The sequence below is a fragment of the Gopherus flavomarginatus genome, chromosome 8, assembly GCF_025201925.1.
Source record: "Gopherus flavomarginatus isolate rGopFla2 chromosome 8, rGopFla2.mat.asm, whole genome shotgun sequence".
NCBI classification, from domain to species: Eukaryota; Metazoa; Chordata; order Testudines; family Testudinidae; genus Gopherus; species Gopherus flavomarginatus.
This window is the reverse complement of record NC_066624.1, coordinates 40860462-40932194: the sequence shown is the minus strand read 5'-3', so window position 1 is coordinate 40932194 and position 71733 is coordinate 40860462. Positions and strand designations below refer to the sequence as shown.

At 46.8% G+C, this 71733-nt stretch overlaps 1 protein-coding gene across 5 annotated transcripts; it reads left to right on the top strand.

The window, feature by feature from the left end:
• Positions 1-23829: 23829 nt before the first annotated feature.
• Positions 23830-56899, top strand: LOC127056475 (hepatocyte cell adhesion molecule-like). Of its 5 annotated transcripts, none has more exons than XM_050964354.1 (12): positions 23830-23877; positions 31274-31429; positions 32309-32395; positions 35201-35551; positions 37408-37677; positions 41077-41205; positions 42462-42563; positions 43903-44025; positions 45142-45237; positions 45763-45855; positions 53432-53487; positions 56420-56899. In XM_050964354.1, the coding sequence occupies exons 3-12, from the start codon at positions 32365-32367 to the stop codon at positions 56423-56425; spliced, it is 1257 nt and encodes a 418-aa protein (XP_050820311.1). In that variant the 5' UTR covers positions 23830-23877; positions 31274-31429; positions 32309-32364; the 3' UTR covers positions 56426-56899. The 5 variants fall into 5 exon arrangements, with proteins under 5 accessions (XP_050820311.1, XP_050820310.1, XP_050820313.1 ...); XM_050964353.1 differs by having other exon boundaries at positions 54725-56899; XM_050964356.1 differs by lacking the exon at positions 56420-56899 and adding an exon at positions 54725-54741 and having other exon boundaries at positions 53439-53487.
• The last annotated feature ends 14834 nt before the right edge of the window (positions 56900-71733 follow it).

Below are 71733 nucleotides of genomic sequence, written 5' to 3'. Positions count from 1 at the left end.
GGGAAAGTCACTGGTCAGTCAGTGAAAAGGAATGCTATGCCATTGTGTACGCCCTGGAAAAGCTACGCCCATATGTTTGGGGACGGCGGTTCCAACTACAAACTGACCATGCTGCACTAAAGTGGCTTCATACTGCCAAGGGGAACAACAAGAAACTTCTTCGTTGGAGTTTAGCTCTCCAAGATTTTGATTTTGAAATTCAACACATCACAGGAGCTTCTAATAAAGTTGCTGATGCACTCTCCCGTGAGAGTTTCCCAGAATTCAGTAGTTAAAAAGTGTTCTTAAAATGTAGAAGTCTGTTAGTTATATACTTAGGAGTATATGTAAAGGTGTATGTGTTGTATTAATCTGTTTATTTTCAAGTTCTAGAAGGAAATCGCCGCCAGTGAGCTTCCCCACTGTCTGCAATTTGGGGGGCGTGTCATAAACAGATAGCTAAGGGTTAATGTCTCTTTCACCTGAAGCACCTGACCAGAGGACCAATCAGGAAACCGGATTTTTTCAACTTTGGGTGGAGGGATTTGAGTGTCTAAGGTCTTTGTTTCTGGCTGCCTGCTTGCTCTGAGCTTTGGAGAAGTAGTTCTACTTTCTAGTCTTCTGTTTCTAAGTGTAAGGACAAAGAGATCAGATAGTAAGTTCTATGGTTTCTTTTCTTTGGTATTTGCATGAATATAAGTGCTGGAGTGCTTTGATTTGTATTCTTTTTGAATAAGGCTGTTTATTCAATATTCTTTTAAGCAATTGACCCTGTGTTGTATCATCTAATACAGAGAGAACATTTGTACTTATTTTTCTTTCTTGTTATATAAAGCTTTCTTTTAAGACCTGTTGGAGTTTTTCTTTACTTCAGGGAAATTGAGTCTGTACTCACCAGGGAATTGGTGGGAGGAAGAAATCAAGGGGAGATTTGTGTGTTGAATTGCTAGCCTGACCTTGCATTCCCTCTGGGGGAATAGGAAAGTACTTTTTGTTTCCAGGATTGGGAACAGAGAGGGAGATTCACTCTGTTTGGGTTCACAGAGCTTGTGTCTGTGTATCTCTCCAGGAGCACCTGGAGGGGGGAAGGGAAAAAGGATTATTTCCCTTTGTTGTGAGACTCAAGGGATTTGGGTCTTGGGGTCCCCAGGGAAGGTTTTTCAGGGGGACCAGAGTGCCCCAAAACACTCTAATTTTTTGGGTGGTGGCAGCAGGTACCAGGTCCAAGCTGGTAACTAAGCTTGGAGGTTTTCATGCTAACCCCCATATTTTGGACGCTAAGGTCCAAATCTGGGACTAAGGTTATTACAGCAGGGGATTACGAACTGTTCAAACAGGCCCTGCTCCGCGAGTTTGGGCTGACTCCTGAGATGTACCGGAAAAAGTTCCGGAGCCAGCGTAAAACCCGTGAGGTCACATACCTACAACTGGTCAACCGGGCGCAGGGGTATGCCCGCAAGTGGACAGCTGGGGCCCAAACTAAAGAGGACCTGCTTGACCTATTCATACTGGAGCACCTGTACGAGCAGTGCCCGTCTGACCTGAGGCTGTGGTTGATGGACCAGAAGCCGGAGAACCCGCAGCATGCAGGCCAGCTGGCCGACCAATTTGTGGACAGTCGGGCAGGGGATGCCAGGGAGGAGTCTCGAAGGAGCAGGCCTGCCTCAACGCAGAGAGAGAGTCATCATGGGACCTCCCAAAGGGGGCCTATGGAGAACCCACCCAAAAGGGGAACATCCAGCGGCAGGTCCCTCCGACCCACTCAAGGGGACCCACGAGATATGGGCTGCTATCGCTGTGGCCAACGAGGTCACATACGGGCCCAGTGCCCCAAGCTCAGGGACAGACCAAGCAGACCCAACCCGCAGAGGGTGGACTGGGTAAAAACCCAATCGGAGGAGGGGCTACATTCCCAGGAAAGGGGGGTTGGCAACATACCACCTGTGGATGCTCCCGGTTCCGGGTTTTTGGTTTACCGGGTGGGCGCGGGGCTGCCCCTCCGGAAAGAGTGCATTGTTTCCCTGGAAGTGGATGGGAGGAAGGTCACTGGGTACTGGGACACGGGCGCAGAGGTGACGCTGGCCTGGCCCGAGGTGGTGGCCTCAGATCGGATGGTGCCCGACACCTACCTGACCCTGATGGGCGTGGGCGGGACCCCATTCAAGGTACCCGTGGCAAGGATACACCTGAAATGGGGGGCCAAGGAGGGCCCCAAGGATGTGGGGGTACACCAGTATTTGCCCACTGACGTGTTAATGGGAGGGGACCTTGAGGACTGGCCTAGTAACACCCAGAGTGCCCTGGTCGTGACTCGTAGTCAGAGTCGGCAAATGGCACTGCTCCCCGACAACGGGGAAGGTACTCGACCTGAGGTGCAGGACCCTAACTCAGGGAGCGGGGAATGCCCAGGGGCACGGTGCAGAGAGGCTGCGGCCTCAGACCCAGCCAGCAAGAGAGAGCCGGTCCCCATTCCTGTCCCAGCTGCTGAGTTCCAGGCCGAGTTGCAGAAAGATCCCTCCTTGCGGAAGCACAGGGACCGGGCTGACCTTAGTGTGGTACAGACCATGAGGAGAGGTTGCAAGGAGAGGTTCCTGTGGGAGAAGGGGTTCCTGTACCGAGAATGGGCTCCCCCAGGGGAAGTAGAGTCATGGGGGATCAGGAGGCAGCTGGTGGTTCCCCAGAAGTTCCGTCACAAGCTGTTGTACCTGGCCCATGACATCCCTCTCGCAGGGCACCAGGGAATCCGGCGCACCAGGCAGAGGCTGCTACAGAACTTTTACTGGCCTGGGGTCTTTACCCATGTCCAACAGTACTGCCAATCCTGTGACCCCTGCCAGAGGGTGGGGAAGGCCCGGGACAAGGGGAAAGCGGCTTTGAGGCCTTTACCCATCATAGAAGAACCTTTCCAGAAGGTGGCCATGGACATAGTGGGACCCCTCAGCAAGACGACCCGGTCAGGGAAGAAATACATCCTGGTGGTGGTGGATTTTGCCACTCGCTACCCCGAGGCGGTGGCCTTGTCCTCTATCGAAGCAGACACAGTGGCAGATGCGCTGCTGACAATTTTCAGCCGGGTGGGGTTCCCCAAGGAGGTCTTAACGGACCAGGGGTCCAACTTCATGTCGGCCCTGCTCCGGTCCTTATGGCAGAAATGTGGGGTCCAGCACAACTGGCCCTCAGCGTATCACCCTCAGTCCAACGGGCTGGTAGAAAGGTTCAACGGGACGCTGAAGATGATGCTAAAAACATTTATGAACCAGCACCCGCAGGACTGGGACAAGTACTTACCTCACCTGCTGTTCGCGTACAGGGAGGTGCCCCAGGAATCTACCGGGTTTTCACCTTTTGAACTGTTGTATGGAAGGCGGGTAAGGGGGCCCCTAGACCTGATGAGGGACGAATGGGAGGGGAAGGCCGCTCCCGAGGGAGAGTCAGTGGTGGAGTATGTCCTGACCTTCCGGGAAAGACTGGCCAAGCTCATGGGCCTGGCCAGGGAGAATCTGGCCCGAGCCCAGAGGAGGCAGAAGGTCTGGTATGACCGCACAGCACGAGCCCGTGCCTTCACCACTGGGGATCAGGTGATGGTTCTTATCCCCGTGAGGAGAAACAAACTCCAGGCCGCCTGGGAAGGGCCCTTCAAGGTTATTAAGCAACTGAATGAGGTAAACTATGTGGTGGAGCTGTCAAACCGGGCACATCACCGTCGGGTGTACCATGTGAACATGATGAAACCATACTATGACAGGGGGAATGTGGTGTTGGCCGTGTGTGGACATTGGGAGGGGCAGGGAGATGACCCCTTAGTGGATCTATTCCCTGGGACAAAAGCTGGTTCCCCCCTGGAAGCGATTCCCCTCTCTGAGCAACTGACCCCGGGCCAGCACGCTGAGATCAGAGGGGTGCTGCATCTGTACCGACAGCTGTTTTCCAACCAGCCTGGACGCACTAATTTGATTGTCCACCGGGTGGAGACCGGGTCACATCCCCCTATAAGATGCTCCCCTTTTCGGGTCACTGGTAAAACTGCCCGGGATCTTGAAAGAGAGGTCAGGGACATGCTGGCTTTGGGGGTGATCCAGCCGTCTTCCAGCCCTTGGGCCTCGCCAGTGGTGCTAGTCCCCAAGAAGGATGGGTCAATCCGGTTCTGTGTGGACTATCGAAAGCTCAATGCCATCACCGTATCTGATGCCTACCCTATGCCCAGGCCTGACGAGCTCCTAGACAAGCTGGGAGGTGCTCGGTACCTCACCACTATGGATCTTACCAAAGGCTACTGGCAAGTGCCGCTGGACGCAGATGCCAGGCTGAAATCGGCCTTTATCACCCCTCTGGGGCTCTATGAGTTTCTGACCCTGCCCTTCGGCCTCAAGGGAGCGCCGGCCACCTTCCAGCGCCTGGTGGATCAGCTACTGAGGGGGATGGAGAGTTTTGCCGTGGCGTATATTGACGACATCTGCGTCTTCAGTCAGACCTGGGAGGACCACATGTCCCAGGTTAAACAAGTCCTAGACCGACTCCAAAAGGCTGGGTTAACAGTAAAGGCTGAGAAGTGCAAGGTGGCGATGGCTGAAGTATCTTACCTGGGCCATCGGGTGGGGAGCGGCTGCCTGAAGCCGGAACCAGCCAAGGTGGAGGCGATCAGAGACTGGCCTGCTCCCCAAACCAAAAAGCAGGTCCAGGCCTTTATTGGGATGGCGGGGTACTATCGAAGGTTCGTGCCCCACTTTAGTGCCATAGCCGGCCCCATCACTGAACTGTGCAAAAAGGGGAAGCCAGACAAGGTGATCTGGACTGAGCAGTGCCAGGAGGCTTTCCGGGCGCTGAAGGAGGCTCTGGTTAGTGGCCCAGTTCTGGCAAACCCAGATTTTGACAAACCCTTTATGGTGTTCACTGATGCCTCAGACACGGGACTGGGGGCAGTGTTAATGCAGGAGGATGAAAAGGGGGAGAGACACCCCATTGTGTACCTGAGTAAGAAGCTGCTACCCCGGGAACAAAGCTACGCGGCCATCGAGAAGGAATGCCTGGCCATGGTGTGGGCCCTTAAGAAACTAGAGCCATATCTCTTTGGGCGACACTTCACCGTGTACACCGACCACTCTCCCCTGACCTGGCTGCACCAGATGAAAGGAGCCAATGCCAAGCTCCTGAGGTGGAGCCTGCTCCTGCAGGACTATGACATGGACATGGTCCATGTGAAGGGAAGTGCCAACCTGACAGCGGATGCGTTGTCCCGGAGAGGGGACCCTGAACTTCCCCAGGTCACTGGGCAGAGTGACCCCGCTCAGTTCAGTCTCGAAGGGGGGAGAGATGTGATGCAGTAGGGACTGTCTGTGTGGGGAGTGGGAGAGCAGGGGAGGACTTTAGGGGATGGACGATGCCAGGGCCTGTAACCTGAGCTAGGTAAGGGAGGGGAAAGGTCAACACCTTTGCCCGGGAAGGGGAACAAAGGAAGGGAATGGCAGGAGGGAAGCAGTTTGAGTTTGGGGCTTGGGGCTGTGTGGGCGGAATTCAGGGTATCCTAGCTAGGATCCAAGCACCCTGAAAGCCCAGAAGGACTCGGTGGAGGGGTCCTGACTATGCCTGCAAGCCCTGCTGTAACCTGTGTTCCTGTTGTCCAATAAACCTTCTGTTTTACTGGCTGGCCGAGAGTCACTGTGGGTCCCAGGAAGAGGGGTGCAGGGCCGGACTCCCCCACACTCCGTGACACCACCCCATCTAACATCCCATCACAGACCACTGGGCATACCTACCTGCTGATAATCAAAGATCATTTGCCAAATTAATTGCCAAAATTAGGCTATCCCATCATACCATCCCCTCCATAAACTTATCAAGCTTAGTCTTAAAGCCAGATATGTCTTTTGCCCCCACTACTCTTCTTGGAAGGCTGTTCCAGAACTTCACTCCTCTAATGGTTAGAAACCTTCCTCTAATTTCCAGTCTAAACTTCCTGATGGCTAGTTTATATCCACTTGTTCTTGTGTCCACACTGGTACTAAACTTAAATAATTTCTCTCCCTTCCTAATATTAATCCCTCTGATATATTTATAAAGAGCAATCATATCCCCCCTCAACCTTCTTTTGGTTAGGGTAAACAAGACAAGCTCTTTCAGTCTCCTTTCATAAGACAGGTTTTCCATTCCTCGGATCATCCTAGTAGCCCGTCTCTGAACCTGTTCCAGTTTGACTTCATCCTTCTTAAACATGGGAGACCAGAACTGCACACAGTATTCCAGATGAGGTCTCACCAGTGCCTTATATAATGGTACTAACACCTCCTTATCTTTGCTGGAAATACCTCGCCTGATGCATCCTAAAACTGCATTAGCTTTTTTAATGGCCATATCACATTGGCGGCTCATAGTTATCCTGTGATCAACCAATACTCCAAGGTCCTTCTCCTCCTCTGTTACTTCCAACTGATGTATCCCCAATTTATAACTAAAATTCTTGTTATTAATCCCTAAATGCATGATCTTGCACTTTTCACTATTAAATTTCATACTATTACTCCAGTTTACAAGGACATCCAGATCTTCCTGTATGATATCCTGGTCCTTCTCTGTGTTAGCAATACCTCCCAGCTTTGTGTCATCCGCAAACTTTATTATCACATTCCCACTTCTTGTGCCAAGATCAGTAATAAAAAGATTAAATAAGATTATCCCCAAAACTGATCCCTGATGAACTCCACTAGTAACCTCCTTCCAGCCTGACAGTTCACCTTTCAGTATGACACGCTGTAGTCTCCCTTTAACCAGTTCCTTATCCACCTTTTCAATTTTCATATTGATCTCCATCTTTTCCAATTTAACTAATAATTCCCCATGTGGAACTGTGTCAAATGCCTTACTGAAATCGATGTAAATTAGATCCACTGCATTTCCTTGTCTAAAAAATCTGTTACCTTCTCAAAGAAGGAGATCAGGTTGGTTTGGCACAATCTACCTTTCGTAAAACCATGTTGTATTTTGTCCCAATTACGACTGACCTCAATGTCCTTAACGACTTTCTCCTTCAAAATTTTTTCCAAGACCTTACATACTACAGATGTCAAACTAACAGGCCTATAGTAACTCAGATCACCTTTTTTCCCTTCCTTAAAAATAGGAACTATGTTAGCAATTCTCCAGTTGTACGGTACAACCCCTGAGTTTACTGATTCATTAAAAATTCTTGCTAACGGTCTTGCAATTTCATATGCCAGTTCTTTTAATATTCTTGGATGAAGATTATCTGGGCCCTCCGATTTTGTCCCACTAAGCTGTTCGAATTTGGCTTCTACCTCGGATGTGGTAATATCTACCTCCATATCCTCATTCCCATTTGTCATCCTACCAATATCCCTAAGCTCCTCATTAGCCTTATGAAAGACTGAGGCAAAGTATTTATTTAGATATTGGGCCATGCCTAGATTATCGTTAACATCCATCCCATCCTCAGTGTTTAGTGGTCCCACTTCTTCTTTCTTTGTTTTCTTCTCATTTATATGGCTATAGAAAAGACGGTTACTCACCTTTGTAACTGTTGTTCTTCGAGATGTGTTGCTCACATCCATTCCAGTTAGGTGTGCGCGCCGCGCGTGCACGTTCGTCGGAAACTTTTTACCCTAGCAACTCCAGTGGGCCGGCAGGTCGCCCCCTGGAGTGGCGCCGCCATGGCGCCCAATATATATCCCTGCCGGCCCACCCGCTCCTCGGTTCCTTCCTGCCGGCTACTCCGACAGTGGGGAAGGAGGGCGTTTGTGGAATGGATGTGAGCAACACATCTCGAAGAACAACAGTTACAAAGGTGAGTAACCGTCTTTTCTTCTTCGAGTGATTGCTCACATCCATTCCAGTTAGGTGAATCCCAAGCCATACCTAGGCGGTGGGGTCGGAGTGAGAAGTCGCGGCATGGAGCACTGCAGTTCCGAAGGCCGCGTCGTCTCTTGACTGCTGGACCAGGGCGTAGTGGGAAGCAAAGGTGTGGACCGATGACCAGGTCGCTGCCCGACAGATTTCCTGGATGGGCACACGGGCGAGGAAAGCCAGCGACGACGCCTGCGCCCTGGTAGAATGCGCAGTCACACGGCCCGTAGGGACATGGGCCAAGTCATAGCAGGTCCTGATGCAGGACGTTACCCAAGAGGATAACCTCTGGGAGGAGATAGGAAGCCCTTTCATGCGGTCCGCTACTGCCACGAAAAGCTGGGGGGATTTGCGGAAGGGCTTGGTCCTCTCCACGTAGAACGCGAGAGCCCTACGGACATCAAGCGAGTGGAGCTGCTGCTCCCTGCCTGAGGAGTGAGGTTTCGGGAAAAAAACCGGGAGGAATATCTCTTGGTTGACGTGGAAGGCTGAGACCACCTTGGGGAGAAAAGCAGGGTGTGGTCTCAGCTGCACCTTGTCTTTGTGGAAGACCGTATATGGGGGGTCTACCACAAGAGCCCGGAGTTCCGACACCCTTCTAGCTGAGGTGATAGCTACTAGAAAGGCCGTCTTCCAAGAGAGGTAAAGCAGGGAGCAAGTAGCTAACGGCTCAAAGGGGGGCCCCATGAGCCGGGACAACACCAGGTTAAGATCCCAGGTTGGAGCAGGGGGACGGACGTTAGGGTATAAACGTTCCAGCCCCTTAAGGAATCTAGACACCGTCGGGTGAGAAAAAACAGAGCGACCATCCGCACCCGGGTGAAAGGTGGAGATAGCTGCCAGGTGGACTCGCAACGACGATATGGCCAGACCTTGCCCTTTGAGGGACCAAATGTAGTCTAAGATGTCGGCTACTGAAACTTCCAAAGGGCGGAGATTTCTCTCCACGCACCAACAGGAGAAGCGTTTCCATTTGGCCAAATATGTCGCTCTTGTGGACGGCTTCCTGCTGCCCAAGAGCACCTCCCTCACCGGCGTGGAACAGCGCAGCTCAGAGCCAGTCAGCCACGCAGGAGCCACGCCGCTAGGTGCAGCGACTGCAGGTCCGGGTGACAGAGGGTCCCGTGCTCCTGGGTAATCAGGTCCGGATGAAGCGGCAGGGGAACTGGGTCGGCTATGGTCAGGTCCAGCAGCATGGGGTACCAGTGCTGTCTGGGCCATGCCGGGGCTACCATGATCACGTGAGCCCTGTCCCTGCGCACCTTCAGAAGGACCCTGTGAACCAGAGGGAATGGGGGAAACGCATAGTACAGGTGGGTCGACCACTGGATGAGGAAGGCATCCGCTATCGACCCGGGCTCCCTGCCCTGAAAGGAGCAGAACGCTTGGCACTTCCTGTTCCCCTTGGACGCGAAGAGGTCCACCCGGGGATAACCCCACCTCCGGAAGATGGAGAGGGCGACGTCTGGGCGAAGGGACCACTCGTGTGACAGGAAGGATCTGCTCAATCGATCCGCCAGCGTGTTCCGTACTCCGGGGAGGAAGGAAGCCATGAGGTGAATGGAGTGGGCTACACAAAAGTCCCAGAGTCGTATCGCCTCGTGGCACAGGGAGGAGGATCTGGTGCCGCCCTGCTTGTTGATATAATACATGGTCGTCGTGTTGTCGGTGAACACCGCGACACAGCGACCCTGAAGCTGATGACAGAACGTTTGACAAGCAAGACGGACCGCTCTCAACTCCCGCATGTTGATGTGTAGCCCCACCTCCTCCTGGGACCACAGGCCCTGTGTCCTCAGGGTCCCTAGGTGGGCCCCCCAGCCGAGATCCGAGGCGTCCGTTGTTAGGGACACCGAGGGCTGAGGTGGGTGGAAGGGGAGACCCGCACATAACACTGACTGGTCTAGCCACCAGCCGAGGGAATCTAATACCCTCTGGGGGATTGTGATTAACATATCTAGCGGCTGTCTTGTCGGCCTGTAATGACTGATGAGCCACAACTGGAGGGGCCTCATGCGGAGCCGAGCGTAATCGGTCACAAAGGTACAAGCCGCCATGTGGCCTAACAGGGTTAGACATGTCCGTACTGACGTTAAGGGGGCTGTCCGCAGCCGTTGCACGATCGCCGACAAGGCCTGGAACCGCTGCAATGGCAGCAAGGCCCTGCCCACAGTGGCGTCCAGGACGGCCCCGATGAATTCCACCCTTTGTGTGGGAATCAGGGTGGACTTGTCCGTGTTTACCAAGAGGCCCAGAGTGGCGAACATGTCGGTGATCACGCGGACATGGCTGCAGACTTGTTGTTCCGACGTGCCCCGAATCAACCAATCGTCCAGATACGGAAACACGTGGATACGACTGCGCCGAAGCTGCGCCACAACAACTGCCATGCATTTCGTAAACACCCTCGGGGCCGTGGACAGGCCAAATGGGAGGACTGCAAATTGATAATGAAGAGGCCCCACAACGAAGCGAAGGAAACGTCTGTGACGTGGCCAGATGGCAATGTGAAAATACGCTTCCTGCATGTCGAGGGCGGCGTACCAGTCTCCCGGATCCAGGGATGGGATAATGGTCCCCAGGGATACCATGCGGAACTTCAACTTCACCAGGTACTTGTTGAGCTCTCACAGGTCGAGGATAGGCCTGAGGCCCCCCTTGGCCTTGGGGATCAGAAAGTAGCGGGAATAAAACCCCTTGCCTTTCTCGTTCTCCGGCACCGCCTCTATAGCTCCTTTGCCGAGGAGCGTCTGCACCTCCTGTCGAAGGAATTGCTCGTGAGAGGGGTCCCTGAAGAGGGACGAGGAAGGGGGGCGGGAAGGAGGAAATGAAACAAACTGCAGGCGGTATCCCGACTGCACCGTGCTTAAGACCCAGCGGTCTGATGTTATTAGGGACCAGGCTGGGAGGAAAAACGAAAGGCGGTTGGAAAACGGGGGGGAAGGATCCATTGGGGAAACTGTTACTGCGCCCTCGGGCGCACCTTCAAAATGAAGGCTTAGGTCCAGGCGGGGCTTTAGAGGAGCCTTGGTTCTGCCCCCCTTGGTTTCCCGAGTGCCTGCGCCTTCCGTTCCTGCCGCGGCGCCTGTTAAGGTCCTGCCGCTGGCGGAACTGGGAATACGGCCTGCGCTGTTGTTGCTGCTGCGGCCGGAAGGGTCTGCGTTGCGTCACGGGTGTGTGCATCCCGAGTGACCGCATGATGACTCGGTTGTCTTTCAGACTCTTGAGTCTGGGGTCTGTCTTTTCCGAGAACAAGCCCTGGCCTTCGAAAGGAAGGTCCTGTATAGTGTGCTGGAGCTCCGGCGGAAGGCCAGAAACCTGCAGCCAGGAGATGCGACGCATTGTTACGCCCGACGCGAGGGTACGGGCAGCCGAGTCTGCAGCGTCCAAAGAGGCTTGCAAGGACGTGCGTGCGACCTTCTTGCCTTCCTCCAAGATGGCCGTAAACTCTTGGCGAGCATCTTGTGGCAGCAGCTCCTTGAATTTGTCTGCTGCCACCCAGGAGTTGAAGGCGTATCTGCTCAGCAGGGCTTGCTGGTTGGAGACCCTGAGCTGCAGCGCCCCAGCCGAGTACACCTTACGGCCGAGGAGGTCCATCCGCCTGGCCTCCCTGGATTTGGGGGCTGGAGCCTCCTGGCCGTGACGCTCCTTATCGTTCACTGATTGAACCACCAGGGAACACGGAGTCGGGTGCACATGGAGGTACTCGTAGCCCTTAGAAGGAGCCATGTACTTCCTCTCGACGCCCTTCGCAGTAGGAGGAATGGAGGCCGGAGACTGCCAGATGGTGTTGGCGTTGGCCTGGATGGTTCGTACGAATGGTAGGGCGACTCTGGTGGGAGCGTCTGCCGAGAGGATGGTAACAATTGGGTCCTCTATCTCCGAGACCTCCTCGGCTTGCAGACTCAGATTTTGGGCTACTCGCCTGAGGAGGTCTTGGTGCGCCCTGAGGTCCAGCGGGGGGGGGCTGTTGGAGGAGGTACCAGCCACCGCTTCATCTGGGGAGGAGGATGAGGAGACCCCCGGCAAGAGAGTGTCTAACGGCGGGTCTCCTTCGGCCCTCGCCTCTGCCTCAGGAGCCAAAGCGGAGTCTTGATGCTTGGACCCTTCCTCCCCATCCGGGGAGGGAGGGGGGCGAGACAACGAGGCTTCAGGTGCCCTGCGCTCCGCAGTCGCCGGCCTAGCAGGGAGCTGTTGGGGGCCCTGGGCCTGATGGTATGCCCAGGGTGTCCAGAATCCCCATTGATGCTGGCCTTGGTCCTGCTGTGGCGGATCGCTGAACAGCGCCGCCTGCCGGTCGGTGCCCAGCGCATACCCGCTGTCCGTTTGCGAAGATACGGACGGCTGCCTAGAGGGCCATGGCGGGGCGGACCCTGGATGGTAAGGGTCTGCGCGGGCCGGCACGGACGATCTTCTCGGTGCCGGGGACCGGTGCCGGGAGTCATATCGGTGCCGGGACCGGGACCGGGTTCTGTCACGGTGCCGGGATCTGGACCGGTACCGGGCGCCGCTTCGGTGCCGGGATCGGGACCTGCCACCAGCTCGGTGCCGGGAGGTCGACCGGGACCGGGACCTGCCACCAGCTCGGTGCTGGGAGGTCGACCGGGACCGGGACCTGCCACCAGCTCGGTGCCGGGAGGTCGACCGGTGCGGCGAGTAATGTCTGGATCGGCTCCTGGAATCGCGGTGCCGGTATCGGCGGCTGGAGTCCGACCGCGATCGTCTTGATGTCGACCGGCGCCGCGAGTGCGACCGGTACCGCTGAGGGGAGCGGTGCCGGGACTGCGAGCGGCGGCGGGATCTGGAGCGACCGTGACGTCGGGACCTGGATCGAGAACGTGAGTCCCGAGACGGTGCCGACATCATAGGCTTGCCTCTGGACACGACCCGCACCGGAGGTACCGGGGGTGGCAGCTGAGTGGGCTCAGTCATGGCTATGAGGTCCCGTGCCGAGGCGAAGGTCTCCAGTGTGGATGGCACCACTATCTCAACCCCAGATGTCATAGGGGAGCTTGGCGGCACCGGACTCGACGGACCCGCCGGGCCCGGAGTCGACGGTGCCGGCGGCGCCGCGGCCGATGTTGAGGCCGGGCGCTCCAGTCGGGTCTGCCTGGCCGGAGTAATAGACTTCGACGGCCTAGGCTCTGTCCCCGGTGCCGGAGAAGGTCGGTGCCGGGGAGTCTTCTCGGTGCCGGTGCGATCCGGTGCCGGCGCCGAGATCACGGCCTGCGAAGCCGCCGGGTCAAGTGCCGCCTCCATAAGGAGAGTCCGGAGCCTTTGATCCCTCTCCTTCTTTGTCCTTGGCTTAAAAGCCTTGCAGATGCGGCACTTGTCGGATCTGTGCGATTCCCCCAGGCACTTCAGGCACGCGTCGTGGGGATCGCTGGTAGGCATGGGCTTCTTGCAGGCCGCACACTGCTTGAAGCCCGGCGAACCAGACATGAGCCTGGTGCCGGGTGCCGGGAAGGGCTAAGCCCCCGGCGAAGAACTATTTACAAACTACTTAACTTAACTACTACTATCTACACTTAACAATCTAATTAACAACTACAATAGTGCTAGAGATAAACGATAGATAACAAGGAGAGCTAGGGACGTGGAGGACAGCTATGCCGCGCTCCACAGTTCCAACGACCGACACGGCGGTAAGAAGGAACTGAGGAGCGGGTGGGCCGGCAGGGATATATATTGGGCGCCATGGCGGCGCCACTCCAGGGGGCGACCTGCCGGCCCACTGGAGTTGCTAGGGTAAAAAGTTTCCGACGAACGTGCACGCGCGGCGCGCACACCTAACTGGAATGGATGTGAGCAATCACTCGAAGAAGAACCTTTTACTATTGGTTTTAATTCCCTTTGCAAGGTGCAACTCTACATGGCTTTTAGCCTTTCTCACTTCATCCCATGTTCTGACCTCAATAAGATAGCTTTCCTTGCTAATCCCGCCCATCTTCCACTCCTTGTAGGCTTTCTGCTTTTTCTTAATCACCTCTCTGAGATGCTTGCTCATCCGGCTTGGTCTACAACTCCTGTCTATGATTTTTTCCCCCTTTCTTGAGATGCAGGCTTCTGATAGTTTCTGCAGCTTTGACTTGAAGTAATTCCAGGCCTCCTCCACCTTTAGATTCACAAGTTCTTCAGTCCAATCCACTTCCCTAACTAATTTCCTTAATTCTTTAAAGTTAGCCCTTTTGAAATAAAAAATCATAGTCCCAGATCTATTTTTGTTTATCCTTCCATCTAGTTTGAACTAAATTAGCTCATGATCACTCGAACCAAGGTTGTCCCCTGCAACCATTTTTTCTATGAGGTCCTCACTACTCACCAAAACCAAATCTAAAATGGCATCCCCTCTTGTTGGTTCTTCAACTACTTCATGAAGAAATCCATCAGCTATCACAGCCAGAAAAATCTGAGCCCTATTATTGTTACTAGCACTTGTCCTCCAGTCTATATCTGGGAAGTTAAAGTCTCCCATGATCACACAATTCCCATTAGTGTTTACTTCATTAAAAACATTAAAGAGGTCTCTATCCATATCCAAATCAGATCCTGGTGGTCTGTAGCACACCCCAAGCACTATCTCAGGGGAGGCTCTAGTAGCTTTCTTTCCCAGTGTGATTTTTGCCCAGACAGACTCTGTCTTATCCATTCCATCACTTCTTATTTCTTTACAGTTAACCTTATCATTGACATACAATGCTACTCCACCACCTTTGCCTTTATTTCTGTTTTTCCTAAACAGTATATAGCCTTCAATACCTGTACTCCAGTCATGACTACTATTCCACCACATTTCTGTTATCCCTATAATATCCGGCTTCACTTCCTGCACCAGTAGCTCTAGTTCCTCCATTTTGTTACCTAGGCTCCTCGCATTAGTGTACAGACATCTTAATTTTGCCATTTGGCTTCACTGACATTCTTTACCCGGTTAGGCACAGACATTCTATCACCAGTATCACCTATTAGACTGGTATCTACACTACCCTTCCTCCTTATGTCCATTCTTCTGCCCACAGCTGTATTCTCTCTTTGTTTTTTTTCCTCTCAATGTTAAATTCCGGCGTGGAGATTACCTGGACATCTCCCAACTATCTCCCCCAAATTCCTTGTTTAAAGCTCTCTTAATCAGTTGTGCCAGCCTCCATCCTAAAAGTCTATTTCCCTCCTTACTCAGGTGAAGTCCATCCTGAGAGAACAGTCCTCTGTCCATGAATGCTTCCCAGAGGCTGTACATCCCAAAGCCCTCCCTATAGCACCACTGCCTGAGCCATCTGTTGATCGCCATAATCTTGTCACACCTTTGTCGCCCTTCTCTAGGAACAGGCAAAATCCCACTGAAGATCACCTGACCCTTGATTTCTTTAAGCATCTTCCCCAGTCTGGCATAGTTTCCCTTGATACGTTCCAGCAAGAATCTAGCCGTATCATTCATACTCACATGAAGGAATATCAACGGATTCTTTCCCACTCCCGTTAGGATCCTTTTCAGCCTCAGGTCCACATCCTGTATCTTAGCACCCGGCAGACAGCACACCCTTCTGTTCTCCGGATCAGCTCTAGTTACAGACCTGTCTATTCTTCTCAGTAAGGAGTCCCTAGTCACGTAGACCTGCCTTTTCCTGGTGACAGTGTGATTCTCCGGTCTATCCCCTGCTCCTACTGGCTGCAAGTTCTCTCGATTCCTATTCACCCTTGCAATCCTTTGCGACCCATCCTGTATCTTCCTGGGGCTCATATTTGGTGTTGTCTCCATTGACTCTTCCCCTCTTCCTGTAGCACTAGCTGTTCTTCTCTTTTTCCTTGACCTCTCACCTTCAGCGACCACCTGCTGTGCCCCTTCTTCATTTTCCAACTCTGCAAACCTGTTCCTGAGCTCTAATTCTCCTTCACTAGCCCGTCTTTTCCTCTGCCTGGTTCTCTTAGTCACATGCTTCCACCGTCCACTTTCCTCACCCAGCAGTCTCTCCTCAGAATTCATTGGTCCTGCTTCCATCTGCAAGTCTGAGCTTATCCCTTCAGCCTCCTCATGTCTTTGCTCCATCATCTATTCGAACCCTCTTCTAAACTCAACCAGAGTTTCCACCTGCATCTCCAGTCCTCGGATCTTTTCTTCCATCAGCTCTATCAGTCGGCACCTCATGCAGACGAAACTCTTTTCAGGTATTCCCTCCAGGATCATGTATATGCCGCAGCTTCCACATCCAGTCATCCTCATTGTGTCTTTCACTGCTGCCTCTCTATCGGTCATAGCCTTCCCACCTAAAACCTGTTAGTCCAGGAAACACAAACCAAAACAAATCCCCAACAAGCACCAGAACACCAGCAGACCACCACCGACTCCCTTTGCTAGCCTGTCAGTTCCTCTGCCTAGGTCTCTAAGTCTCCCCCACAAACTCCCCCTGTAAACTCCCACTGAAACGCCTCTGTTTGCTGGCTGCTGTGCCGCTGCAGCTGTCTATGCCGCTGCCTGACTGGCTGGCTGGCTACCTTTATAGGACCCCTAAGCAGAGAAGCCCCGCCCTCTAATCAGGGCTCAGCTTCTCTCCCAGCACACTGCCACTACCAGCCTCCACACATACAAACTACAAAATACAATACACAAAATACAAAAATGTGCTCCTCCTTCAGAACTCCCACTGAAACTCCCCTGTTTACAGCTCTGTTTGCTGGCTGCTGTGTCGCTGCAGCTGTCTATGAACTATGTATTGAGCTAAATCACTGAAAAGTTGTGTTGTGCAATGGTAGTAGAGTTGCCAGGTGTCCGGATTTCGATCAGAATGCCCGGTAAAAAAGGGACCCTGGCGGCTCCGGTCAGCACCACTGACCAGGCAATTAGGAGTCCAGTCAGCAGCACAACAGAGCTAAGGCAGGCTCCCTGCCTGCCATGGCTCTGCGCGGCTCCCAGAAGCAGTGACATGTCCCCCCTCTGGCTCCTATACATTGAAGCAGCCTGGAGGCTCCACACGCTGCCCCTGTTCTAAGCATCGGCTCTGCGGTTCCCAGCCAATTACAGCTGCAGGGGCAGCACCTGCAGACAGGGCAGTGCAAAGAGGTCCCTGGCCACACCTCCTCATAAGAGCCAGAGGGAGGACATGTCAGTGCTTCCGGGAGTTGCTTGAGGTAAGCGCCATCCGGAGCCTGCACCCCTCACCCCCTCCCATGCCGCAACCCTCTGCCTCAGCTCTGATCCCCCTCCTGCCCTCTGAACCCCTCGATCCCAGTCCAGAGCAGCCTCCTACACCTCGAACCCCTCATCCTCAGCCCCACACAAGAGCCCGCACCTCCAGCCAGCACTCTCATCCCCCTTCCTGCACCTTAACCCTGTACCCCAGCCCGGAGCTCCCTTCTGCATCCAGAACCCCTCATATATAGCCCCACCCCAGAACCCATACCCCCATCCCAGAGCCTGTACCCCCTCACACATCTCAACCCCTTGCCTCAGCCCAGAGCCCCCTCCCATACTTTGAACCCTGGTGCCACCTCCCAGCCTGGAGCCCCCTCCTGCAGCCCAAACCCCTCATCCCTAACCCCACCCCAGAGTCTGCATCCCCAGCCAGAGCCCTCACTCCCTCTTGCATTCCAACCCACTGCCTCAGGTTAGAGCCTTCTCCCACAGCCTGAACTCCTCACTTCTGGCCCCATCCCAGACCTCGCACCCCTCACCCCTTCCCACAACCCAATTTCCTCAGCCAACCCAGTAAAAATGAGCGAGTGAGTGAGGGTGGGAAGAGCAATTGACAGAGGGAGGGGGGATGGAGTGAGCAGAGGCGGAGCCTCAGAAAAGGGGCAGGGCAGGGAAGGGGCCTTGGTGGGGGGACAGAGCAGGGCAAGGCAGCGATGTTTGGTTCTATGCAAGTAGAAAGTTGGCAACCCTAAATGGTAGTAATTGATGTTGTTGCAGCACATGAGAAGGGAATTGTATGTATGTGTTTAAGGCTCTGTTCTACACAGTTGCATTGTATTTGATTAGTGTGCAACTGAAATGTAAGTTAACCAATGGTCACTTTAGACTTCTGTTTGCTGAGAATGGTGTAAGCAGAGTCAGGCTGAGCCCTGCCCTGACATCTGGTGGTGAATTGTGGCTAGTGTGGAAAAGAACTTGAGGGGCTGATCTTGTCTGCATAGGCACACCCACCCTGCCTAGCATGAGCCCACAGCAGCCCAAAATGGTTACTTTGGCACAGGGGCGGCTCCAGGTATTTTGCCACCCCAAGCACAGCAGGCAGGCAGCATTGGGCGGTTGCCTGCGGGAGGTCCCCGGTCCTGCGGATTCGGCAGCACACCTGCAGGAGGTCCGCCAAAGCTGCGGGACCAGAGGACCTTCCACAGGCAAACCACCGAAGGCAACCTGCCTGTCGTCCCCCACCCCCCACCCCCCCGTGGCTTGCCGCCCCAGGCACGCGCTTGGCATGCTGGGGCCTGGAGCTGCCCCTGACCTCACTAAAGTTATCTATAGCTGTGAAATAAAATACCTGGGGCAAGATTCAATTTGTAACTTGGTTAAGAGCTCCCTCTGTGGGACAATGAATGCTGCTGCAAGGCACGAGAGAATCTTTTTCATCAGTTTCTTTTCCTATAGCCAGGTTGTTTTATTCGGGAAAGTAGGATAAAAGTTGAAAAGACCCATAGCACATATATTTTTGCAAAGAAAAATTGCTTTTTGTGTACAGCAGAAATGGGGTCAAGCCACAAAATAGAGATCTGGATTTTCAAACCCACACATTTCAGTGGTTTGAGGTTGTCTCTCTCTCTCTCTCTTCCCTCTCACCCCCTGACCCATCTCAACTTCAAACTTGGCTAACTACCAAATTTATTTTTTCTCAGAATTTTTTAGAGTCACATAATATAAATGCAGACCAGCCACTCTCCTATGGTCCAAAAATGCTGTTATGGTAGCCTTTCAGAGTTTAACGCAGCAATATTAAATTCACTAGGAAGAGGGCTGGATTCCATGTTTATTTTTGGTTCAAGGGCCAGGATAAAATTCAGGACTTTATATTCCCCTTTGTCCCCAGGGAATTACACCCTGACATAAGAGAGAGGCTTGCAATGCGATCAAGGGATAAACTCCTCTGAGTCATTGTTTCAGACTGTCTGCAGACCCAGGCAGACATGCCATCACTTTATGCTCAGGTCACATTTGGAAGGTTCTGTATGCAACCAGGAGGGCTAGACACTTACTTTTATTTTTTAAATGAAAACTTAGGTTCTTCATGACCTAAATATGTCATATTAGTCACCTAAATACATCACAATGCCCTGATCTGGCCTGGGGATCATATGTTTGGCACCCCAGGTGTAGTGGAATGACTTTTGCCATGGAAGATCTAATATGAATCTTTTGCCGGTTTATTCAACTATTGAACCTTTACAAAATCCAGTGTTACCTAACAGCTCTGTGTTCTAGGGGAACCAGGGCACAGTAACCAGCTTGTATGACTCACAAAATACCTCCCCACTCCGCCCAGCCCTCTGCAGCCTCTGCTTGAACCAAAACCGAGCAGAAGAATGGCTTACAAAAAGCAATGAAAAGACAGTGGGAGACACCCTAAACCCCTGAGACAAGGGTGACAGGATTAAGGAAACTCCCCTAGCCTTATTTGCATCAAAGATGAGACAAGGAGGCATTGTCATTAGCATACAGAATGGAGAACAAAGATTCCAAGGCAAGAACCGCATGGAACTCTGGGACCAGAAAAGCAGGGAAGCACTGCATGATGGGGGATCACTGCTCCAGATGTTAATGAACCCAGGCCTGCACACACCCTGCTCAGTAGTTATCAGGCCAATTATAGTAATCAATCCTTTATTGGTATCCAAAATATTGACGCTCCCTAATTGCATTGTGAGCTCCCTGGAAAGAACACCATCCACAGCCAGGAATGACCAGCTCCCATTGTCTAGCCTGAACAAAACAACTTTGGTATACAACCTTGAGCCATCAGTTTACACATAAACAAGTCTAGTGTTCTCCCTTGAACTATTATTGTTTCTTTACAAAAACCCCTACCCACACTCAAGTAAGTGTTCTGATCAGCTGTTCCACTGGGACTTCATCTTCTCCTGATTGATTGTGCTGGGGGCTCTGGCTGTCTCCAGCACTCTGGACCCTCAGCTACCACCACCACCTGGGACCCCTGATTGATTCAAGCTTCACGGAGTGGTGAGAACCCAGCTCTCTCTCTCTCTCTCGGTATAGCCTTTTGACTCTGATTTGTGTGGTCAGTTATAGTTTTTTAAACCTGACTTTTATAATCAAATTTAGGTTAGATTTAACATTATAACTGTTTTGTTTCTTTGGCTCTCCTTGTATGGTTATTACCTGGCAAGAAATAACTTTAATGATTAAGCTGGTTTCTTCTCTCTCTCACCCTATACGGAAAACCTACTGACCACTATGCCTACTTTCATGCCTCCAGCTTCCATCCCGGGCACACCACAAGATCCATTGTCTACAGCCAAGCACTGTGGTACAACCGCATTTGCTCCAACCCCTCAGACAGAGACCAACACCTACAAAACCTTCACCAAGCATTCTCAAAACTACAATACCTGCACGAGGAAATAAGGAAACAGATCAACAGAGCCAGACGTGTACCCAGAAGCCTCCTACTGCAAGACAAACCCAAGAAAGAAACCAACAGGACTCCATTGGCCATCACATACAGTCCCCAGCTAAAAGCCCTCCAACGCATCATCAGGGATCTACAACCCATCCTGGACAATGATCCCTCCTTTTCACAGGCCTTGGGTGGCAGGCCAGTCCTCGCCCACAGACAACCTGACAACCTGAAGCATATTCTCACCAGTAACTGCACACTGCACTAACTTAGAAACCAATCCATGCAACAAACCTCGATGCCAACTCTGCCTACATATCTACACCAGCGACACCATCCCAGGACCTAACTAGATCAGCCACACCATCACCGGTTCATTCACCTGCATGTCCATCAATGTAATATACGCCATCATATGCCGGCAATGCCCCTCTGCTATGTACATCGGCCAAAGGGGACAGTCCCTACGGAAAAGGATAAACGGACACAAATCAGATATTAGGAATGGCAATATACAAAAACCAGTAGGAGAACACTTCAATCTCCCTGGACACACAATAGCAGATTTAAAGCCATTCTGCAGCAAAAAAACTTCAGGACCAGACTTCAAAGAGCTTCAGTTTATCTGCAAATTTGACACCATCAGCTCAGGATTGAACAAAGACTGTGAATGGCTAGCCAACTACAGAAGCAGTTTCTCCTCCCTTGGTTTTCACACCTCAACTGCTAGAAAAGGGCCTCATCCTCCCTGATTGAACTAACCTTGTTATCTCTAGCCTGCTTCTTGCTTGCATATATATACCTGCCCCTGGAAATTTCCACTACATGCATCCGACGAAGTGGGTATTCACCCACGAAAGCTCATGCTCCAATACATCTGTTAGTCTATAAGGTGCCACAGGACTCTTTGCTGCTAGTAAATTGATGGAATTACAGAAATGCCACCCCTCCCACCCAGAAGAGTAACCCTAATAAATTAGCATACCCCAAAGTAACAGGCAAAGCTGGTAACACCAGCCAGTGAAAGAGTGGGTTTCCATGATGTGAAGATACAGTTCTGACAGCTCATTTACCCTTGTTTGACTGGAAGTTTCTCTGTAAACAGAGGGTAGGACAACAGTGCTAGGAAGAGAAGAGTGAAAAAATGGTATTGTAACAGAACTACTTTGAAATTTGAACTATACTAATGCTACCACTCATGCTGTAGTAGTCATACTGGAGAACTTCATCCTAATCCTTCTCGTTGTCAATGTTGGTGAAAGAGAAGGAGCTAAAAACATGCTGCATTTCACTTCCCATGTCATAGATGAGTGAACGTATTTGCCTGTTTCCTACCTGTTTGCTCAGCTGTGTAGATGCCTCTGATGATGCCCCACACTGGCTCATAAGGGGTTAATAGAGCCATAGGGAGGCTGCGCAGGAGGCAGCCAATCACAGAAGGGCTTATAGGAGCAGCCAATCAGGGATGGGCAGGCCCATATAAGAAGAGCTGCAGTACAGAACAGCTTCAATCACTCCCTGGAGCTTGAAGAGGGAGGAGGACTGGCTGCCTTGCAGATATAGGGCAGTAAGCAGCTGGGACTTAACAGTGCTGCAGGCAGAGACCCAGGGAGCTAAAGGCAGCTCCTGGTGGACTGCAGGGATCTGCAGCCTGAGGCCCAAGAGCAAGTAGGGTGCTGGGGCTGTGGGGAAGTAGCTCAGGGAGGTCTTCAGAGGAGTCGGAGGGGGATGCAGCAAGTGGTGGCCATCGAGAGTGGCTGAGACCCAGAGAAGTGGGCAGGGCCCAGGTTCCCCCCTGCCCTGCTCCTACTTGCTGCTGAGGATGTGGTTGCAGTTAAGGATGGCGGTACTGTCCCCTAGAAGGGGGAACATGGAGTGTGGCACAGCTGGTGGGCTGTGTAATGAAGAGGATGCTGCGGTCCTGGGAGTAACGTGGGTCCCTGGAGCATAAAAGATAGTGGCAAGACCAGAGGAGATTGCACCGGCATACAGAGCTAATCCCCAGAACAGCCAGCAGGAGGTGCCATAGTGGTGAGTCAAGCCCTCTCACAATGCCTAAGAAAAACTTTGTTTCCATTCCAGCCATTGCACAAGGTTGGCAAGACTGGAAGTTTCTGGGACCTGTCCTCTCTCTAGAGGATGAAGATCTTGGTGCATAGCAGGCTGCAGCCCCTACTTCAGTTCCTCCAGAACCTCTTGTTGAAGTTCTCGCTGCACTCCTCCCACACTCTTTTCCTTTTGTTCACTCCACAATGTCCCAAGCAATCTGTGTAAATCTCTTCCTGGCATTGGCCAAACTGTGTAAGAGGCTAGGAAGAGGAAACTCATTCATTGCAAGGCTCCCTCTGCCTGTATTCCTTGCATTGGTTGTTCCTGCATCCAGACAGAATTCCTCTGTGGAGCATGGGTCTTGGAGCAGTGGATATCATGCATGGGTCTCTGCTTGGTGTCCCTGCACAGGCAATCTCTATCAGCTTGACCTACTGCCTAGACCCAGAGGCAATGTGTAACTGTTGGTAGTTGGGGGGGGGGGCAAGATTTAAAGGTGTGGGTGGGGGACATGATGACCCCAGGCATTGCCTCTGAATCTAGAACAGAGGTTTTCAAACTGTGGGGTGTGCCCTCAAGAGGGGCACAGAAGCATGTTTGGGGGTGGGGGAGCGGCAATGCTGCGGGGCTTGGGGAGAGAGTGCCACCTCCACCCCCTGACTCAACCAAAAACTGTAACTCCAAGGTGTGTGTGTGTGCGGGGGGGGAGGCAGCAGAGAGACTCAGCTCAGAAAGTTCCCCCTAACCCAGACAGGCTGGATAGCCTGCTGACATGAGTTGGGGATGGAGGTGGTGCTCCCTCCCAGAGCCCCACCATGTGGAACTGACCTGAGCTGAGCGGCATCACTGCTCTTCTCCCCCCCCGCCCAAAAAAACCCCCAACATTCCTCCAAGCTCTTTGAGGGAGGTGCACCCCAGCTCGAAAACCTCTGAAGCTGTTGCTAAATGGAAGGCATAAAACTGGGGTAAGGGTACATGACCCTCACACATCTAGCCTCTACCCAGAGCTACACTTTTGTGTCCTTTGTCCCATTCCATTAACCTCCATTTCTATCCATAAAACTTTAAAAATGACGTTTAGAGTAATCTGCACAAATTTGTAATATGCAAATTAATGTATTGGATACTTTGCTTAAATTTGTCACAATGTCTGGCAGTTAATGCACAGAGGAGTGTTGAGTCAGTTTCCTTGAACTGAATGCTCATATATTTTGCTTTCCTGTTACAAACACTGACTGTGGGGATCAGGAATCTGCCTTGCTATGGCTTGTATTTATTCAAGTTGTTCAAAATAACCAATCAGGCAAACATGACTGTTAGAGAGAGGAGTGACAGGGGAAAAAAGTCACATGGTCAGTCTCCTTTGCAGTTTTCAGATGCTGTTGTCTCCCGATGTAAAGAGATCTGGATGAGCTCCCACTGGCAACTACTGGTAAGTGGAACTATCTCTGCTTTTCCTTTGTAACATAAAATTCTTACTAGCTTTACTGTTCTTCTACTTTGTGCTGTTGCAAAGCTGTATTGTATAGTTTCTGTAAAATTTATTTTCGCTTTCTAAATAATGCAAAATAAATGCTTTAACAATAACACTCCGCACTTTTGAAGACATTATCAAAGCATGTGCATTACACGCAGATCTATTGCTCCTCAATAGCTGGGAAAAATTATTTAGATTGTAGTCCCAGTACATAATAGATCACCTTAATTTAAGCATAAGCAGAGAAGGAGTCTGCACCACTCAGATGTAAGCCTGGGGGCATTTCACAAATTTTAGGCTGTGTTTGAAGTGTGAATACTGAGCAGACTCAGGGCTGTGCAGTTTAGGAGAGAAATGTATTGTAATGGAACTAAAGTTCAATAGCAGAGCTGGTTGGGGTGGGGAGGCAATTCGTTTCAGTGAATAGTTTCAAAGGAAACAAAACTGGTTTTACTTTGTTAAAAAACTCTCTCAAAATGTTTCAATTTTTCTATCAAAAGGCTTATTTAAAAATGTGATGCAAACTGAAATGAAACGTTTGGAATTTGCAACCCCTCCCCTCGGTATCTTTCCTTTTCTCCTCTAGAGATGGATTAGGTTTTTTTTTAAAACAACTAACAATCATCCAAAGCACAGGACTTGGTGGTGATAGGGGATGTCAGCTACCCAAACATCTGTTGGGAAGATAGTACAGCAGGGCACAGATTATCCAACAAGTTCTTGGAATCCATAGGAGATTCTCTTATTTCAGAAGGCGGAGAAAGCAACTACGGGAGAGGTGGTTCTATATTTGATTTCTGACAAATAGGAAGGAACTAGTTGAGAATTTCCAAGTGGAAGGCAGCTTGGGTGAATGTGATTGTGAAATGATAGAGTTTCTTATTCCAAGGAAAAGTAAGAGAGAAAACAGCAGAATAAAGATAATGGATTTCAAGAAGATAGATTTTAGCAAATTCAAGGAGTTGGTAGGTAAGATCCCTTGGAAAGCAAGTCTGAGGTGAAAAACAGCTTGAGAGAGTTGGCAGTTTTTCAGATATCCATTATTAGGGGTCCAAGAGCAAACTATCCTACTGCATAGGAAAAATAGGAAATATGGCAAGAGACCACTCTGTCTTAATCAGGAGATCTTCAATGATCTGAAAATCAAAAAGGAGTCCTACAAAAATGGAAACTAGATCAAATTACGAAGGATGAATATAAAAAAACCCCACAAGCATGTAGGGACAAATTTAGAAAGGCTAAAGCAAAAAAAACAAGTTTAAATAAACTAGAGACAAAGGTAACAGGAAAACATTCTATAAATACATTTGAAGCAAGAGGAATACCCAGTATAGGGTAGCCCGTTACTCAGTGAGTGGGGAAAGACAGTAAGAGAAAATGTGGAAATGGCAGAAAAGCTAAATACCGTATTTGATTCAGTTTTCACCAGAAAGGTTAGTGATTGGACATCTAAAATAATGAACATGGAAAATTGTAGAAATTCCAGAGGACTGGAAGATGGCAAATATAGTGCCAATCTATAGAAAAGGGAATACGGACAGCCCAAGGAATTAGACTAGTCAGCTGAACTTCAGTAGCCAGAAAGATAATGGAGCAAGTAATCAAGCAATCAATTTGTAAACACCTAGAAGATAATCAGGTGACAAGTAACAGTCAGCATGGAATTGTCAACAACAAATTATGTCAAAGGAACCTGCTAGCTTTCTTTGACAGGGTAGCAAGCCTTGTGGAAGTAGACAGGGTATATCTTGACTTTAGTATAGTGCTTTTGATCACTGTGGGCAACCTGACAGTTTGTTTATATTTGCAGGGCTGCCCGCAGCTCTCAGTGGCCACAGTTTGCCATTCATGGCCAATGGGAGCTGCGGGAAGCAGTGGCCAGTACGTCGCTGTGGCCCACGCCGCTTCCCGCAGCTGCCATTGTCCAGGAACCGCAAACAGCAACCACTGGGAGCTGCAGGCGGCCATGCAAATGAAAACAAACTGTCTGGTGGCGTGCCAGGATTATCCTGACAGGCTGTGTGCAAGCCGCAGGTTGCCCACCAGTGCTTTTCATACTGTCTTGTATGACTTACTCATAAACAAACTAGGGAAATATAGCCTAGCTAGCGCTACTGTAAGGTGAGTAAATAACTGGTTGGAGAACCGTTCCCAGAGAGTAATCATCAGTGGTTCACAGTCAAGCTGGACGGGTGTATTGAGTGGGATCCTGCAGGGATCAGACCTGGATCCAGTTCTATTTTATATCTTCATCAATGATTTAAATAATGGCATAGAGCAAGGGTGAGCAAAATTTTTGGCCTAAGGGCCACATCTATGTATGGAAATTCTATGGGAGACCATGTATGCTTATGAAATTGGTGTTGGGATGCAGGAGGGGGTGAGGGCTCTGGCTGGGGGTGCAGCCAGAAATGATAACTTCAGGGTGCAGGAGGGGTCTCTGGGCTGGGGCAGGGGGTTGGGTGAGGTTTCCAGCTGGAGGTGTGGGCTCTGGGGTGGGGCTGGGGATGAGGGGTTTGGGGTGTAGGAGGGTGCTCTGAGCTGCAGTCAAGGGGTTTGGAGGGCGAGAGGGAGATCAGGGCTGGGGCAGGGGGTTGGGGTGCGAGAGGGGCCCAGGGGTGCAGGCCCTGGTTGGCATTTACCTTAAGCAGCTCCTGTAAACAGCATCATGTCTGCCCTCCGGCTCCTACACAGAGACATGGCCCGGCAGCTCTGCGCGCTGCCCTGTCCACAGACACTGCCCCTGCAGCTCCCATTGGCTGCAGTTTCCAACCAATGGGAGCTCTGAGGGTGGTTCTTGAGGTGGGGGCAACATGAATAGCCCCCTGGCTGCTCCTACATGTAAGAGCAGGAAGGGAGACATGCTGCTGCTTCCGGGGTCCATGGGACACATGTGCAAAGTGGCCCCTGACCCCACTCCCTGGCTGGAGTGCAGGAGCAGGGAAAGCTCAGACCCCACTCCCCAGTGGGAACTCAAGGGCCAGATAACATTGGCTGGCAGGCTGAATGTGGCCCACTAGCCATAATTTGCCCACTCCGGCATAGAGAGTATATTTACAAGGTTTGCAGATGATACCAAGCTGAGAGGGGTTGCAAATGCTTTGGAGGATACGATTAAAATTCAAAATGATCTGGACAGTTAAAGAAATGATCTGAAATAAACAGAATGAAATCAATAACAAATGTAAAGTATTTCACTTAGGAAGGAACAGTCAGTTGCGCACACATACAAAATGGGAAATAACTGCCTAGGATGGAGTACTGCAGAAAGGGATCTGGGGGTTCTAGTGGATCACAAGCTAAATATGAATCAGTGTCAGACTGTTACAAACAAACAGAAATCCTTCTGAGAGGTATTAGCAGGAGTGTTGTAAGCAAGACTTAAGAAGTAATTCTTCCACTCCACGCTGATAAAGCCTCAACTTGAGTTTTGTGTCCAGTTCTAGGCTCCACATTTCAGGAAAGATGTGGACAAAGTCCAGAGAAGAGAAACAGAAATGATTAAAGGTCTAGAAAACATGACCTATGAGGGAAAATTGAAAAAATTATGTTTGTTTAGTTTGGAGAAGAGAAGACTGAGGGGGGATATGATAACAGTTTTCAAGTACATCAAACGTTACGAGGACGGTAAACAATTGTTCTCTTTAACCTTTGAGAATAGGACAAGAAGCAATGAGCTTAAGTTGTAGCAAGGGTGGTTTAGGTTGAATATTAGGAAGAAACTTCCTAACCATCAGGGTTGTTAAACACTGGAAAAAAGTGCCTAGGGAGTTTGTGGAATCTGCAACTGGAGGTTTTTAAGATCAGGTTAGACAAACAACTGTCAGGAATGGTCTAGTTATTACTTAGTCCTTCCTTGAGGGCAGAGGACTGGACTAGATGATCTCTCAAGGTCCCTTCCAGTCCTACACTTCCATGACTTTCTTCAGTGGACGAGAGGGGGGGATGGAAGGGGTAAGAAAGGGGGAAGGGAGAAGAAAAATGAGAAAGTTTTGAATTCAGTGAGAAATCAGAAAAAAATGAAAGGATTCAATTTTTTAAATGCAGATGTTCGTGTTCAAAAAAGATATTTTTCATCAGAAAACTTTTTACACAAAAACATTTGACCCTCTCAGATATCGACCTGTGTCATTTCCGACAACAGGTGCATGATAAGGAGATGTTGCATTCCTGTTTTATGGAGGAGACAGGGGTCTCACTTGCCTCTGTCCCCTGTGGGGGTGGTTACACAAGCTGTCAGTGAGAGTCATGCTAATGCAGTCTCTAACCTGCAGTATTCCAGGTGAGAGCACCCCAGCAATTTATAATGTCATTGCATTTTCAGTATTGTTTTATATCGTGTTCTTTTGCTTTTTTGTCCACTGTTGTGTATTTATTAGTTAATATTGCAGGAGCAAGATAAAACCCTATTGTGATATGCTCTGTACAAACAGAGTTAAAAGGACAGCCCCTGTCCCAAAGAGTTTAAAATTTAGTTTAAGACAAGATACATTAGTGAGTGTAAACAGCAGGGGAAATGTAAATAGATGGTCAACTCTTCCCAGTGCCAGAGAACCTAGGAGTGAAATCTGGGCACTGGAGGGCAAAGGCCAGTCAGACCAAAGCTGTCTGCTAGGAAGTGGTTGGGCAACAAAAGGACGGGTGCTGAAGAAAATGAGGAAACAACGTATATCTGGTTGGAGAACCTTCTAGGAGGTTTGCGGATGGATAGGGGGGCTTAGTGGAGCTGGGTCACTTGCAGGAAGGGTAAATCAGGCATTAGCAGTTGAGGATTGTGGAACTGAGGGGCTATGATTTAGTTAGTACAATTCTTCTCAGTGCTTGGAGAGTTAAATGGAAAATTTCCAAGGTAAAGCTTCCAAGCCGTTAAATCATAAACGGCTATCACATCCTGTAAACAGTAACAACATTAGAGAGCAGAACATCTGCTTAGAAAGAGCTTGTGAGAGTAGCAAACACAGTGTGTGTGGAGGGGAGATAGGAGGATGGAATGGAGAAGGTCAAAAGGAGGCAGCTAATAGCATAACAGGCAGTAGATACTGGGAGCTGGAGCAGATAACATCCAAGGGCCTTTCCTGCATCAACAGTGATGATATTCAGCCATTCACTGTGAGGTTTGTTTTTTAAAATTAAGTTAGAAGTAAATGTCATGTGCCTGATTCATCAGTGCCACGTAGCTAAGTCAGGGTACATTTACTAAGCCCACAGCAGTGAAGCTTGGAGCCTGGATCGACAGGTTTGAGCAACAAATTGCAGCTCGGAGTAGAGCCCACCTTCCTCCATAGACTTGAGAGTCAGAGCTTCTGCCTAAGCCACAATGTCTGGGCAGCTATTTTCTGTCAACCCAGGCTCTGAGACTTGCTGCTGCTTGCTGGGTAGACATACCTCAGTGGCCACTATAAAGGGACCATTCTAGAATCATGCCTATTTCTCCATCCATTACTGTTTTCTGCTCCACACATGCCCAGACTAATCATTGCCCCCCTCCCCCAACCTTCTTAAAATAGCCTCTCTCTAGGGCAGGGTTCCCCAACGTGGTGCCTGCGAGGGCATCTTAATGCACCCCCATCCTGGCCCCCAGGAGAGCACCCACCAAAATGCCACAGCAGCATTTCGGCAGGGACACCTCTCGATGACGTGCTTGCCGTCGACAAGTGATGTCATCGAGAGGCGTTGCCCCCGAATTTCAGCGGGGACGCCTCTCGTTGACGTTGCTTGTTGATGGCAAGCGACATCATCGAGAGGCGTCTCCGCTGAAATGCCGCTGAAATTTGGCAGCATTTCAGCGGGTGCTCCACCACCGCAGTGTTCCTTCAGCTGGCGCCCGCCAGCCAGAAAAGTTGGGGACCACTGCTCTAGGGGCATGTTTTAAACCCCTTTGAAGTCAATAACAGAAAATATCATATAGCGGTTATATAAATTCATGTTAAACTCACATCTTGAATACTCCATGCAGATGTGGTCAAAAAAGATATATTGGATTTGGAAAAGGTTCAGAAAAGGGCAACAATAATGATATGAGGTGTGGAATGGCTTCCATATGAGGGGAGTTTAATAAAACTGGGACTTTTCAGCTTGTAAAAGACAACTAAAGGGGCTATGATTAGAAGTCTATAATCATGACTGGTGTGAAGAAAGTAAATAAGGAAGTGTTATTTACTCCTTCTCATAACACAAGAACTAGGGGTCATCAAATGAAATTAGTAGACAGCAGACATAAAACAAAAGGAAGTCTCTATTCACACAACACGTGGAACTCCTTACCAGAGGATTTTGAAAGGCCAAGACTACAACAGGGTTCAAAAAAGAACTAGATAAGTTCATGGAGGATAGGTCCATCAATGGCTATTAGCTAGGATGGTCAGGGATGGTGTCCCTAGCCTCTGTTTGCCAGAAGCAGGGAATGGGCAACGGGATGGATCACTTGATGATTACCTGTTCTGTTCATTCCCTCTGGGGCACCTGGCATTGGCCACTGTCAGAAGGCAGGACACTGGGCTAGATGTCCTTTGATCTGACGCAGTATGGCCGTTATGTTCAATTAGACTCTCTTCATTGACTTCAGTGGGCTTTGAATGAGGCCCAGAGTTAGGGGGTTTTGTGTGTAACATAAGTTACTAGTATCAGTGAAAAGACATTTCTTCCTTGTCATTTACTGTAACATAGAAGCTCATTTAATTCCCAGTAGATTCTGGCAATTTCTTCTCTTTTGTGCAGGGCCTGCCTTTCTTCACTATAGTGAAGGAAAAACTTTCACCAGCAGGTGTATTCCTGGAAAACCTACTGGACGGGTTGTGATTGCTGGTAATGGAGGGAGGGGCAAAATGCGGAAGGAGCGTCAATAGATTGAAAGGGTGGGGGAAATCTGAAAACAGCCTTCCAGATTAGAGACCTTCAGTGGCACAATAAGATTGCCAGTGATTGACAGAAACTGACTATCCAACCAGACCAGCTTAAAGATCTCGCTGGAGATCAATCCAAGAGTCACTCAGTCTGTAAGGAGGCCATGTTATCTTGGGATTTGCCATGATGATGAGAATGAATTAACAAAAAATAAATCCCTGAGGAGAAATTCTAGCAGCAGGTGGTTCATATTGTTTCAGATAATCACAAATGATTATTAAAGAAGTTAAAACCTGAAGTTCAAGGTCATAGGGGATTAAAAAAAAACAGGTGCCAGGCATATATAAAAGGGTATTTCCAGGTTAGACTCCACCTGCCAGACACATGTATATCTCTCTGCGTAAGACTATCTATTGCAGTACTAAAGGTTTGTTGAACAGATCAATACAATTTCTAAATGCAGCTGTTGCAGCCTTAAATCCAGTTTCAAGCTGAATTTCTCCTTCAGGTAATGGGGAAAACCCAGTCATCTGTTTACTAAGGGCCTGATTCAATGCTCATGAATGGGAATTGTTCCCTTGACTGCAGTGGGCCCCTAAATACAACACTTAAAAATGGAATTTCAGTAGTGGGCAGGAGGCCTGAAGTTCCCATGTTGGGGCAGGTATGTGGATATAAATTTCTAATTCTTCGTGCATATGTAGGGCTAGAGTCTGGGACTATTACAGTGGCCCATCTGGAGGGGAAGATGTGGAGTTACACTGCTTTGGGACACAAACACTCTCATACATACACTCTGCCCGCACCCCATAGCACCTTGTTGATCCATCCTGCCTCACAGATAGGTGCACTGGGGAATAAGGCCATGGCCACATTTCTCCCCATCCTTTTTGGTGTCATTTCTGCTTTTTGGGTGGTAGGAGAAGAGAGAGCAATTCTTGTGTTTCTCCAACACAGGAATCCCTGTGGAGGTGACTGGGGTGGGTACGGAAATGGTACAAAGACTGGGAGGTTTTACCAACACTATTGATTCTCACAACAGTTCTGATTAGGTAGGGAAATTATCCCTTGATTTCATCTCTGTCTCAGTGACTTAACTTGAGGGAGAGGTGTCAATTTTAGTTGGAATTAGATCCCAGGGGTTCCTGGCCTCTAATCCAGTGCTCAGACCACTGTAACCTTTGGGGACAATTACTAGTTATTGCTGCTGCAAAACATTTCCCCAGGAGGTTGTCAGATCCCCAGGAGCTCCACAATTCCTCTCCTCCCCGTTCTTCAACATCCTTCACTGCTCCGAATGTCCTATGTTGCATTAAGACACTGTTCGACAGAGGAGAGCCACTTGCAGCTCCTACCACAGCCTCTCCTTGTGTCAGCCATAGAACAAGTACGACCATAACTCTGGCCGTGCCTGATTCTAACTGTGCAGCCTTCACATTCTCCTATGGGAGGGATTCGTCTGGAACTGCAGGTCACTTGCAGTGATTGCACTGATCCACTCATTACCGTGTGTGTTGCTGATTTTTACTGTATGTTTCCACAGGGTCCTGCTGGTATTGTACCAAAACGTTACCTGCTAGTGCAGGCCTCCTCAGCAGGATGAGTTACAGAATGATGAGCCAGTGCCTGAGTATGTATAAATTCCTTCTAGTACCGAGACATATCTAAGCATAATATTAGTTGGGCACTGAAATGTGTCAATCTCTGTTTTAAGCCCTTTTTGCACACTATATTCTGGAGCAGCCGGGACCTATCTGACACTTTGTGTAATCTAGATTAGCTTCAGGGCTGCTCCAATTTATGCTTTACTTCCCATGGCCCAACAAGCCAAAAATAGCAGCAGTGCAGGGCAGTTTGCCCATGGTGCTCTTCAATCCCAACAACAGTAGCATCGATGTGGTGGCAGAGTCTTCAGCATGTACTAGCAACCTGAATATATACGTCACCTTGTAATTGTGGGCACAGATTAGCTGCCTATGTCTCCACTACCATTGTTACCCATGTTAGTTAGATTAAAGCTAGCATTAGTATTTGTAGATTCCATGACCAGAAAGGACCATTGTGATCATCTAGTCTGACCTATATAACACAGACCAGAGAACTGCCCAAAATAATTCCTAGAACAGAGCTTTTGGAAAACATCAATCCAGTTTTGATTTAAAAATTGCCACTGATGGAGAATCTACCACAACCATTGGTTGGTACATTGTTCCAACAGTTAAATTACCTCAGGTTTAAAAATTATACTGTATTTCCAATCTGAATTTGTCTAGCTTCAAATTCCAGCCATTGGATTGTGTTAGACCTTTCTCTGCTAAATTGAAGAGCCCATTATCAAATATTTTTCCCCACATAGCTGTTTATAGATATGATCAAGGTCCCCCCCAACCTCCTCTATAAGCCAATTATATTGAGCAACTTGAGCCTATCACTGAGGCATGATTTCTATTGCCTATCTGTGCTACAATCACACCCTCATATTGCAGTGCACACATACCCAGAGCCCTTACTCCAGCTCTACATTGGCTGTGGAGATCCTCTGCATGAAGAGTACCCTCAGGGATTCATTTCTACCCCATTTAGGGTCAACTTTCGCTGCCAGAACAGAACAAAGGGACCTTCATGAGAGTGGGAATCAGGATCTGCTGGTGCAGCATCTGTAAGCATTTCATTCTCTGCACTAGCTCAAGCCCAGCCTTAGGCACACCACTCTGTTTTACTGAGCAGTAACATTCACCAGACTTACCTGAGTATGAAGAACACAAGAACAGCCATACTGGGTCAGACCAATGAGCCATCTAGCCCAGTATCCCGTCTTTTGACAGAGGCTAATGCATCACTGGAACTATAGGTGAATAATTACCACCGCTTGCTTTGGGACCCCACATTTTGGCTCTCTTGGGGTATGTTTTGATCCAAGGCCAGCCCCAAGTGCCTGCGAAAAGTGCTGGGTGGAGAGTACTTGAGATAAAAGTCCTCAGTTTGTTCAGTGAGGGCCTTATTCACTAGTGCTCTCTGTCCTGAAAACTGGCCACAAAGCAGCTGACCAGCTGAGTCCTCTCCCTGCTATCCATTCTGGTAAGGGGACTCCCTGCCAGGCACAGAGGCAGCTTTATTAACTCTCCACTGACATTGGTGGAGCTCCCAGAAGAATGAGTGAGAGGAGGTGTGGCTGCAGCATCCCTATGCCTTGTGAAGTCCCAGCTTGTAGTCAGGCCTGTGGCAGTTAGGGTATCCCTCAGAGCTGCTCTAAGCTACCCAGACAGTTAAACTGATCCCTCAAAACAAATCCTCCGATAAGCACAGGATGGGGAACAGCAGCAATGAAAACTTTTTATGTTAGCCCTTGCCAACATGCCCCAACCCTGTCAGTATGCACTACTTCTGCGCCTGTTCCATTCTTGGCCACCGTTCTGAGGTTACCAGCCTCTGAGATGAGGCGGCTGAGTGGTAAGGGCAATGGACTGCTAATCCCCTGTTCTCTGCATGTATAGGGCTGAATCTTCCACTTTACAACTGGAACAACTTACCAAGGGCTGTGGGAGAGTCACCAGGACTGGCAATTTTCCAATCAAAATTGGGTGTTTTTTTTCTAAAAATAGATGCTCTGGTTCAACCAGGAATTATTTCAGAGAAGTTCTAGGCCCTTTGCCATATCCTAGGTCAGCCGAGATGATCAATGATCCCTTCTGGCCTAACAATCTATGAAAGAAGAGTGCCAGTTGCAGTTCAGATACAGATTCTCTCCCCTGCCCACATCGCCAGAATCCAGGGATGTCTGAATTTGGGATTCTGGCTCACACTTCTCTAAGGAGATGTCTATATTTACGGCAGTGTGTAAAGTACATTCACTGCACACACCCCTAGTACAGCTATAAATAACCGTGTAGATGGTTAGGCACTGCTTAGGCAAACAGAAGAGACCTGGTGGGTAGGTACCCTACATGTTTCTGCATACCCAAGCTGTGCCTCCCCCATCTGTGCTGCAGCATCCCTGTGTGCTCACTGCCAGAGCCTTTCACCCACTGCAGAGAGCTGCCAGAACCTTTCCCTGGTGCTTCCTCTCTGCCAGAGCCTTTCACTGGCACATGTATCTATACATCACAGCGTAAATGCAGCCTGCCTTTCACTGTGGCTTGTAGCTACACATACCCTACATGCCACCAACATATATGAGGCCTAATTGTGATCCAGCCACCTCTCCAGTAGGAAATGGACAGAGAGCAAAAACTGCTTAAACATAAGCCACCCAACCACCATCAGAAAGGTTAATGTTTCATCACAGCCTTTCTGGTCCAGATTCACATTAACATCCCTGAGGAACAGGTCCCCATTACCTTCCCTTGTCCTAGATCCCCAAATGAACATGGTTTCATAGATCTATACTGCATAAGACTAATTAGCCTGGCTCTTCCTGTCTTCTCTTTCTCTCTAGTGCTGCTGCTGGTTTTCCATTGGGCTCCAAAAACAGCAGAAGCCCAAGAACATAGAATTGTTGGTACAGGCTCTTCAGTGCTGTTAACTGCATTGCCCACCCATGACCAAACAGTCATAAACCATATACAGTGGGAATACATAAGTAGTGTCCCAGCTCTCAGTGTTGTGGATTACTATGGAACTGGAACAGAACCTATTGTCTTTAAATCCTATAAAGACAGAGTCATTTTCTATTCATCCAATGGCTCCCTCTTGTTGAAAAACGTACATGAGACAGACAGCGGGACCTACAGAGCTACCGTCAATTTGAACAAAATTAAAGCCAGGCAAACTACACTGCTAGTCTTAGGTAAGTGAAAGAGCAGAAGTAGTTATAAAACAGCTGGCAGCACAGAAAAAATGCCAACTCTCATATCACTACCGTTATTTTCTGGGCAGTCTCACATCAAAGCCATCCTAACTTGACCCTGATTAACTTATGAAAGCAGAATCAAAAATGGTGTAGCTGAAGAACTGAGACACTCTGGTTCTAGCGACACTACACTTGTACATTTTGACCCAAGCAAGATAAACCAATTTTGATTTCACTGAGTTGCACATTAAGGTTCTGCAGCATATGGTCATAACATCCTTTAACCTTGTATATGACACGGAGAAATAGTCTTTCCAAAAGTGGTGGAGACTCCATCTCTGGTAAACTGTATAACCAGACTGAAGAACGTAGTGAAATATATTGTAGGGAATAACCCTAAACAGGTCCCTAAGACTGGGAAGGGAGGGGAATGATAGCTCAGTGGCTTGAGCATTGGCCTGCTAAACCCAGGGTTATGAGGGGGCCATTTAGGGAAGTGGTATAAAAATCTATCTAGGGATTAGTCCTGCTTTGAGCAAGGGGTTGGACTACATGACTTCCTGAGGTTCCTTCCAACCCCAATATTTTATGATTCTCTCAGGATCATATAATTTGAGAACATGAAATTTCAAAATGGGTTAGAGCAAAGGAGTAAGGAGACAAACAAAAACTAATAAGGTTGAAAGACAATGGTGTTAAAAAAAACCTCCCTGGAGACTCAGTATCTCAGAACTCTTGTACTGAGGAGTACCTAGGCTATAAAGATTTAGACATGAGCTGATAAAAATTGGCTTTTGATGTCTACTGAGCTATTAATCAAGCCTAAATCACTGGATGTTAGATGTTGTCAAGGTTCCTTCCCCACTCTGAACTTTAGGGTACAGATGTGGGGGCCTGCATGAGAACCCCTAAGCTTAATTACCATCTTAGATCTGGTTGCTGCCACCACCCAAATTGTTAATGAGTCATTTGGGAAACTCTGTCTACCTCCCTGCGAGAATATCTCCCTCCCAAATACTATAACCCTTCCATGGGTAGCCTTGAGAGACTCCTTCACCAATTCCCTGGTGAACACCTATCCAAACCCTTGGATCTTAAAACAAGGAGAAATTAACCATTCCCCCTCCTTTCCCCCCACCAGTTCCTGGTGAGTCCAGATCCAGCCCCCATGGATCTTAAAACAAGGAAAAATCAATCAGGTTCTTAAAAAGGCTTTTAATTAAAGAAAGAAAGTAAAAATCATCTCTGTAAAATCAGGATGGAAAATAACTTTACAGGGTAATCAGATTCAAAGAGCCCAGAGGAACCCCCTCTAGTCTTAGGTTCAACGATACAGCAAACAGAGGTAAACCCTTTAGCAAAAGGCACATTTACAAGTTGAGAAAACAAAGACAAACCTAACACACCTTGCCTGGCTGTTACTTACAAGTTTGAAATATGAGAGACTTGTTCAGAAAGATTTGGAGAGCATGGATTGATGTCTGGTCCCTCTTAGTCCCAAGAGCGAACAACCCCCAAAACAAAGAGCACATAAACAAAAGCCTTTCCCCTACCAAGATTTGAAAGTATCTTATCCCCTTATTGGTCCTTTGGGTCAGGTGTCAGCCAGGTTACCTGAGCTTCTTAACCCTTTACAAGTAAAAGGATTTTGATGTCTCTGGCCAGGAGGGATTTTATAGTATTGCACACAGGAGGGCTGTTACCTTTCCCTCTATAGTTAGGACAGATGTAGTCCTCAAACTTGTGAAATCATCATCTATCATATAGATAAGCAGATTTAATTGTTTGATTTAGATGCCTAACTTGGACTTTTAAATGTGTATATAATCTCAGTCTTCCCCCAACCCTCCCAGAGCCTGTGTCCAAAGCTCAGATACAGATAAATTCTACTGTGGCCGGTTCATCCATTGAATTATCCTGCAAGGTGCTGGCTGGCAAAGTGCAAGCTATTGACTGGAAGAAAGATGGGAAGCCCCTACCTAGGAACAGATGTTACCAGGTCTCTGAAAACTTCAGTCTTTTGTACATACCAGAAGCACAGAAATCGGATTGTGGAGCCTTTTCCTGCAATGTCAGCAATGATATAAGCTGGCAGGAAACCTCAGTGAATTTGACCATTGAAGGTAAGTGTTATATTAGCATCTTTGACTGCAAACACCTGTCCTGGTTAGTGCCAAACCTGATGCTTAGCAGTGTCACATGTTACCCTCTTCAGGTTGAAGATTAAATTAAGGATAAAATGAAAATGCTAATCTCTCATATTCTCCCCCTTTCACAGTTCCTAGTCTTAATTCTATTAAGCATCCATGGAAATAACACAACCTTAGAAAGTAAAATTGCATAGAGTGATGTTAGAAGATCCTCTTCGGATAACATTACAAGTCTTTTGCTATGTGGTAGCAACACTGCATACAGAAGGCCTGATTCACTGCTGCAGGATGCCAGTTTTGAAACAGCATGTAACTCCTCTGAAATCAATGAGTTACCCCAACACAAAACTGAAGCAATGCAATGGTGAATCAGGCCCAGCGAAACGTACATGTTGATGCTTCCTGATTTATGCAAGGGTTTATACAGACAGTCCCAGGAAGGATGAAAGTCTGAGCCATGTAATTGATTTCATCTTCACACCTATTGTGGAGCCCTGTACTTAGCATCTTTAAAAGCTTCCAATATTTGCATGAGACATCCGATTCCATTTTCTGCAATACCTTGTACTGTTTTCTAAAATGTTACATACATTTAAAACTTATGGTTGAAATTTACAAGCTTGGGTATCCAAAGTGAGACATCTAGGCTTAGATTCACAAAGGGACGAGGTGTTGTAACACTCAGCGCCACAAATCATAACTTTTAGACCCCTAGTGAAATCACAGGAACAAGACACGCACAACCTACATTAGGCATCTCATCTCCCTATACAATGATAGGGAGAGAGATGCACTCAAGAATCCAGGTCACAAAAGCCAGCATGGTAGGTGGGGAGCCACCAAAGCTAGCCACTGGAATATGCCAACAAGAGGAGGCTCCTCTAAGGCAGGGGTTCTCAAACTTAGGCCGTGATTTGCTCATAGTAAGCCCCTAGTGGGCCAAGCCAGTTTGTTTACCAGCCGCATCCGCAGGTTCGGCCAATCGCGGCTCCCACTGGCCGTGGTTTGCTGCTCCAAACCAGTGAGGGTTATGGGAAGGGCGGCCAGCAAGTCCCTCGGTCCATGCCGCTTCCCACAGCTCCTATTGGCCTGGAGTGGTGAACTGCGGCTAGTTGGAGCCGCAATTGGCTGAACCTGCAGACGTGGCAGGTAAACAAACTGGCCCGGCCCGCCAGGGGCTTACCCTAAACAAGCGGCTTCCCAAGTTTGAGAACCCTTGCTCTAAGTTTCTCCCATCTCACAGACATAAGCACCTAAGTCCAGGCTACAGGGAGGCACCACGTCCTGCTTGTGATTCCCAGCTGGTAACCCTTCTCCTGGACTTATTGGAGCCAGGGGAGTGGATCCTTATCTGCCACCAATAACCACCAGGCTCCAGAGTTAGTCATTCTCATTGGTCCAGTGACTAAGTGTCTAATCACAGTGGAACAGTTTCAACAGGAGAGAATGACAGAGCCCCACATCAGAACATCCCGTAGCTCAATGGTTTGAGCACTCAGAGGTGGGAGACCCCTGTTCAAATCCTCTCTCTGCCTGAGGGGGGAATTGAACTAAGGTCTCCCACATCCCAGGTGAGTGCTCTAACCACTGGGCTAAAAGTTACAAGGTGGGTAGCACCACCTCTTCCTCCAGCCAGATTTTGAACAGAACCTAATCTATCGTGCAGCCTCAGAGCACGCCTACATGATTGGGCCCCACAGGTGAGTTAGGTTGACAAACACCTAACTTCCTGGCTCGTGAATCCCACTGGAGTTGCAGTCTAAAACAGGTACCTGGACAAGTAGGAGGCAGCACCCATGTGTGTTCCCAGAGGCAGAAACTTAGGCATCCAGGGTACTTTGACCCTGAAAATGTAGGTGCAAAGTGAATTTAAGTGTCTGCAGGGTTCAGTGGGAGTTTTATGGGCAGTAAGGGAGCCTAAAATTAGGACTTAGGCCCCGAAATGTGGGATTTAGTGAATCTAGGCCCTAAATCCATATCTAAACACCTTAATCAAGTGATTGATTGTCAGCATGGGCTCCAGGTTTGTATAATTTTTAGTGGTGCCCAGAATGAGTCCAAGCAGAGCCCTCCCATCCATAGGACAGATGCCTCAGGGGGATGTGGGGGTCCAGGGCAGCCTGAGAGGTTAGCGGGGGCCTGGCACCGGCAGCAGCTTGTTGGTTGTTGGCAGCATGTGCCCCACCAACCTCCCAGGCCACCCTGGACTCATGGGGGTCCCCAAAGCACAGTAAGCCCAATCACTGATGGAGCCAGGCTCATGTTCCTAAATACTGGCAGAGCATGGGCACCACAGGCCCATATAACTCGCCACCTATGATTGTCAGTGGGTCTGAGAATCTACTGCTCCCTTGGCTGTCAAGGGAGCAGCGGATGCTCAGTATCTTTTTAAAAACCCACTTTTTATTGCCATAATATGGATTTAGGGGCCTAATTTTAGCAACTCAGGCTTGTAAAGTTGAGCACAGGCTGTTTGTGGAGTAAGATCTGACTTAAATGAGAAGTAGTGGCAGATTTTGACCCTGACAAAGCTACAGCATGAAGGTGATTTGGAGACACAAGTGACATGGTAATTAAACATATATAATATTTTTAGGCAAATTGAAAAAGTTTGGAGAAATGAGTAATGTTGCACTGCTAAGTATCAGGTTTGGCACTTCATCTTATCACTCAGATCATCACAATCATAGCATAACAGAATCTTCACTAGTACCAGCCATCTTCCTTCACAGAGGATCCAGTTAATTCCGGCTCATTTCTCATGCTGAACAATCAGCAGCCTAAGGCAGGACTTAGGGACTCTTCAGAGGAAATTCTACATTAAGCTCTCAACATAGCTACATAGGTTTGAAAGCTTTGCTGCCCCTGCCAGGTGTCAAAGTTTAACAATTTCTTTATTCATTTGTATTACCGTAGTGCCTAGGAGCCCTAGTCATAGAATCAAAATGCTGCCCCAAGGGGCTTGCTTTTCACTGTATCTCAAATCCCAGCTAGAAGGTTCATCCCCATTTTAGTCTTTGGGACACTGAACTGAACTGCAGACAAAAAGAAAATTGTACTTATGTAACCCACACACCTTTGGGTGGGAGGTTCTGTTCCATCTAGTGGCACTGAGACCACTTACAGAAAGATTAATGAACCTGCTCTACAGTCTTAACTAACAGCCACATGGGTTTGGGCTCATGCACTAAGCTCCCAGACAACCCAAATTCAATCCCACCTGCAGACAACTAGGGTCTGTTAGTGTTACACTTACACTGTCCTTCAAGCAGAAAGGAAGAGCAGGGAAAACAGAGCAGCTTTCAGTCCTCCTGAGGCCCTTCTGTTTTCAGCTTTCCAGTGATGGTTTGGATTTGTGTGTCCATATTGTAGGGATCAGACCTTCACTAAAGCTTGCACTGGAAATTTCTACTGTTGCTCTTGTTATTGCAACAACATTGGCTGCTGGATCTGGATTGGGCTTCATTATCTTGTGCTGTCAGTCAGAGAAGAGAAAACTTAGTAAGTATTTCAACTCATTTCCCTTCAATCTTTGACAGCATGTAAATTGCAAATAAACCTAAAATGTGCTTAATTTCTTCCATGTATGAAAACATAGGTGACGGGGTAGAGGTAAAAGGCAAAAAAGTATGTGGTCTTCTGGCAATATCTGATGGCATTGTATATGTGCCTGTAGCGGGATACTTCAGTTATCTTCACTATACATCAGTTTTCATGTTCACATCTAATTAGATTTATCCTCTTCAGTATGCTACGGCCAACATTTTCCAGCCTGGGTTCCTAATGCTAAAGTCTGAAATTCATGTGGAGACACCTAAATGAGTGACCCGATTTTTCCTTCATAATTCTTCAGTATTTAAGGTAAGTTAAAACAATGTGGTCTGGTGGACGAGGCACTGGCATGGGAGTCCATAATAATAAAGGCCTCCTCAGGACTCCCATGCCGGTGCCCCATCCACTAGACCCCATTGTTTTAACTTCCCTTAAATACTGATCAGCCTTTCCTTTCCTTTCTCTCCCTTCCTCTCTTTCCCAGCTCATTTTAGTATCAATTCCTCTGGATTTCTCTTTAGCGAGTGGGCTATTCCACCTCATGCTAGTATGAGGCAACTTTCACCCCATGCCTCTTAACAAAATACAGAGCTTATTCCTATTATGGCATGGAGGTCCCCTAAACCTGCCCCACTTCCAGATTTCTCTTTAATTACACACATACGAGGCTATAACTATGTCCTCACTTCTTTACAAAGTGAGAGGCATGGGCACAGCAATACTTTAAGGTCCTTTCCCCATTAATTCTCCTATAATTGACTAATAGATTAGGGCTGTGTTAATATATCTCCTAATTAGTTATAGAAGTTCTTTTTAATATTAACTGGCAGCACTCTCCTCTTGCGTGTGTGTATAGTGAATTATCTCCATTCATCCCTTGGATAAAGGGGATCTCCTCTGAGCTGCAAGGTTTTGCCTTATTGTAGAATCTGGTCCAACCTTTACAGCACTTTTGGCCAGATGCTAGTTTTGGGCCACTTCCACAGGCCACATATGGACATACGTGCACTACAAAATGGCATCTACCATGCAGCATGATCTTGCATGTACAGTGCATGCAAGGTCATGCTGTGTGGAGGATGCCATTTTGCTCTACAACGTCCACTATGGATCATGATCTTGGATGGAGGACGCCATGTTGTAGAGTGGTCCACTGCCAATAGGGGTGGTGATGTCACTCACTAATGTATCTGTTGATTTCGTAGCAGGAGAGCTGTGGAGGTGGCTTGTTGTATTCATCCATGGGTTGGTGTGTGTCTCGGCTATCCTGATGTTCACTGCTGCTGTCTTCTGGATGCAGGAAGAAGGTAGGCCCACCCTGGTTCTCATACTAAAGTGTGTACGTGCAGTGAATGAAGCAGATGGAACAGATTGCAGAAGGAAGATGAAATGTACTTTGAGTCAAAGGAGCAGGTTCAGCACTAGACACAAAGCAAAAGCACCTTATTAATCTCATACCGGGAAGATTCAGAGGCAGGATGTCACCCTGTAGCTGTAGCATGGGTTATATGGACTATAGAATCATAAAATCAGCAAAAGGGGAGAAAGGGCAGAAAAGGCAGGAGGCCACTGTACATATCTGAGATGGGAGATTTGAAATTAAAGCTCTATACAAATCAAAGCTCTAACCAGCACTTACTCCCAGAAGATGGCAACTACTTCTTCATCCCCAGGCTCCTCCTTCATCTTACTGCAGCCAATGAGCCAAACTTTTCCAAGCTGTTTCCCTAAGATAGATGGGGCTACATGAGGGTATACATCACAGCACTCATGGACCCCCTCCTATGTCCTAAAATGGAGTCAAAGAGCCACTAGTAAGTAAATCTAAAGCTTCCCCCCTGGGGTGGAGATATATGCCCCTAAGATAAGTGCCCAGGTCTCCAATTTTATTATGAAAACCAGAATGAAGGAAGGAAGAGAGAAAGAAAATCAGTTCCAGTCCCTCCCATGTTGCCGTTCTGGCCCCAAAGCAGGACAGCACCGCTATTCCAGACAGCACTTAAACATATAACTTCAAACGTGTGCTTAAATCCGACTGAAGTGATTAGGACTTTAACTTGTATTTAAAGTTAAATACGTGCCTAAGTCTTTTTGTAAACTGGCCTCCCTGACCCTTTCCATGCCACCTCACCCGCTTGGCATCCCCATTCTCACAACTTGCATTGTGGTCATGCCACACAATTCCTTATTAGCTTAAACAGATTTTTTAAGATAGATTAATGTTTTTTTCATAACTTTTTCCCTTGTGACATCCCTGCAGGGAGGAATTAAGGTTGTTTGGGTGCCTTATCTGTATGTTTCCACACTCTGTCGTGTTTGGATGTTTTACATCTAGCCTTAAGTAGGAATCTCTTGGGTCTATAATGCTTTTGAGGATGGGATGTTTATTACTGATACATATTCTCATCCTTAACTCCAGTTTAACATGTTTTGGCTGGCAGTTATTAAACCACAATGAAACAGAATTAACCCAAACAACCCTTCTGTCATCATAACTAAGACCCAATCCTGCTACTTACTCCATCTTGGCAGATCTCCAAGGGGACTCCTTGTGGTTGCAGGGGTCTGCCCAGGCAGAGTGATTTGCAGGAGCAGAGCCTAATTATAGGTACAGCAATTCTAGTTTCATTCTCCATTTCTCCACAGGTTTCTCCACAGCCCTTGTATTGTATATGATCTTCCTCACGGGGGTGATCATGGTAACGCTTCTCATAAGTGCGGTCTTGGCGATTTGTCCCCAACGCCTTCAGATGTTTAAAAAGAAAACAAGTAAGTAATAAGTTATTTGTGCATGTATCTATATATCTGTGACATTTATGAAAAGGTTAGACAAACATCTGTCAGGGATGGCCTTTGTATAATTACTCCAGCCTCAGTGCAGACCGATGGACAAGAGGATCTCAAGGCCTCTTCCAGCCCTACATGTCTGAGTCTCAGAGTGAGTGGTGTAGTTGTAATGTATTGTAGTGATTATCATTGGTTACACAATACGTTTCTTGAAATGCTGAGCTTTGTTGGCACAGTTGGTCTGAAGCATGACAACCAGACTCCCCCAGTTAGTGGCCTTAGGTTTAGTTTTTCCAGTTCCGATTGTCCTCATATGAGGTTAACACTGTGCCCTAGTTGTGGAAGGTAATAGCTTCTATGTAGGCTAAGTATGTACTCACTTGCCTCTCCCATGGCTGCACTGCTACTTTTAGCACGGTAGCGCATTGAGAGCTTGTGCAGGTCTGTCTCCTCGAGCTGGGAATCACCCCCGCCAGCTCAGAGTGTAAATGTATCCTATATGTTGAGAGCAAAGTTTTGGCTGCCTGTGATCATGGCTAGAGGGAGAAGAAGGTAGAAGGAAAATTTCCCCTCCTCACCTAGCACATCTTACAAGGAGCCAGACACAAAACTGACCCAGCAATAAGCTGTGCAGTTGGCTAGCATGCCTGCAGAATTCCATAGCCAGCAGGACTGTGATGTGGGCAAGGCCCCCATGCCTCCTGAGCAGCTGCTAGTATTTGGCAGCACATGAAGTGCGCTTTGTACCTTTCCCTCTTCCTGGCTGCTATTTAGTAACGTTTTCCCATTTCTGCGTTGCCTTAAAACATTAAACAAAGAAAGCATATGTACAGAGAGCTTAACATCACATAACATGTTACAAAACTCAAATCACTGCAGACCTGTTGACTCCTGTTGCTACTTGCTTCACTGAAGTCTCATGAGTGAGCTGAGACTCACCATGGGTCACCTCAGGAATCAGGTTTCAAAAGCTTTTGCAATTGTACAGAAGCAGGAATGATCCTACATACAAAGAGAAGAAAAAAACAATCTCCATCTACATTCAATTGTGATCAATCAAATATGGCAGCATTTTATTATTTCTTTTCTCTTTCCAAGTGCACCGCGTCATTCTGGATACTGCAGCTCCTGGGGGAGTGATTCTAGTTGTGGTGTTTGCCATCTTCCTTACACAGAACATCCAGCATCTCCAAAGTAAGGCCCCATCTCACACGGATTAACATTTATATGGTGTGGTTTCCTGCAAAAGTGTATTTTTTTTTAAAAGGGAACTTATGTATATTTGGTGCAAAATAGAGATTTCAAGTTCCCCCCCAAAGCCCACAGCAGCTGAGAATCTCCATAGCACTCATTACTACAGGGATCTTTGGGCACAGCGCGTCCTCCCCATCTCCAGCCCTGTCCCCAGCCAGCCTTCTACACCAGGGCTTGCAAAGAGGGTGTGGTGTTCTGTCTCCATAGCGGCACCAATACCACTTAGAGAGAGAGCGTTAAAGCCAGCTGGCTTTTAGCTCATGCAGTAGACACTCGGGCACTAAGCTCCAGAAGTTCCCTGGTTTGATCCTGACAGCCGGGATCTGTGGATGTTAAATATGTAGTGTTGCATCAGGAGAATTCTTCCCTGCCAGCTGTAGGGCTTGTGAAACCCAGAATCCCACCTGCAAAACTTCCCCAAACAAATGAAATGGTATTTCATTCCTTTCTTCTTTTCACCTCCAGGAAAAGGCTGCTCACCATTTTTTGACAGCACAGCTGCCATTCTTATCGCTGCTGCAATTTCTCTCCTTATTCTTCTAGCGCCCTTTGTGTGGTGTAAGTATCAACCCTGCTCATTTTATGCATATTTTAAAGCCTTTTAAAAACTATCACTGTTACAGCATATTGCACCATCAATTTTAATATTCCTTATTTCCCCGGGAGCTATAAAGAAAAAGGATAACCTTATAAAGGCAATTAGAAGGCAAGAGCAAGTAGATGAAATATACAGCCCATCTACCATCATTTAGTGCGAGCTGGGATAGCAAAGATCTCTTAACTTGGAATCTTCTTTGGGATTAAAAATATCAATATATTTGTATACATCTCTCAGGCCTCCCTTAAAGTGAGATTCACCCCATGCAGAGAACTAGCACCAGGGTCTCGGTCACCGATGTCCCACTTATGCCCTTTAGCTCTAACTTCCAAGTATTCCCAGAGCTGCACAGTCCAGGCTTTCTCCTTCTCCTTCTCTACTCATGGCTCCTTCTGCGTACACCCTCACTCCCCCATGCCTCAATGCAGCACAGTAGGCAGGGATAGGAGGCCAGTACAGCTGCTTCCCCATCCTAAGGCAGCGCATTTCACCCCCAGGAAGAGGCCATGGTGTCATAAACAGATAGTTAAGGGTTAATGTCTCTTTTACCTGTAAAGGGTTAACAAACAGTAAACCAAAAACACCTGACCAGAGGACCAATCAGGAAACAAGATACTTTAAAATCTCGGTGGAAGGAAGCCTTTGTTTGTGTTTTTTGGGTTTTGCTTTGTTCTCTCTGGATTCTGAGAGGGATCAGACATGTAAGCAGATTCCTCCAATCTTTCTGAAAAAATCTCTTCTGTTCTAATTTTAGTAAGTACCAGGACAAGGCGAGTTTAGTCTTTTGATTGTTTTTGCATTTGCAAATGTGTAGTTTGCTGGGAGTATTTTAAATTGTATTTTGCTGGGGGAGGCTTCTCTCTAGTGTCTATAAGCTGAAAGACCCTGTAACTTTTACCATCTAAATTAGAGACAACTTTTACTTTTTTCTTTTTTATTAAAAGTTTTTCTCTTTAAGACCTGTTTGATTTTTTTCCCCTTGTTGAGGCTCAAGGGAATTGAGTCTGTACTTACCAGGGAATTGGTGAAAGACAGAGAGAGAAGGGAGGGGGAAAAAAGATGGAATCTCTTTGTTTTAGATTCACGGAGCTTGAAGCTGTCTATCTCTCCAGGATAGCCCAGGGAGGGAACGCCTGGGAGGGGGAGAAAGGGAGGGAAACAAACCTGATTTCTCTGTGTTGTGATTCAAGGAGTTTGAATCACAGTAATCTTCCAGGGTAACCCAGGGAGGGGAAGCCTGAGAGAGGCAACGGTGAGGGAAAGGGTTTACTTTCCTTGTGTTAAGATCCAGAGGGTCTGGGTCTTGGGGGTCCCCGGGCTAGGTTTTGGGGGGACCAGAGTGTACCAAGCACTGGAATTCCTGGTTGGTGGCAGCATATCAGATCTAAGCAGGTAATTAAGCTTAGAGGAATTCATGCTGGTACCCCAACTTTTGGACTCTAAGGTTCAGATTGGGGAAATATACTATGACATGGTGAGCAGCGTTGGGATAAGAATCCAAAAGCCAGTAGGATTATTATTATTTTTCTTCTTTTCCCTCTGCTAGCTGTTTGTAAGCAGAGGAGAGGTTTTTAAAACTACAGCCAGAAATTTTTTTTCTTTTCTCCTTTCTGGTTGTGCAGAGAGACTGCCTTCAGGCAGAGACATTAAGGTTTAACTAGGGTCTTTTGTTAAACAAAGCAGGCTTAAGTGGTCAGCAACAGACTCCAGCAAAGCACATCTGCAAATGAAAGGGTTTTTTATTTCTTTTTACTTTACCGTGAAAGGCTAGTGAAAAAAGTTAGAAAGGCACTGTTGCTAGGCAACCCTAAGAAGGCAACAAATAAGCAGCAGTTCAGGCAGTAAACACCAGAGGGCACCCCAACACAAGAAAGCAGGAACAATGACTACCAAGGACCTGAAACAGGATCTGGCAAGACTGGATGCAGAGGCACACATCAGAGACGCTGACCACAAGTGAGACATAGAAAGAAAACAAAAAGAAATAGAAATAAGAGAAAAAGAGGTGGAGCTGAGAGAAAGAGAATAAAAAATCAAAGAGGAAGCCTACAAAAGAGAACAAGCAACCAAAGAGGAAGCCTACAAAAGAGAACAAGAAGCAAAAGATGCAGACGACCGAAGACAGATGGAACTCCAGAGGGAGGCCTACCAGAAGGCCCTGGCATTAGAACAGGCTAAGCAACAGAACACAGCCAATCCTAACAACACTTCGCCAGTTGTTGTTCCACATCCCAAAATTCCCACCTACAAGGCAGATGATGACACTGAAGCCTTCTTAGAAAATTTTGGAAGGACTTGCCATGGATACAGCATCTCTGAAAACCAGTACATGATAGAGCTGAGGCCACTGCTCAGTGGACCCTTAGCAGAGGTGGCGGCTGAAATGCCTAAGGAGAACATGAATGATTTATAAACTTTTTCAAACCAAGGCCAGATTCAGAATGGAGATAACACCTGAGCATGCCCATCGGCGGTTCAGAGCCCTAAAATGGAAACCAGATGTGTCATTCCCCCGACACGCCTACCACATTGCAAAGAATTATGAAGCCTGAATATCAGGAACAAAGGTTAACAATATGGACGAGCTGCATCTCCTAATACAAATGGAGCAGTTCTTAGAGGGTGTTCCTGAGGAAATAGAAAGGTACATCCTAGATGGGAAACCCAAAACAATAACCAAGGTGAGGGAGATTGGAGCCAAATGGATGGAAGTGACAGAAAAGAAAAAAGCCACTGTCAAGGGGAGCGAATACCCCAGGGGGCACACCGTCAATAAACCCTACAACCGAGGGCAGCCCAAGACCCCACCTACAACCCAAGGAAAGCCCCAGACTACCTATTATCCCACCTCACTAGTCTCCAGTAACCCACCTCGGCCCAGTGACCAGTCAGCTGGATGATGCTTTAAATGTAATGAACTGGGACATATAAAGGCCAACTGCCCAAAGAACCCCAACTGAGTGCAGTTCATTACACCACCGTCACACCAACGATCCCCAGGCCCAGATGCCTCTCAAATACCCTTGGAGCGAAGGGAAATTTTGAGAGTGGGCGGAAAGAAGGTTATCGCGTGGAGAGACACGAGGGCACAAGTGTCAGCTATCCACCAATCCCTGGTGGACCCCAATTCATCAACCCAAAGGCCCAAGTGACAATTTACCCCTTCATGTCACAAGCTGTAGACTTGCCTATAGCTGAACTGCCTGTCCAGTACAAAGGCTGGTCAGGAATGTGGACTTTTGCAGTCTATGACAATTATTCCATCCCCATGCTACTGGGGGAAGATTTGGCCAACCAGGTAAAGCGGGTCAAGAGGGTGGGAAAGGTTACACGCAGCCAAACCAGGCAAGCTTCCAGACCCATCCCTGTTCCTGAGCCGTCCACAGGGGCCCCGTCTGTGTTAGCAGAGACCCAGACAGAGGTAGTGACCCGGATCCCCTACCAATGACTGAAACAGCCACAGTGCCTCCAGTCCCAGTCCAGGAACTGGAAAAGCAACCAGCACCAAAACCGTTTCCAGCACTGACGCCAGCGCTTGCAAACCCATCTTCAACCCCAACGCCAGAGGGCACCAGCGATCCTGAACTGGCAGAAGCAGCAGACAACCACACCCAAGAGGCTCAGCCAGAGCCTGAAATACCACCTGGTGCATCAGCAGAGAGCAGCTCACCAGCAACGAAAGCAACCCCATCACCTACATCGCTTCCATAGGGACCAAGCCCAAGTCCACAGTCTAAAGAAGAACTGGTGTCTCCAGCTTCAAGGGAACAGTTCCAGACTGAGCAGGAAGCAAATGACAGCCTTCAGAAAGCTTGGGCGGCGGGACGGAGCACCTCATCGCCTCTCAGCTCTTCTAATCGATCCCGGTTTGTTGTAGAACAGGGACTTTTAAACAAGGAGACTCTTTCTGGTGGACACCAGGAAGACTGGCATCTGCAAAAACAGTAGGTGGTTCCAACTAAGTACCGGGGGAAGCTCTTAAGCTTAGCCCATTATCATCCCAGTGGCCATGCTGGGGTGAACAGAACCAAAGACAGGTTGGGGAAGTCCTTCCACTGGGAGGGGATGGGCAAGGACATTGCCAAGTATGTCCGGTCTTGTGAGGTGTGCCAAAGAGTGGGAAAGCCCCAAGACCAGGTCAAGGCCCCTCTCCAGCCACTCCCTATAATTGAGGTCCCACTTCAGCGAATAGCTGTGGATATTCTGGGTCCTTTCCCAAAAAAGACCCCCAGAGGAAAGCAGTACATACTGACTTTCGTGGACTTTGCTACCCGATGACCGGAAGCAGTAGCTCTAGGCAACACCAGGGCTAAAGCTGTGTGCCAGGCCCTAACAGACATTTTTGCCAGGGTAGGTTGGCCCTCCGACATCCTTACAGATTCAGGATCTAATTTCCTGGCAGGAACCATGAAAGAACTGTGGGAAACTCATGGGGTGAATCACTTGGTTGCCACCCCTTACCAACATCAAACCAATGGCCTGGTGGAAAGGTTTAATGGAACTTTGGGGGCCATGATACATAAATTCGTCAATGAACACTCCAATAACTGGGACCTAGTGTTGCAGCAGTTGCTTTTTGCCTACAGGGCTGTACCACATCCCAGTTTAGGGTTTTCACCATTTAAACTTGTGTATGGCCACGAGGTTAAGGGGCCATTACAGTTGGTGAAGCAGCAATGGGAGGGGTTTAAGCCTTCTCCAGGAACTAACATTCTAGACTTTGTAAGCAACCTACAAAACACCCTCCAATACTCTTTAGCCCTTGCTAAAAAAAAACCTAAAAAACGCTCAAAAAGAACAAAAGGCCTGGTATGATAAACATACCAGAGAGCGTTCCTTCAAGGCAGGAGACCAGGTTATGGTCCTGAAGGCGCAACAGGCCCATAAAATGGAAGCATCATGGGAAGGGCCATTCATAGTCCAAGAGCACCTGGGAGCTGTTAACTGCATCATAGCATTTCCCAATTCCTCCCTAAATCCGAGTTTACCATGTTAATTCTCTCAAGCCCTTTTATTCCAGAGACTTACAGGTTTGCCAGTTTACAGCCCAGGGAGGAGATGACGCTGAGTGGCCTGAAGGTGTCTACTACGAAGAAAAAAGTGACGGTGGCGTGGAAGAGGTGAACCTCTCCACAACCCTGGAACGTCTGCAGCGGCAACAAATCAAGGAGCTGTGTGCTAGCTTCTCCTCATTGTTCTCAGCCACCCCAGGACGTACTGAACGGGCATACCATTCCATTGACACAGGTAATGCCCACCCAATTAGAACCCCACCCTACCGAGTGTTTCCTCATGCCCAAGCTGCTATAGAACGGGAGATCCAAAACATGCTACAGATGGGTATAATCCGCTCATCTACCAGTGTATGGGCATCTCCAGTGGTTCTGGTACCCAAACCAGATTGGGAAATATGCTTTTGCGTGGACTACCGTAAGCTAAATGCAGTAACTCGTCCAGACAACTATCCAATACCACGCACCAATGAGCTATTGGAGAAGTTGGGATGTGCCTAATTCATCTCTACAATAGACTTAACCAAGGGGTACTGGCAAGTACCACCAGACGATCCTGCCAAAGAGGTCAGCATTCATCACCCATGCGGGGGTGTATGAATGTAATGTGCTTCCTTTTGGGCTGCGAAATGCACCCGCCACCTTCCAAAGGCTGGTAGATGGTCTACTAGCAGGATTGGGAGAATATGCAGTTGCCTACCTTGATGATGTGGCCATTTTTTCTGACTCCTGGCCCGAACACCTAGAACACCTGGAAAAGGTCTTTGAGTGCATCAGGCAGGCAGGACTAACTGTTAAGGCCAAAAAGTGTCAAATAGGCCAAAACAGAATGACTTACCTGGGACACCAGGTGGGTCGAGGAACCATAAACCCCCTACAGGCGAAGGTGGATGCTATCCAAAAGTGGCCTGTCCCAAAGTCAAAGAAACAGGTCCAATCCTTCTTAGGCTTGGCCGGGTATTACAGGCGATTTGTACCACACTACAGCCAAATTGCTGCCCCACTGACTGACCTGACCAAAAAGACCCAGCCGAATGCAGTTAAGTGGACTAATGAGTGTCAAAAGGCCTTTACCCAGCTTAAGGTGGCGCTCCTGTCTGACCCTGTGCTAAGGGCCCCGGACTTTGACAAACCATTCCTAGTAACCACAGATGCATCTGAGCGTGGTATAGGAGCAGTTCTCATGCAGAAAGTACCAGATCACAACTTCCATCCTGTCGTGTTTCTCAGCAAGAAACTGTCTGAGCGGGAAAGTCACTGGTCAGTCAGTGAAAAAGAATGCTACACCATTGTGTACTTCCTAAAAAAGCTACGCCCATATGTTTGGGGACGGCGATTCCAGCTACAAACCGACCATGCTGCGCTAAAGTGGCTTCATACTGCCAAGGGGAACAACAAAAAACTGCTTCGATGGAGTTTAGCTCTCCAAGATTTTGATTTTGAAATTCAGCACATTTCAGGAGCTTCTAACAAAGTAGCTGATGCACTCTCTCGTGAAAGTTTCCCAAAAATCCACTGATTAAAATGTGTCCTTGAAATGTAAAAAGTCTTGTTTACATACTTAGTAGTATATGTAAAGGTGCACGTGTTGTATTAATCTGTTTATGGGGTGTGTGTCATAAACAGATAGTTAAGGGTTAATGTCTCTTTTACCTGTAAAGGGTTAACAAACAGTAAACCAAAAATGCCTTTGTTTCTGTTTTTTGGGTTTTGCTTTGTTCTCTCTGGATTCTGAGAGGGACCAAACATGTAAGCAGATTCCTCCAATCTTTCTGAAAAAATCTCTTCTGTTCTAATTTTAGTAAGTACCAGGACAAGGCGAGTTTAGTCTTTTGATTGTTTTTGCATTTGCAAATGTGTAGTTTGCTAGGAGTATTTCAAATTGTATTTTGCTGGGGGGAGGCTTCTCTCTAGTGGGAGAAAAAGTACTGAGGGTCACTGTGGGAAGAGCCAGCTGATGGGCAAAGAGAGGCAACAGCAAAAGGGAAAAAAGAGTTTGGTGACAATTACATGGTGTGCTGGTGCTATTGGTTGTGATTTCCTTTTGGAGGGACTAAGAGAGATTGACGATGATCCTGTTGTGATGGGAGGGGTCGGATCCCTTCCAGCACAAAATGATTTTATTGCCAGAGCTGCTGATATATGTGTGTGTAATGATATAAATCCTCTAGCTTCAAAGCACATAGATTCCATTTTATTGGAACAGGGAAATAATAAGGGAGACACAGGCAGGTATGACTTTGATTACACAAAAATGCCAAAAACTAATCACTTCAGCCATACCTCTTCTTTACAAAAGTGTTTTTCAAATCTTCCTGGTTTATCTAGTATTGCAGCAAGACAATAGTCTCCTGCAATTTGGATCAGAGAACCACTCTCAGATCCCATTTTTATCAAGGCTTCTAGTTTCACTCTCACACCATAGAGGCTCCCGTGGCTTTCTCAGTGTAACATCTTTTCCTTCCACTGGGTTTGATGCTTAAATAAAGCAGTAAACAGGGGTTAATCTGTCTATGCTTTCCAGATCACAGGAAGAAAAAAAAACAAGAAAAGGATCAGCAAGAAAGAGAACCTGCAGAAGTAAGGATGAAGTGCCCCAGAAAACATTTTCATTGGCCTTTGAAAAATACTCATTGGTTCTCCATAGTACAACAAAAATGGAGAGATCTGTTAATTCAGCCAGGACTTTTCTGAGCTTCCAGTACTTCCAAATACTTTACAACTGCTTGTGTAAATATATAGTTACACACACACACACACACACACACACACACACACACACGACTATTGTTTAACATTTCCCAGTAAAACACCACATCTTTTTAGGCCAGGAAGGGAAGAATTTCACATGCAGTTGAAAAGCTGAGAATTTCTGGAAGCAAAATGTAATGAAATAAGATGGACTGTAGCCAGGACAGTGGGATCAGCTCTACTGCTTTTCTAGTGGCACTCGTTACATTTTTCATGACCTGGCAGAGAGGAGTTCTGAATTTTGCCTCTGCTCTGCATGACAATGCATTTAGGAACACAATGCCTCCAACGCCATCCCTGGCCATCAGTGCAATTCTGACATCAAGGTAGATTGTAGAGGGTGACAATACTCTATTTCTTGCCTAGCCCCCCTACAACTCAGCAATAGCCTCTTTTTCTTGGAAGGAATTGCATGCCATACAGAAACACCAGTGCTAGTTCTGGCAGCACCTGTTTACTTCCTGGAGCTGCTCTCATCAGGAGCTCTCATTCCCTCTGCTGTCCAAGGAAGTGTCATGCATAGGCTCCTGGAAGATGTTCCTTTGTTGTCCAGGCCTGGAGGTAAGGTGTGAAGAAATCAAACAGCATACCAAAAATCATATTGCATAATCAGAAAGAGATGAATTTGATTTGCCACCAAACTATGCTGTCGCCTTCCTGTGATATTGTTAGTGACAAAATTAAGCTAAAGAATTTTAAAACCATGAATTAAAGGGTATCAGTATTTTTTAAAAATATGAACGCAGTTTAAAAGATAAAACTACTTCTAAAACAGCAATATAAATATAATCTAAAGCAAAGAATGAACAAGTTATTGAATTAAGAAATAATGCTTATGGCTTCAGCATTTGCAATTGATTAAATGTCAAAGGATTGCTGAGGTATCAGATAAATTGCAAGTTCTGTTTACCTAGAAGTTTATAGCTTGAGATTGCTTCCTGTTGGAGAGGTATAATTGAATCCTTTCTTGGGCTTAGTACATTTCAAACTATTAAGTCAACAATCTCAAGGTAGCAATCTCAAATTATTACAATGTATTATACTGTGATATACTTTTTCCTCTCAGACTAGAGCTTAGCAAGGCTATTGTGAATCCTTCTGCTGTGAACTCTCTGCGCATGAATTCCTACAACCATGGGACACCCCCTAATCCCAAACTTCCTGATATGTTACCCAACTCTTTCCACTCAGAATGCAGAGAACTGCATGACTGACAGATGAATACAGTTGTGGCTCGGTCCTAGAGCTCCCTAAATTGCTGGACTAATTCTAGCTTATCATAAAGACTCGTATTCAAACTCTATCAGCAGTCTTACATAAATGAGAAAGATGCATTGAAAACTATACATATTGTATTACAGAATAATAACACTGAAGTGTTAGAATCATTCAGAAAGAAGTTGGTCCATACATCTGTTCTGTGAGTTCTGTAAATGCTCAGAATAACTGAGAGGAGTAGGCCAGGAAAATTGGATCTAATCCCCCTTTCAACTCCCCGATCCTGTAGGATGTTGGGGGATGTTTTAGTCCCTGGCATAATTTAGACTAACGTAAGGATGGCTTTAAGTTACACCTGTAAAAATTGAACCTCTACAAGGGCAGGTTAAGATACAGGCACAATAGGTACACGCCTAGGGGCCTAGTTCCTGAAGACACCTGCTAACATCAGAATCTTAGCAGTTTTTTAAAAAACAAGTGTTTATCCCTCATGGTTGTAAAGAAGAGCTTGAAACATGAGCCTAATGTAACTGATACAGTGATGCCTCCCTGAGTTTGCAGAGAGCCTATAACAATAGGCCTGTGGACTTGTCTAGATGAATAATCAGTTAGTAGCAAGTTAGGGCATGAATCTATCCCACACTAGCCTGCTGGCCACCAAGTGTCTGTGTGGACTGTGCTACTGCACACTTAAATTTCCCTCGTGCTCATTGGCCTACTCGTGTTCCAAAGCAGGGTACATCAAAGTGCTCCAGGGAACTGTTAGTGAGCAGCCGCAGAGTTCATAGGGACAGTTAGTGTTTGACCAGCTAGCACAAAGTAGGTTCACACCCCACCTTGCCATGCACTAATTGTTTGTCTAGACAAGTCCCGACAGTCATGAACTGCCCCCTTAATCTCAGCGGAGTGTTAACTGTGAAATTCACTGTACTCCTGCTGACACCACCTGAGGGTTCTGATGTGCAGGGGCCTCTTGCTGCTGCCACCTAGCATGGTTCTGGAGGCGATGGCAAGGCCCTTCATACACAGGGTATATGCTTGAGTGGGTGGGGCAGAGACTGAGGAGGCTGCATCCTGCCAGTAGAGGAGATGTGGTGGGGTCCCTACCAGCCCAGAAGTTTGGTGTGTGTGTGAGACCTGCCACTATTACCTCAAGTAGGGTGAGGGGCATGGTGAGACTCCATAAGGACCTGAATTACCTTAATCTGGCCCTGATGCCCTAGAGGCCACTTTGCCAGCCAGGGATCCCTGGAGCACAAGGTGCTCTAGCCTTATTCCCTCTTGCCATTTTCATCTCCTTAGGTTGATCAGGTGGCATAGAACTGGCCATCCCATCTTTTAAAACACCTGAGGATTCTTCTACATCAGAGGAAGCCCCACCTGCCACTTCAGGGCAGTTTTCTGATGCAGGATGTTGCATGAACACCACAAACTGGTGGCATGGGAGCTATTTATGGTGTCTTTGGTGCACGGTTTTTCTTTGTGTTCATGTAAAGGCTGTAATGTGTATCATGATGACAAATTTTATTTATTCTTATTCTAGCTATAACAGTCCTTGGATGGCCAGAGCTGCAGAACTGACCAGCCAGCTATCATAAACAGATAGTTAAGGGTTAATGTCTCTTTTACCTGTAAAGGGTTACAAGCAGTGAACCTGGACCACCTGACCAGAGGACCAATCAGAAGACAAGATACTTTCAAATCTCGGTGGAGGGAAGTCTTTGTTTTGTGTTGTTTGTTTGTCTGTTGTTCTCTCTGGATTCTGAGAATAACCAGACGTACATACAGGCTTTCTAATTTTCTGTTCAAATAGTAAATACAAGTAGAAGGTGGTTTAGTCTTTTTGATTGTTTTCTTTATTTGCAAATGTGTATTTTGCTGGAAGGATTTTAATTTGTATTTGTGCTGGGGGGAAGGCTTCTCTCTAGTGCCTATAAGGTGAAAGACCCTGTAACCTTTTACCATCTTAATTACAGAGACAACTTTTATTGTTTTTTCTTTTATTAAAAACTTTTCTTTTTTAGACCTGACTGATTTTTTTCCCCTTGTTGAGGCTCAAGGGAATTGAGTCTGTACTCACCAGGGAATTGGTGGGAGACAGGGAGAGAGAAGGGAGGGGGAAAGGTGGAATTCCTCTGTTTTTAGATTCACGGAGCTTGAATCTGTATTACCTCTTGGGGAGGGGAAAAGAGGAGGGGGGAAGGTGCATTTCCCTTTGTTTTAAGATTCAAGGAGTTTGAATCACAGTGATCTTCCAGGGTAACCCAGGGAGGGAAGCCTGGGAGAGGCAACGGTGGGGGAAAGGGTTTACTTTCCTTGTGTAAGATCCAGGGGGTCTGGGTCTTGGGGTCCTCTGGGAAGGTTTTGGGGGGACCAGAGTGTACCAGGCACTGCAAGTCCTGATTGGTGGCAGCACTACAAGATCTAAGCTGGTAATTAAGCTTAGGGGGATTCATGTTGGTACTCCATCTTTTGGACACTAAGGTTCAGAGTGGAGGTTATACCATGACACCAGCAAACATGGTTGAAGGGATGCTTGAAGTGATAGCTAACACAGCAGAACAAATTTCAAACATTTTCATTGCTTTCCTATGTCGATACAGTTAAATGAGGGTCCAGAAGTGGAAAGCCAGGAATGAAAGGTATGTATCCTCCAGGTCAGTGGTTCTCAGGTGGGATTACAAGACAGTATTAAGTGCATCAGAATATAGGATGCAACATGGTTTCTGCTTAAAACTGAATTAGTCCTCCTTCCAAAGATACAATGATCTGCTTCAAATTTGGAATGCTCATTCAAGACCCAGGGTAGAGTTTGTAATACAAATTTGGAGTCTTGTAGCCATGTGTTTGTGACATAGAGCCACCCTCAAAACAGGACCCATGAAAATAAGGTCATTTTTTGTGTGAGAAGAGATAAGGATTGATCAGGAGACAAGAGACACCTAGAGGGAAGATGATCTCTTCTCCCCCTGCTTCCCCCCCGAACAATTTGTTCTAGAAGAAAGTCACTTACAGAACAATGGGGACTGCGGGGAGTGGCACAGGCTGAGGGATGTGCTGGCCACTGCTTCCCGCAGCCTCCATTGGCATGGAACGGTGACCCAAGGCCAGTGGGAGCTGCTATCTGCTGAACCTGCAGATGCTGCAGGTAAACAAACCATCCCAGCTCGCCAGCGGATTTCTCTGGCGGACCGCTTGCCAAAGGTTGCCGATTTCTGAAGTAGACTATATAAAAGTGGCACCTTATTCAGCAGTTCTGCCTTTTTTTCCTGTTAACTGAGCACATTTGATAGGGAATCACTGAAGTTATGTTTACATTGCAATGATAAAAACAAACAAACCCTGTACCAAGGCGCAGAGTCCAGCTAAATTGACTCGAGCTTTCAGGGCTACAAATAGTAGTGTAGACATTGAAGGTCTGGGCTCTGAGACCCACCCCTCTCATGAGCCCAAGTCAGCTAGGCTGGCCCAGCTGCAGACATGCTATGGGTCTTTTATTGCAGTGTAGATGTACCCTGAGAGTCAATCACTTTTCAGGGTAGAATCATGCTCTGCTCACCATGTTTAATATACCCATGGGCTGGCAGTGGATCGCTAGAGGTTACAAGATTTCACCGTTTGAGAATTTGGAAGATGAGATGGGGCAAAACCTCCAAACTACCTGTCAGCTTCACTGGCACCTAGGCCAAATTAGTTTGGAAGACTTACATAGAAGTTTTCTTCAGACTTCTTTCCAAAGATTTTCTTCGGAATAATTCATCTTCATTCATTCTCTACTGAGGTAAATGAAGAATTCATTCCTCATGTTCATTCAATCCTGATGTTTCTCACACTATTCCTTCAACTGATCTCTGTCAGGGTTAGAAATAGACCAGCTTTTCCCCAAAAATCTCATTTTGAGCTAGAAATAGACCCGCAGCTTTGCTGCTCAAGTTTATGGTAAGTATGAGTGAGAGTGTTGTGTTGGGACAGTTAGTTTGTGCACGTAATAAATGAGGGGTGTATGCTGTGGTGAGGGGCTGTGTGTGTTAGCTGTGTTGATTTGTATGTAGAAAGAGTTGGGCTGGGAGATTTGTATTGTGTGCACATGACAGTTGGGCACACAGGTTGAGCAGTTGGTCCACCTTCTGTGCAGTCTCCCTCATACAATCAATGAAATCGCTGCATGCAAAGTAGCTGTAGAATAAGGGTGGTGATTTGTTGTATTACCCTGATATCACTATGGTCTAGGACTCTTGGCATGGCACAGACATTCCATACTGTAGCTGTACACTGCACAAGTGTACTTTGGAAAATCAAAATGGCAGAGAACTTAAAAATGGGATAATAACAGATTGCAAAACTCAGTGGTGATTCCTCCTGGTGATATTCTGAATGAAGTGCTCTCAGCCATGATTGCAGCTGTTTCCATTGCTTCACACTGACTCAGAGCAGGCTCCAGCATGACAATCCTATTATATAGACTTTCAAAATTTCTGATTGTCGTAGGGTTTCTCTCACTTTTCTTGTCACTGAGTGCAAGAAACTAAATAATATCTGAGGAGAGCTGGTGTGTGTGTGTGTGTGTGTGTGTGTGTGTGTGTGTGTGTGTGTGTTCCTTTTAGCCCCCTCCCCTTCCTTTTGCCAATCCGTAACTTTTCAAAACTTAAACTTTTACAAAAAGTTATGGCATGGCAGAAGAAAAAGTGAAAAGTTACAAAGTGATGTAGTTTCATTTTTCTTGTTGCCACTCTTCTGAATTTCAGCTTTGATTCTGCAGACATCTTTCACATGCTTAACTTTATTAGTGGGAGTAATCCAATAATTTCAATGGATCTACTCAGAGTAGTAAAGTTATGCACATCCATACATGTTTGTAGACTTGGAGCCATGAGAGTGTTCAGAAAAATTACCTTCATGCCTCCAGCTTCCATCCCGGACACATCACACGATCCATTGTCTACAGCCAAGCACTGAGGTACAACCGCATCTGCTCTAACCCCTCAGACAGAGACCAACACCTACAAAATCTCCACCAAGCATTCTCAAAACTACAATACCCGCACGAGGAAATAAGGAAACAGATCAACAGAGCCAGACGTGTACCCAGAAGCCTCCTACTGCAAGACAAACCCAAGAAAGAAACCAACAGGACTCCACCGGCCATCACATACAGCCCCCAGCTAAAACCCCTCCAACGCATCATCAAGGATCTACAACCCATCCTGGACAATGATCCCACACTTTCACAGGCCTTGGGTGGCAGGCCAGTCCTTGCCCACAGACAACCTGCCAACCTGAAACATATTCTCACCAGTAACTGCACACCGCGCCATAATAACTCTAGCTCAGGAACCAATCCATGCAACAAACCTCAATGCCAACTCTGCCCACATATCTGCACCAGCGACACCATCACAGGACCTAACCAGATCAGCCACACCATCACTGGTTCATTCACCTGCACATCCACCAATGTAATATATGCCATCATATGCCAGCAATGCCCCTCTGCTATGTACATCGGCCAAACTGGCCAGTCTCTACGGAAAAGGATAAATGGACACAAATCAGACATTAGGAATGGCAATATACAAAAACCTGTAGGGGAGCACTTCAACCTCCCTGGCCACACTATTGCAGACCTTAAGGTGGCCATCCTGCAGCAAAAAAACTTCAGGACCAGACTTCAAAGAGAAACTGCTGAGCTTCAGTTCATCTGCAAATTAGACACCATCAGCTCAGGATTGAACAAAGACTGTGAATGGCTTGCCAACTACAGAACTAGTTTCTCCTCTCTTGGTTTTCACACCTCAACTGCTAGAACAGGGCCTCATCCTCCCTGATTGAACTGACCTCGTTATCTCTAGCTTGCTTGCTAGCATATATATACTGCCCCTGGAAATTTCCACCACATGCATCTGAAGAAGTGGGTATTCACCCACGAAAGCTCATGCTCCAAAACGTCTGTTAGTCTATAAGATGCCACAGGATTCTTTGCTGCTTTTACAGATCCAGACTAACACGGCTACCCCTCTGATACTTCAGAAAAATTGTGTCAAAAGGGAAAAAATGGAAAAAGTGAAAGAAACCACAACCCCTCAAAGCAAAATCTTGGCATTCATTTTGTTTCAGTCAGTGGCAAAGGCACAAGAAAGTGGGTGGGAGACCGTGCAGTCTCAAATTTAAAAAAAAGCTTACTTTTGAGGAAAAAGAGAGAAGGGGAAGGTATGGGGTGGGTTTTTTTATTTAATTGTTTTTCTCACCTCTTCCAGTGAGGAAAGAGGAAAAGTGTTTGTTTTGTAAATGATAAAAATGAGAGGGAAAAAGTCTGAAAACAAGTGTATTATTTCAGTGGACAAAAAGTAAAACAAAATGAAAAGTGCAATTTAGAAGTAAACAAAATTAAACTTTTCCATCTCATTTCAAAGGGGAGGACAGAGGTGAATGGCTAGAATGAGGTGCCTTTTGAAAAGGGGTGTGTGAGTGCAGGGATTAGGGAGGAGATAGTGGTGGGACTTACTCCAGTATTTGCTGGGTAGAAAAGTGGAAAAATCCTATACAGATGGCCTTTTGTGGGTGGATTGTGTGATGTGTATTCATAGATTCCAAGGCCAGAAGGGACCATTGTGATCATCTAGTCTGACTGCCTGTATGACACAGGCTCTAGAACTTTCCCAAAATAATTTCTAGAGCACACCTTTCAGAACAACATCTAAAACATGTTGGTGTGCTGTGAGCGTGCTGGTGTGCTGATGGTGCAAAGGTGTGTTAGAAGAGTGTGCATTTTGGTGTGTGATTGTGTATGTGTGTGGGGGTGTTTGGTACAATGCTCTGTGATATTTTTAAAAAAGGAATGAAAACTCCTTAATTGCGTAATAGAAGATAGGCTGGAGAGCCTGAAAGCTGGAGCCAAGGAATTCTGATATAGAGGTTTTAATATTTTTTTATATTTTTATATTGAATATATATTCAATCTTCTTGATATCTTATTACTTAGCTTTTTATCTTTTGAAAAGATACTGAGTTTACTGGGTTGGTGTGGATTTTATTTTCAAAGCTAAGCAGTGTGCATGTTCCCCTTAGCTTGCTTTCCGTTGCCATATCGCTGTGGCTTGCCATAAATAGAAACAATGGTTGCTAATTTCTATTTTGTTAAAAATGGCTGGTCATTGCTTTGTCACCAGCTGATCTTTGGTAACCCAAGCCCAGAATGTCAAAGGCATTTAGATCATGGGGGTTAGGCACCTTTGAGAATCTGGATCCCAGTTTATTTATTGCCAGAACATTTTAAAAAAATCGTTCTGCTCTCTCTTTTGCTTATAACAGATATATTTGTATTTTTCATTTAATACTTTAGTTTTTTGTTTTGGTCTCCTGGGCATTTTTCCAATTGCCCCCTAGAGGGTCAGAAAGGAATTTCTCAAGAGTTTTTCCCCTCTTTAAAAAGAGGGGTTTTCCCTCTGGGTTTTTGCCTTTCTCAGGAGAACTACTGAGGACTAAAAATATATTTTGCCAGTTTGACTCAGTTAATTTGTTGATAATTTGACTCAATAAATTCACTGCCAGTTGGGCTCAATAAAAAACTTCCATTTTTATAACTGAACCTACTTTCGGTGCCTTTTCTTTCATTTGTATCATTAACCTCTGGACGGCTGTCTGACCACAAACATGTCTGAGAAAAAGATTTAGCATAAGATCCAATTGAATACATGTAACATTGCAGGAAAAAACTGGCTCCACCCAGCCAAAATGGAGCAGAGGAGCCTTTCCCACGATGCAAACTACACCTACTACCATTAATTCCTGTGGTGTATAAAATCTTATGCTTGACCTTGAGGCATCAAACCAAAGTCTTTTACTCCATGTACATGTAACATGCACTACCCATGTTCCATACATGGTACTCACAAAGCATCTGGGTGAATGCTCCACTCCCATCACAACCAGTATTTTCTTCTTAGTTTCAGTTCTAATGTGACATCCAAGTTGCCCCGGAGGCTACCTGGGAAGTTACTTACTGTTCTGGCAGCTAGGTTAGTGCAATTGAGCTTCTTTTCCCCTCCCTCACCTGGCTGGCATGTGGGGGAAGAGTGTCTTGGCTCCCTGACACTTGATGGATCATGGTTGGGCATCAGAAAAGATAGTGAGGGAATGGTAACCAAGAGTACGAGAGGGAACATAGAACCACAGGATTCCACCTAAACCAACCCCCCCATATTTTGACTCACCACCAGAGGAAAGTTGAGGAGGTGCTAAGTAGTTCTGGAAGTACAACTGGCTGCTAGGCCAAAGAAGGCATTCCTTTCTTCCAAGTAAGTAGAATCTTTCATGAACAACCCTATAGAAAGATATGGCATGTAATACAACACAGACATTTCCTACCTTCAGGGCAAACCTCTATGAACATTACAGCTGCTTGGAAAAATAGGTCTTTTTCTCCTGTGGTTTTGTCAAATCCATTTTTCATTTTCATCTAACCTTTCACTGGAAAAGGTTGACTTTTTCACAAAAATATTGAAAATCAAAGTATTTTGATCAAAAACTAGAATGTTGATTCACAATGGCACTGTCCCATACCATGGAGGTTGGTCTTACTCTCATTCTTGTCTCTAGGCCAGACTGTTGGGCCAAATCACATCTCAATCATAGTGCACCACCTTTTCCCCTCTTGGTGAGTGATGTGGGTGCATCATAGGAGTCATGGCCCATGGTGCCACGTGAGTATGTAGTCCAGATAGAGACCCCAAAGAAGAGAATGGGAGCAGAAGGCACCCAAATTACAACTTGTACAAGGCACGGAGCCACCATTTTGACTAAAATACTTCAGGTTTTGGCCAAAACTTATAAATTTTCAGGCATTCCTTTTTAATGACAAAGTAAGTTGTTTTTTTTTTTGCAGAAAGATTCTTTTAGCAAAAATTTTTGATACATTGAAAACCCAAGTTTTGTCAGAAAAATTTCAACCAGCCTTAATGTACGCTGACCAATACTACAACATGCACTTACCTACAGCAGCAAACAGAAGGAACAGGGGCAAGTAATACAAAATAAAGAGAGAAAGCACATGCACTATATGAAGTCACCTCATGCAGAGAGATCTAAACAAGGGAAACCACCATCTAGCTCTTCCCCTCTGGATAGGAATACTTGGTGGAGGAATAGTCTCCCTGCAGGACAACAGAGGGGAACCCACCAAGTGGACAAACACCAGTGGTAAGAACAGGGTCAGCTTGGCCAGTGAGCTGATGTCCATGGCACTTGAGCCTTGCATGCAACTCCTCATCTCAAACCTCCCATAATGGGTAAGATATTAGGCAGGTCTCCAGCTAGTATCATTCTGGGGGCCTTAGACTGGTCCAGGAGACTGCCCCCAGAGCTACTAGAACTCTTTACAGTAATCCTTTTGACTTCCTTTTTGGTCATTATTTGACTTAGTTTACACCTGTACAGAGCAGATGCTAAGATTGTCTTATGAGGACAGGGTTAGCTACCTTGTAAGACTTCTGTTAGCACTGAGAAATTACATTTTTCCATTATATTTGCTATTTCATCATCCAATTTGGCACACAGTAAACCCCAATACAGAAAACTATCTTTTTAACTGAAGAAAGCATTACCTTCTCCCATTCCCATGTGCGGAGAGCCAGAGGCACTCTGAACCACAACACATACCTTTTGGGTGATTGGTGTAGCTGTTGGATAGAAAACAAACAATCTAGAGAATTCCAGAGTCTAAATAGCTTATATGCCCATGTCAAGCAGATAATGTCTACAACTTTTTTGCAGCTCACAAGTAAGGGAAAGAGCAAACCAATAGCAGCGAGGGGTTTTTAGTTAACTATCACTTTTCAACAATATTGCAGGCACATATAAACACTAAAGCAAGACAGATGCATATTATAGATGAACATAAAATATATTATACCCTCTACCTCACAGCACCCCCCTGAGGTAATATAGATTAAGTAGACAGATAAGTGAATAAGTAATCTAGTAGTCTACAGGACCATTAGGAGTATATTAAAAGTTCTGCACATGACCAAATGCCATTGTATTTTTTTCTTCTATTAGACAATGGTATCTAGATACTAGCGCCAATGTTTTCAAACTTGTGTGTCTTCAATAGGAGATAAAAGAGGTTAACTCCTCTGAAAAAATCAGTCTGCTTCTATTTATGTGCCTAAATGTGGCTTGAGATGACAAACTTCAGATGCAACAGGTTTGAAATTTTTAGTCTTAAATTTTGTTTAGTTTTAAAAATAGTTTTATTAGATTGTAAAACAAATGGAAAAAGGAAAAAAAATATAACCAAAGATAACTTTAAATGAAATAGCTATATAGGAATTGGTATAGGCATATAGTTTGCATGCATATATGAATGTGTTACATGCTGTATATACAACATAAAGGACTAAATCTGCTATCCTTCCCCATGAGGGAATTGAGATCTTTCTAGTCTTCACAGTGGTAAGAAAAGCAGCAGGTAACCTAACCTAACCAAAACTCCATATTCCCCAAATGGGAAGCATGGAAACTCCATTTACCTGCATTTTCCCCTCGCCTACGCTATTGATTTTTCCCATCCCCCAAGTCTCTCCATGCAAGAGGACCCCCTGGAACTGAATTCCGTTCTACCTGGGTGCACAGGTGTCCTGCACTGACTACTGGAACCTTGCCTCCCCATATGTGCAGCTGCTCAGTCAGGAGAGGGGCAGGATTACCCCTCCTTCCTCCATCCCAATGTTACTGCAGTTTCCTTTTAAACATTCCCTTGTTAGTGCCTCCCTGTCTTCTCTGTGCCCCTGCTGTATGTTTTTCCCTAACAACAGCCACACATAACACTAAAGCAAGACAGATGCATATTATAGATTATAAAATTCTTTGTGCCTCTACTTCATCTTCTCCAACGTAAACTCACCCTTAGTGCTTTTATCACTTAGAGAAACCCCATTCAGCGGAAAGGTGGTGTGAGCTTGCACTTATGAGATCTAGGCTTGTGTGTGTAGGATTCACTCTGCGCCTGTACAGCTGGAGTAGTTGGCGTCTGTGCAGGTGGAGGTGAAATTCACTGCTGCAGCTCAGGCCCAGTGCCCTCCTGCAGCCCCTCCTTCACCTCGCTGCAGCTGCTACTTCAGACTTTGGGATAGAATAGCAGTTACAGCCCTTCCATGCTGGTGCTACAGTACAGTGTTGCCCCCCACACCAACCAGCCATCTTCAGCCCTCTCATAAATTGACTTTGGGCTGGCTTAGAATCCAGTTCTGCTGCTCACAGTGGGTGTCCAGTCACTCCTGTGCAACCACTCATGTGGTCAACCCCTAGCACAGCCCCTATGTGGGGCTAATGTGGTGCAGAGACTCTTGCACCAACCTCTTTCCTCAAAGGCTACTTTCAACCAGAGGCGAGCAAAACCCACTGCATAACCTTTGCAATGGTTTCATGCCTCATGTCCTTACCCCACTCACTGATACTTGTTAGTAATCTTGTAAACACTCCCAGGTGCTCTTGATTATTTTGCACTAAGATGCCACGTGCACACTGAGAGCCTCTCTGGAGGGTGGGCCATAGAATGAGGAGCCAGTTTATGCCTTTCAGAAGGCAAGACAAATATTTAGGAATTCGTTGGTGAAAATGGTTAATTGGTATCCCATCCCAGAGTATTGTATTGACAAAGTAATGTACAATCCTCACCTCCACCCTAAAAACAAAAGACAAACCCCTCCTTCCCCAAACTATGACTTTCTACCCACCCAGTGGCTCCTTCTTGTTGAAAAATGTAAAGAGGCTGACACGGGGGGTCTACACTTTTTCCAGTGATTTCAAAGTAGCAAGACAATTTGGAATGGAAGTTACAGGTAAGTGAAAATAGCAGAATGAGATAGTACTCTGAGTATTTCAGAGTGTGGTTCTGCTCTGAGAAGAGAACATCAAAATGGCATGCTGGGATTTCAAGTGTATTGGAGCTCACCTACCCTGGTGTACTTCCTGATATAAGTGAGATTAGGCCCTTGTCTCAGTGATTCCAAATCACATTTGCTCATGTTACGATATATTCTTAACTGCCAGCCCTGCAAACCTGAAGAGTTTGAGAATTTGAGTCAGTCAAGTTGGTTCTTTTCTGGGCAGTACATCATCACCAGAAATAAAGACTGTGGGGGTCACACACTAACCTCAGTTTCACCTAGGCCACCCTATTATCTTCAAATTCTGCCCTTGGTTTGGGCTAGGCAACTCTATTGAGCTACTTTCCTACAGGCATGTTGGCTCTGTAGGACAAAGGGGGGAAGAGGGTAAAGCAGACTTAAAGCTGCCCTAGGCCTGGTTCCTGCAAGGGGACATTCTCAGGTGGTGTACATAGCTCTACACCACCTTTTCCTTCAGCCTCCTGCAGCGTAGGAGGATGTGGTGGGATCATGTCAAGGAGCTGAGGGGGTATGGATGGAGTGCACTGTGCTGTGGCAATTCCAGTTGATGTAGTGCCACTCAGTGGCAGATCCAGTTTGTAACAGCCTCAGAAGTTACCCTATATTGAACATGGGGTGGGGAGCAGGAAGACAATGACATCTCTCACATCTCCCTGCCCAGGGCCAGAAGGGTGGAAAGGCTGTGGTATATCACCTTTGCCCCTGCTCCCCTGTCAAGTGGACCAAATACTGCTGGGCGCACCCAACTGTTTGGCCCAATGTTTCCACATTCTTTTTCCTAATCCCTTATGGAAAAGTTCTATAGAATTTAGTAGAAAACAAACAGAATCATAGGGCTGGAAGGGACCTCAAGAGGTCTTCTAGTCCAGTCCCCTATACTTAAGGCAGGACTAAGTATTATCTATACCACCACTGGTGTTTGTCTAACCTACTCTTTAAAATCTCCAATAGCAGAGATTCCACAATGTCCCTAGGCAATTTAATCCAGTGCATAACCACCCTGACAGGAGTTTTTTGCTGATGTCCAACCTAAACCTCCCTGTGATGGTACCTCCCATAAGGCTTTATGGAAATATGCTTGAGGACGTTCAAGGTAGCATGTAAACAATGGATGCTACCTGTAAAAACTGTGAGTCATGCATGGACATGTGACTTGCCCAGGTGACTCTAAAACTCCATCTTGGAGGTGGACTTTGCATAGGAGAGAGGAGGGGGTCTCCACTCACAAAAGAAAGTCTATTTAAACCCCTGGGAAACCTCTCCATTTTGGTCTTCAGCTGGCTAAAGAGAGGAGCCATCATGAAGAATCTCCTAGGTACCACCTGAGCTGGAACAAGAGCTGTACCCGGGGAAAGAATTGTGCCCAGGCCTGGAAGGTGTCCAGTCTGAGAAAAAAAACTTACTGAAGCATCTCTGTGGGTCAGATTATCTGTATTCAGTTTAATTAGACATAGATTTGTGCATTTTATTGTATTTTGCTTGGTGACTTACTTTGTTCTGTCTGTTACTACCTAGAACCACTTAAATCCTACTTTCTGTATTTAATAAAATCACTTTTTACTTATTATTTGACCCAGATTACATATTAATACCTGGGGAGCAAACAGCCATGCATATCTCTCTATCAGTATTATAGAGGGCGAACAATTTCTTGGTTTACCCTGCATAAGCTTTATACAGGGTAAAATGGATTTATTTGGGTTTAGACCCCACTGGGAGTTGGGCATCTGAGTGTTAAAGACAGGAACACTTCTGTGAGCTGTTTTCAGTGAAGCCTGCAGCTTTGGGGCAAGTAATTCAGACCCTGGGTCTTTGTTGGAGCAGAAGGGCGTATCTGGCTCAGCAAGACAGGGTGCTGGAGTCCTGAGCTGGCAGGGGGAGCAGGGACAGAAGTAGTTTGGGCACATTAGGTGGCAACTCCCAGGGGGTTTCTGTGATCCAACCTGTCACACTCCCTTGTTGCAATTTAAGTCCATTGTTTCTTGTCCTATCCTCTGAGGTTAATGAGAACAATTTTTCTCCCTCCTTGTAGCAGGCCTTAGATCTTGATTTTTTTTAAATGTTAGAGGCACAGCTGTGCAAAATGCATGTACAGCTGCCACCACTGCAGGGTCACCCTTAAAAGACAATGGGCCTGCATTGACTTTATTACATATAAAAATATTTAACTAGCTGTAATACTAGTTCGGTATGTAGGATGTTCTTGGTATTGGGCCCAGCTTCTTTCTCTGGGCAGTCTTTCCTGGCAGCTAGGGAATGGCAAAGTATCCCACGGACAATTGAGTCCTTTACTTGCAGCACATGCTGAGAGTGAAACTGATTATGATGTGATTGCAGAGTATTTGATTCGTAAAAGGTGCTCTAGGTAGTGCATTTCATTGTAGGAGCATCAAGCTACTCTCTACAGCTGCTGGTTATAATTTAAGAAAGAAAAATACACCGATAGAGACAAAAAGGTTAGGAAGAAAGAAGAGGAGAAAGGAGACAAAAAAATGAAGGAAGGTAGAAATACAACAGTGCTGGTCTAGGTCCACAAGCTTTTCACCTCATACTTGTGTCCAGCCTAATGTCTACAATGAAAATAGGGGGCTACAAAAGTTTAAAGGCATGCTACCAAAACATGGCTTTTGGCATTTACTGCAGTACGAAGCTACAGAAGAATTATTCATAGTTCAATGTAATGCCTTACTACAAGAATTGATTAGATACCAAGGTGATGGACACCTTGTAAATACCACAGATTTGATAGTTTTTTTAAAAATACATACATTCTTTGTATAGTTGGGGCAGAATTTATTCTGTCTACAATTAAGCATCTTAAAATGCTGAATATATTTGTTTACAGATCCTGTGTCCAAATCTCAGCTACAAAGCAATATGAGTCTGATATCAGCAGGTTCAGACCCTGAGTTATCTTATCTGGTATCAGAGGGCAAAGTGGATCAGATTGTTTGGAAGAGGGATGGAAAACCTCTTACACAGGAGAAAAGTTACCACCTTTTTGAAAACCTCAATGTTTTGTCTCTAAGGAAAATAGATAATGGATCTTTCTCCTGCAATGTCAGCAAGTAGGTCAGTTGGCCGGAAATCTCACTGAATTGACCCTCTCAGATAAGTGTTGCTTTCATCCCTTGGGCTGAGATTTGTCAAAGTTTACTAGGATTTAGACCCACAGCTCCCAATAAAAATTGAGCTGGGCTTCAAGTCACCATTGGTAATGTTGACAGATAGCTTGCCCTACAGGTCTGGATTTGGGGTGGATCTCTCTAATTTTTCTGAACTAGCTCAGGGTATAGTGAAGCTTTATAATTTGATTAATATGTATTCAGTTTTCTTGATGAAAGAATGGAAAGGATTATCCATGAGCCTATTGTTACCACAAGCTCTGAGCTTTATTGGAATGTTAAACAATCTAAAAACAGTGCAGGTAATTTCTTTGTCTTTATGATAATCCATGGTTTCTAGAGAATTTTAAAAGCTCTTATTTTGATTTACAGGAGAGAAATGCTACCAAAAACCAAGTAGATCAGGGATTGGCAACCTTTGTCATGCGGCCCGCCAGGGTAAGCCCCCTGGCAGGCCAGGCTGGTTTGTTTACTTGCCGTGTCCGTAGACTCAGCCGATCGTGGCTCCCACTGGCCGCGATTTGCCGCTCCAGGCCAATGGTGGCTGTGGGAAGCAGCATGGGCCGAGGGATGTGCTGGCTGCTGCTTCCCGCAGCCCCCATTGGCCTGGAGCAGTGAACCGCAGCCAGTGGGAGCCGTGATCAGCCAAACCTGTAGCCGCGGCAGGTAAACAAACCAGCCAGACCCACCAGGGGGCTTACCCTGGCAGGCTGCGTGCCAAAGGTTGCCAATCCCTGAAGTAGATATTTTGGATTGGGGAGTTCTGACATTTCCCCCATTCTGCAAGATACACAGTTTCAGGGAATTGTTATAAAAATGCATCATGACTATTTAACTGCTGAAATTGGAAGGGATTTATGGATGGCTGCATTAAATATGTTGGGGGTGGGGGAAATGTGCTAAGTTCCAATAAGCTCATTTGTTAGTCAAGTAGGCTTGTATGAATGCAAGTGAGAGCAGAATCATGTGCATTATCCTTATTAATTAATCAAAAAGAGGTAATGAAGTGACAGCATTTTCTGCATATGGATTCAGAGAACCATTTAGGAAATGAAATGGAGATTTAGAGTTGGATTATATCCTGGCAGATTGGACCATTTGTGTGCACAGGTATAAACTGTGTCCATATAGAACAGCGGTACTGTGGTTTTTATTTTCTTCACTGTGAGATTTAAGATGATGACACAGGATAGGGAAGGTGCATCCTGGGTCATTGAGTCTAGTGCTCTGTTACTGCATGCAGCCTAATCATACACTCCCATGCATAAACACAAAGCTCCATCCCAAAACCAGTCAGGTTTCTTGCCCGCACTGCTCACACTGGAAATCTGCTCAGTTCCTCGCTGGTGGTTAGAAAAAATAATAATTTACTGATCTCCAAATGAGTTACATAAATTTTTACCATTTAAACCAGAGTTCTGTAATAAGCGTGAAGGGATGGTACATTTTCTACACAAATATGGCTGCAAGGATGCAGGAGAGTGCAAAAGGTTGTGGGTAAGAGGGGAGTACCTACAGGATCCAATAAGTATGCCGGGAGCTTTCATGCCTCTCTTCTGTAATTCAGCTCAGTGTCTCATTGTTAGCAGTTCTTGCTGCACTTTTAAAAAGCTGTCCCTAGTTCCACATGGCATGATGTGAAGCAAAGTGATAACTGAGAACCCTAGGCAGCCAGAGATTTGTTATAATAGAAATGGAAAGAACTAAATAGGTCATTTGGTCCATCTTCCTGCCAGAACCAAGTGTCAGAACACAGTCATACAGACCAACAATACTATTCCCACCAGTTTAAATAAGGATTAATATGGATTACCAGTGCTACAGTT

Bases quoted from the DNA above. Each gene is read 5' to 3' on its own strand.
- LOC127056475 (XM_050964352.1), top strand. From the start codon at position 32,365: ATGAGTTACAGAATGATGAGCCAGTGCCTGA. The intron at 35,552-37,407 runs GTAAGTGAAAGA...CAACCCTCCCAG, and splicing joins AACTACACTGCTAGTCTTAG to AGCCTGTGTCCAAAGCTCAG. The intron at 41,206-42,461 runs GTAAGTATTTCA...TTGATTTCGTAG, and splicing joins GTCAGAGAAGAGAAAACTTA to CAGGAGAGCTGTGGAGGTGG.